The 60948-nt window shown below is 44.1% G+C and overlaps 2 protein-coding genes across 7 annotated transcripts; one reads left to right on the forward strand and one right to left on the reverse strand.

Annotated features, from left to right (window-relative positions):
- Window positions 1-48974: 48974 nt before the first annotated feature.
- Window positions 48975-54059, forward strand: LOC127344466 (uncharacterized). Its single transcript, XM_051370753.1, has 11 exons — window positions 48975-49384; window positions 50326-50399; window positions 50494-50578; window positions 50667-50792; window positions 51143-51379; window positions 51479-51715; window positions 52404-52447; window positions 52912-53094; window positions 53276-53366; window positions 53505-53548; window positions 53671-54059. Exons 1-11 carry the CDS (start codon window positions 49147-49149, stop codon window positions 53791-53793), a joined length of 1482 nt encoding a protein of 493 aa, XP_051226713.1. The 5' UTR covers window positions 48975-49146; the 3' UTR covers window positions 53794-54059.
- Window positions 54060-54225: 166 nt separating this feature from the next.
- On the reverse strand, window positions 54226-60671 carry LOC127344465 (transcription initiation factor TFIID subunit 12b). 6 transcript variants are annotated; one of them, XM_071828503.1, is made up of 8 exons: window positions 60033-60671; window positions 57651-57863; window positions 56703-57200; window positions 56415-56489; window positions 56198-56276; window positions 56048-56112; window positions 55559-55770; window positions 54226-54603 (listed from the first exon to the last, which is right to left on the reverse strand). In XM_071828503.1, exons 1-7 carry the CDS (start codon window positions 60561-60563, stop codon window positions 55597-55599), a joined length of 1635 nt encoding a protein of 544 aa, XP_071684604.1. In that variant the 5' UTR covers window positions 60564-60671; the 3' UTR covers window positions 54226-54603; window positions 55559-55596. The 6 variants fall into 6 exon arrangements, with proteins under 6 accessions (XP_071684604.1, XP_071684601.1, XP_071684603.1 ...); XM_071828500.1 differs by having other exon boundaries at window positions 55570-55770; window positions 56703-57203; window positions 60033-60670; XM_071828502.1 differs by having other exon boundaries at window positions 54226-54629; window positions 55570-55770; window positions 56703-57203; window positions 60033-60670.
- Between the last annotated feature and the right edge of the window lie 277 nt (window positions 60672-60948).

Below are 60948 nucleotides of genomic sequence, written 5' to 3' on the forward strand. Positions count from 1 at the left end.
CACCATCAAGTATATTTTCATAATATGTCCATTTAATATTGTAGATGTAAATATCTTTTCCTAAATATTTTGTCAAAGTTTGTAATATTTAACTTTTAACCAATCCTTAGACGCCTTATATTTTGGGATGGAGGGACTACCTTCTTAAATCCTTTCTTAGACTAAGAGAAGGTCAAGGGAGAAGCTTTTGAGAAACTTGAAGATGAAGGAGAAGTCTACTAAGAGGAACCATATCCATCCAGAGGAGCCGAAGACGTAGACTACATAATCGTAGGCAATGATGAGGATCTCGAGCAGTAGTCAATCAGGCTCCAATAGTTTAGTAGAGCCAACAACGTAGAACTATACTAAATAAGCCGTTGAGCTCTTATAGTTCTAAGTTTAGTTGTTATACTGCTCCTAGTAATTTCTAGAGTTGTTGACAATTTGCTAGAGAATTCATAATGGACCGAGTAGGATCTTGAAGTTTTTGTTCATTTTTTTGCTTGTAATAAAAATTATGTAATATTTGAACCCGCAATGTATCTTTGTATTACTTGAGAGTTGTAATATTTGTGGAACGGTGTCCTATAAGTCTTATATCAACGGTGTGTACACTACAATATGAAGTATTGTGTTGGGTCACCACAACCTACCACTACTATGGAATTCTTACGGGTGCCCCTACATCACATACTTGGTAGCTCCCTTTCATTGATGCTTAAGTACATGCCTAGGGGTGGAAACCATGTTTGTACTTACACAACTCCATTTGATTACTAGTGCCAACTGGCATAATCTTAGCCCTAAGAGCAAGTACAATAAGTTCTAGTCAGCTTGTTATAAGGATTAAGATAATATATTATTGCCTAGTTAGAGGAGAGAGATGAGGAATGAGCTTCGATGCAAGAGCCAGCTCTAGCACGTGATCCTTGGCACATTGTGAGAATGAAAGATGGGTCATGCATTGATAAAGTATTATATATTTTTTATAGCCACTATTATACATGTTAGCTCCAGGTTAGCTATAGATGACATGGCACTTGACTTATAGACATCAGGTGACTATACTATTGAACTTGCTCTAAAACATAACTTTAGACATCTCTATTAAATATCTTTAAGTGCCCTACAACATTTGTCGTGATTCGTTCACTTGTACACTCTACCACAGTCCATGAATGACCGTACTTTTACCTCGTGTCTTAAGCTAAACATTTTTAAATTTGATCAACTATGGGAGTGGTGTTTTGGCTCATGGGAGCATATGTTTCCTTTGTTTTGAAATATATCATAGATATATTTTGAAATGTGAAAAAAATGAAACTAAAAATTCACTCTTACATCTCCACGCGCTAAGCGCCAACAAAGTGGTTTCATGAAAAATCAACTCATCGTACGAAGTGTGTAAAAAAAGATAAAATTTGGAGCTAAAAATAAGTCTTTTCACAAGACAAAGTTTCTCCTTTTTACATAAACCACAAAAAGTATCGGTTTCACGTGAAATAGTTTTAGTTTGTGTTTTAGTTTTATTTTATAGTATGTTTAGGTTAAATTTTGTTTATATTTTAGTTAAATCATATGAACTATGTTGAAATCGTATTAAATCTCGTGAAATTTATCCAAATCGTGTTCTCGTTTTAGGGGATCAGTTCTGACGGTCATCGTTTAGAGGACTAAATTTTTTTATTATCTATTTTGTCTTAGTGTATGCGGTTTGAGATGCTCCTAGTTGTTACCGTGACTCGTTCACCTATCATTTTAACGCATTGCATGTCTTTGCTTTCCCGTTGTCTGCATCAGGTGTACACGCAACGCAACAAGAGCACGATTCTGGACGGGTTACAGCACGCAGTCTGCAGCATGCCAGTGCACGCTCTAAAACACGCTCCCTCTATTTCAAGAGATCCTATACGATGTGTGCAATTCAGACAGCGCATGCACCCTTGACAGGATATTTTTCATCCGAAGGGAAAAAAGGTTCTGATATCGCATCACTGATATCTCCAAATATCTAGCCAGTATGTTCATGCTTATCCTACCATAAATAGTCAAAGTGCATAATATCCTGACATCATAGACGAGCAGTCACTCTACTTTTCGATCGCAAAAGGAGGTTTGTCGGCTTATCTGTGATTGTTTGGTTGTTAACGATGGGGACTTCCATCGGTTTCGTGTTGCTTTATAAAGGCCAACATCGGCACAGATAGATACAGGAGAGGTTACAACCAACAGAGAAAAGAAAGGGATATGATCTTGATCTTATAGTTACGATCAGATCATCACAAGTATGGTTGAACTACCGTACAACTCTTTTTGGACTTCTGTCCAGGTTCATCTGAACTTCCGTACCATGATAGGTACTCTAACATCCCTCCTCAATCACAACCTTCTTTAGGTTGAGATTGTGCTTGAATTCCTCAAACTGCCGAGCTGGTAAAGCTTTTGTGAAGCCATCTGCCACCTGATCTGCTGATGGAATGAATCTGATTTCTAGCTGTTTATTTGCCACTCTTTCTCTTACAAAATGAATATCAATTTCAATATGTTTAGTCCTAGCATGAAATATAGGATTAGCAGAAAGATATGTTGCACCCATATTATCACACCATAAGCATGAAGTTTCATGTCTTCGAATTCCAAGTTCTTTCAACAAGGACTCAATCCATATAATTTCTGCTGTGGCATTTGCTAGAGATTTGTACTCAGCTTCTGTACTTGACCTTGATACTGTTGCCTATTTTCTAGCACTCCAAGAAATTAGATTAGGACCAAAATATACTGCAAAACCTCCTGTTGATCTCTTGTCATCTACACACCCTGCCCAATCAGCATCTGAAAAGGCACTTATGAGAGTAGAGAATGATCTTCTGAAAGTTAGTCCAACATTTACTGTACCACTAACATATCTCAGGATTCTTTTAGCAGCTGTCTAATGCACAGTAGTTGGAGCATGTAAATACTAGCATACCTTATTAACAGAGAAAGCAATATCTGGTCTTGTTAATGTCAAATATTGTAATGCTCCAACTATACTTCTATACCTTGTACTATCTTCTGGTCCTAGAAGTTCCCCTTCTGTAGCTGAGAGTTTTTTCAGAGGCTAATAATGGTGTTGATGATATTTTACACTTCTTCAATCCAACTCTGTCAAGCAACTCCAGTGTATATTTTTCTTGAGTTACAGCTATTCCTTGAGAGAATTTTTTAACCTCAATCCCCAAGAAATAATGTAGATCACCAAGGTCTTTTAATGCAAAGGATGAGCCGAGATCTTGGAGAAGTGATGCTATTCCTTTGTTGGAAGAGCTAGTGACAATAATATCATCGACATATACAAGTACAAAAATAATGATACCTGACTTGTTGTATATGAACAATGATGTATCTGCCTTGGATGCTAGAAACCCAAGCTCTTGTAGCCTGGAACTTAGCTTGGCAAACCATGCTCTTGGTGCTTGTTTCAACCCATAGAGTGACTTATCAAGTTTGCACACATGATGAGGTGCATTTGGATTCTCATACCCAGGTGGCTATTTCATATAAACCTCTTCTTCAAGAACGCCATGAAGAAACACATTCTTCACATCTAGTTGCCTTAGATTCCAACCTTTTGAAACTGAAATAGCTAAGACAAGTCTGATAGTAGCAGCTTTAACAATGTCAACACCCGGATTTTTAAGTTCGAATGCCTATTATGTCATACATCGCAATCCCAGGAATATTGTTGTTGCGAGGCATAATAGTTAAGTATCACAGTCATCATTCATTACAAACCATAATGTCTTACAACTTGGAATCACATGATCCATATTACACGAATAGTTGATCTAATGATCAACGAACAAACATAAATTCATAGCGGAAGCGTAAGATACAAGGACTCTCTAGTCCACAGGCCAACGCTTGACGTTAGAAGCTCCTAGTTGTGGTAGACGTCCTGCTGATCGTCATCCTCGTACTGCTGCTCGGCTTCATAGTCTGGCCATTTGAATAGCCAGGGACAAAGCCGTGAGTACTTTAAGTACTCGCAAACTAATACTAATTGAAAGTGTTCTAAGCTCTAGGGTTATTTGCATAAAGCCAATTTTAGTTTAGAAACATTTTTGTAAACAACTCCTCATGTGCTAACTAACTCAAGTGGGAACATTAGTGTCATTCCCACAACTCAGTTGTGATTCAAATTCAAAGTCACCGTTCAAGTTCAAAAAGATGTAGATTCTGATGACGGAAATAGTATGGCCTTTCCAACTGTCCATGACCGCGGACGCGGCTATTCGAATAGGTTTACACTCTGCAGAGGTTGCACACTTGTGCCACAACATTTGATTACATCCGTCAGGGATAAAACCCCGAATAATCGTAACTCAGTACGCGGATCATCAACCGTTAACCTTTCACTTACACACCCTAGTATAGGCACCTCTCCCCATGAGCTTGGCCTCCCGGTGAAAACCAACTGTTAACCCGGGAACTGCACAGGGCTTGGCCGTACAATTCACCTCAATTCACATCATTTCTCAACAACGGAGGCAACCTCAAGCGTAACCCCTATGACGTGTGTTCAGAGGGAACCCATACTAAGACACATAAATTTCCAGCTAAGCCTTACCCATAATCAGGTATTGTGGGGGTACTTAATAATTGGAAAGGTATCGCATCCAACTCAATCATCAGTTTTAGCCATTTCACCAAGTCAAATTCATGTCATATTCGCCTTCAAAATCCTTCAATGGAAATGACTCATCATTCCAAGGTTTTCAACTTCATCATTTCATAAACACATGTTCCCATCTAGAGTAGTCATTTTTAATTTAGCACTAGCATCTAGGTAGGAGGGGTGCTAAGTACTTTGCTTTGCTTCTAGGCTAACCTTGATACTCTTGTACTAATCCAATTCTAATCAAGTGAATCATAAATCGAAAGTACTTTGATAAAGCAAAAGTAAATAAAGCTTGTAAAGTAAAACTGGGAAATAGGATCATAAGCATAAAGTAAAATGGGGTAATGCCTTGCTCATGGGAGCTTTGCACTTTGCAAGAGTATTATCTTACCTTGGTTGGGGAATTGGTCAAAGTGGTCTTCTTCTCCTTGGAAGTAGATCTCCTCCTCCTCCTGGTACTCCTCGGTACTAGCGTCTAAAATACGAATACGGGGTACACAATCATCACACCAAACTATTTTATAAACTAAGCACAAACATGGTTCACACACTTAAACTAGCATCACATATTACTATTAAGTTGGTGGATGTGTTTTTCTTATTATTTAAGAAAAATAATTTCCTCTCATACTAACTTAGGTGTTATTTTCCATTACTTAGAGAAATAATTTCCTCTCATTATCTTCTTAAGATTTAATTTCTCTCATGAATAATATGTGACCTAGGTTGACCAAGTCAACCTCTTCACACTCATCATTTGAGAAAATGATTTAAATGAGGTGAACACCTCATATCATTTAATCCTAACATGGTAAAGATTTAATATCATCAACAATTCATATGAGACCTAAATGATCAGAGTCTCTACCTCATTTTGAATTGGTGGTGACAAGATTTAAATGAGAGAAACACTCTCATAAGATTTCTTAATAGTTTTGGACAATATCATTGACTAGAAATAGCCATAAAATCCTTTAATTCCAATAGGCCATGATCATTCAAAGTAAGCATGGCATATTTTTGTAGAAACAATTAGTATAAGTGAAATGTGAATTATTGGAGTTGGAATCAACTGAAAAGCATTTATGGTTGATTTTTAAGAATTATTCTAAGGCAGAAAAGTCCCTGCCTTGTTTATTTTGTCTCTTTAATTCTACAACAGATCTAGGGTTCCAACCTATGGCATTGTGTAGATAATTTTATAAGGTTTCCAAAAATATAAAATTTGCAAAAATTGGCCTGGTAGATTTTTCCCTATTAAATTTCCAAGTTTACATCTGATTGGGTATTTTTCTCATTTTTCCTATTTAAATTCAAAACGTGGGCTGGCGGGAGTTTTAACGGGCCATGCAGAGAGAGAGAGAGAGTTGGGCCGGCCCAGCTTCGCAGCGGGCCAGCTGACAAGGTGGGAACCACCTGTCAGTGGGTTTCCACGCGCGAAGCGGTACGCGCAATGTGAGCCGTGCGATTAGAAGAGGATCGCACGGTCGGGGAGCGTCGTCGTCGACGGCGAGAAGGGGACTCACTGGCGACGGCGGTAGGGGGTCGGAGCGGTCGTCGGAGCTCCGGCGAGCGTTAGAGGGGTGCGCCGCGTCGTTGTCGAGGACGAGGATCGCCCTGGTAGCAGCGGCGTGTCCTGGGGTGGCCTCCTGCTCCGGCTTGCTCCGTGTACTGGCGGCGGCGGCGAGCTTGCGATTGGGGGCCTCCGGCGACTAATTGGTGAAATTGAGGTGGCGAGGAGTGCTGTGCGGATGAGTGGAGGAGGATGGTGTGCTCAGATCAGTGGGAGGAGCTCTCCTTTTATAGGAGCGGGATGTGGCTGTGGGGCGGAGCTAGGGTCGCCGGCGTCGTCGCCGGTCCAGGGCTGCGAAGGGGCAAGGCATGGGCGCTACGGGTTGCTGGTGTCCTGGCGAGGCTGACGCGCGTGATGGCGGTGAAGACGAGGGTCTACAGCGGCGGTGAGCTTGACGGGAGCGCGCAGGTCCTGGCGGTCGGTCGTGGATGCGGTCGTCACCTGTGGCATTCCCGCGGGCAGGTGACCGTGTCCAGGAGCGTCAGGGTGGTGTCGCGCGTCGACTGGTGCTGAGAGCAAAGGCGGAGGTGACGCGAGTCGGTGGGCGTCGTCACGCTCTGGCGCGTCCAGGGCTGGCGCCATGCGTGCTCTGGCGCGTGCATGGGCATGCCTGGGCGTGTCTGGGCACGTCGATGCCCGCGTGTGCATGCGTCGTGGTGAGCAAAGGAAGGCACGGGCTGGCTCAGGAGAGTACGGAGAACGTCCAGGACATGGTGGAGCAAGTTGGAGGTGAGAGGTGAGGGAGATGGCACGAGGTGGACATGCCATGCCACGGCATGGCAAGGTCTGGTCAAGTTGAGCCTCTCCAGTGCTGGGCAGGTGAGTGAGAGGATGCAGTGAGGTGAGTGGAGGCTCCAGAAGTGCAGAGGTGGCCAGAGTTGGACCAAGTCCAAGGTGAAAATCAGTATGGGCTCCAAATTTAATCCTGCCTGCAAGGTGTTTGTTGTAATGCCCGCAAGAAAAAGATTTTTGAAATTTGAAAAGATTTTTGGTGGAGTGTAAACATATAATTAGAGAAGTAGAAGGGAGGTGGTGGTGGTCAAAATGGTGTTGAGATGCAAAATCACATTTGGCACATGATCTTACATATGTTTCAAAGTCCTGACTTTGCTTGCTTGCCATTTGAATTTGAGACAGAGTTAGAGGTGGGTCCCTTGAGCAAAGTTGTAGTCCTTGATGAGATCTTGGAAGAGGTGCAAAGAGTTGGCCAAGTGTAGAAAGAGAAAGTTGAAAACCAGGGGCTCAAAGTGGGTATCATGCTGAAATTGTCACATATGACCATAATCACATGTGATCACAAATTTGATTCAAATTTGATTGGAATTGAGTTTGATTGATTCCAACAGTGTTAATAAGTGTTTAGCATCCATTTACAACTAATGTTGCAAACCAAAATGGCCTAGATCAAAGATTTGTAAAAATAGCATAGGCCATATGTGGGTGTGAAGTTGATTTTTAGAATTTCTTTTCTATTTTATTTTTATTTGACTTTGGATGATCAAGTGATCATTGCTAGGGTTTTAGAATGAGAGTAACACATAAACAAGCATCATGGCAAAAGCACACTCAAATTAAATTAACAAGGTGAGCTATATGCATAGTCCTATATGATGAAAAAAGTTTTTGTTGGCTCTGATTTTTGGATTCTTGAATTCTCTCTCTTGTTTCCTTTTATTGAAACTTGGGATGTTACAAACCCTTCCCCCTTACAAAAGATCTCGTCCCGAGATCTAGAGAAAACTAGGTACTAAAGAGATCTGGGTATTCCTTCTTCATGTCCTCCTCGCGTTCCCAAGTTGCTTCTTCTTCGGTGTGATTACTCCATTGTATCTTCAGGAACTTGATACTCCGGGTGCGGGTGGTCCTGAATGCTTCTTCAAGGATGCGAATAGGCACTTTGCGGTAGGTTAGATCCTTGTTGATATCAATGGCTCTGCGGTCGATGTTCTTGAACACTTCGGTCTTCTCCGGTACTTCTAGGCACTTTCGAAGCAGTGAGATGTGAAACACATTGTGCACGGCGGACATTTCTTCCGGTAGTTCAAGCTGATAAGAAACTTCTCCTCTGCGACTCAGAACTTTGAAAGGTCCGACATATCTGGGGGCGAGCTTTCCTCTGAGTTGGAATCTCTGCATTCCTTTGAGGGGTGAGACTTTGAGATACACAAAATCTCCGATCTCGAATATCATCTCTCGGCGTCTCTTGTCGGCGTAGCTCTTCTGTCTTGACTGGGCGGTCTTGAGGTACTCTCGGATCTTGTGCACCTTCTCTTCGGCTTCGCGAAGAATATCGGGGCCGAAGACTTGACTATCTCCGACTTCTGACCAGTTCAGAGGGGTACGGCATTTCCTTCCGTACAGGGCTTCAAAGGGGGCCATCTGTAAGCTGGCTTGGTAACTGTTGTTGTAGGAGAATTCTGCGTAAGGTAGGCAGTCTTCCCATTTGGATCCATACTCTAGCACACAGGCTCTCAACATATCTTCCAGTATCTGGTTGACTCTCTCGGTCTGTCCGTCAGTCTGTGGGTGATAGGCTGTGCTGAAATTCAGACGGGTTCCTAGTCCTTCATGTACTTTCTGCCAGAATCTTGAGGTGAATTGCGATCCTCTATCTGACACAATTGACTTTGGTGTTCCGTGCAGGCTGACTATTCTGGATATGTATAACTCTGCGAGCTTTGGGCCTTGGTATGTGGTCTTGACGGGGATGAAATGTGCAACTTTGGTCAACCTATCGATGACTACCCAAATGGAGTCATTTCCTCGGCTAGATTTGGGCAATCCTGTGATAAAGTCCATACCGACAGAATCCCATTTCCACTCAGGAATCTGTAAGGGTTGCAACAGTCCTGCGGGGCGTTGATGTTCTGCCTTGACTCGTTGACATATATCACACTTGGAGATGTAGCTTCCTATCTCTCGCTTCATTCCGTGCCACCAGAATTGTTCCTTCAGGTCTTGGTACATCTTGGTTCCTCCGGGATGAATGGAATACAGTGTATCGTGAGCTTCCTTCAGAATGACTTGCTTCAACTCTGAATCTGACGGTACACAAAGGCGTTCGTTGTACCAAAGAACTCCTTCTTCATCTATGGTAAATCCTGGTGCCTTTCCTGCAGCTATCTGACTCTTTATTCCGTCAATGCTAGCATTTCCCTTCTGGGCTTCTTTTATCTGACTCATCAAGGTGGGTTGAAGTTCAATGCTGGCTAAGAATCCTTCGCTCACTAGCTCTAGTCTGAACTGTTCAAATTCTTGATACAGGCTGGGCTGCTCTATTGCAATCATGGAGTTCAACTGACACAGCAGTCTGCTCAAGGCATCCGCTACCACATTGGCCTTGCCGGGGTGGTAGTGAATTTCCATGTCGTAATCCTTGATTAATTCTATCCATCTGCGCTGTCTCATGTTCAGCTCCTTCTGGGTGAAAATATACTTCAAGCTTTTGTGATCTGAGTATATCTCGCATCGATTACCCATGAGGTAATGACGCCAAACCTTCAGGGCTAAAACTACGGCTGCTAACTCCAAGTCATGAGTTGGATAGTTCTGTTCATGTTGCTTCAGTTGCCTTGATAGGTATGATATTACCTTGCCTTCTTGCATCAACACACATCCAAGACCAATCTTGGATGCATCACAATAGACATCGAATGGCTTGGTAACATCGGGCATGATCAATATTGGGGCTGTGGTTAACCTGAGCTTGAGCTGCTGAAAGCTTTCTTCACATTTGTCATTCCAGTCAAACTTCTTATCCTTCTTCAGCAGTTGCGTCATTGGTCTTGCGATGCTTGAAAATCCTTCTACGAATCTGTGGTAATATCCCGCTAATCCCAGAAATGCCCGGACTTCAGTCTGGGTGGTTGGGGCTTTCCATTCCTCAACGGTTTTGATTTTTGCGGGATCTACGGCAATACCTCCTGCAGACAAGATGTGTCCCAGGAATCCTACTTCTTTCAACCAAAACTCGCACTTGCTAAACTTGGCGTACAACTGATGCTGCCTCAGGGTTTCTAGGACCACTTCCAAATGTTGCTCATGTTCCTCTTCTGATTTGGAGTAGATAAGAATGTCGTCGATGAAGACAACGACAAACTTATCCAGGAATTCCATAAAGATCTTATTCATGAGATTCATGAAGTACGCAGGGGCATTGGTCAGTCCAAAGGACATGACATTGTATTCATACAGTCCATATCTGGTGGTAAAAACAGTCTTTGGAATATCTGTTGCGCGGATCTTCAGTTGATGGTAACCTGTCCTCAAATCAATCTTTGAGAATACTTGGGCACCGGTCAGCTGGTCAAACAGGTCTTCTATCTTTGGCAAGGGGTATTTGTTCTTGATGGTGACATCGTTAAGCTTACGATAATCCGTAACCAAACGAGTGGCACTGTCCTTTTTATCCACAAACAAAACTGGTGATCTCCAAGGCGACGCACTTGGTCGAATCAGACCTTTGTACAGCATATCATCCAGTTGCTTCTTCAGTTCCACTAGCTCTGTGGGGTTCATGCTATAGGCTCTCTGGGCTATTGGTCCTGTTCCAGGGATTAACTCGATGATGAACTCGATATCCCGATCCGGAGGCATACCGGGTAAATCATCCGGAAACACATCAGGGTATCGGCAAACGACCCTGATTTGATCCAGAGTTGGCTTGGCTACACTTTGGTTGCAGGTGAAATTTCTGGGTAGTTTTTCCGACATATGTTCGATTATTATTCCGGTGCTACTAGTCATGGTGATGGCCTTCTTGGCGCAGTCTATCAATCCATGATGTTTCGCCATCCAATCCATACCCAGGACTACTTCCAATCCTTTTGTTCCCAGAACAATCAAGTTTGCATAAAAGTCTATTTCATGAATTCTGATGGGTACATCTTTGCAAAATTTTCTAGCTTTAGTTGTTGATCCTGGTATTTGAACTATCATGACATGTTTCAAGCTTATTGGTTGAATCTTACTAATGCCAACAAAATCTTCTGTGACAAAAGAATGCGATGCTCCAGAATCAAACAACACTCTTGCTGGTATTGAGTTAACAGAGAACATACCCAGCACCACGTCTGGTGCTTCCTGGGCTTCCTCGGCGTTCATGTGGAAGAGGCGACCTCCACGGTTGTTTGGGTTGTTGGGGGCGAACTTCTTGCCGGTGGAGACACGGCGTTGCTGCTGAGCTGGTGGGGTGGGGTTGCCTACGAGCTTTGCGAGCCTCTTGGGACACTCATTGGAGTAATGCCCCACTACACCACACTCATAGCAAGTGATGGTGGCCTTGTCCTTGGTCGCAACGGGGATGGCGTTGCTTCCAGTCCTTGGTGCGGTGTTGGTGTTGTTGTTGCTGTTGTTGTAGTTGTTGGGGGCTCTTGGCGGAGCGCGGTTGAAGTTGTTGTTGTTGTTGTGATTGTAGTTGTTGCTGTTGTTGTGGTGGCCTCCTGGCCTGGGGTTTCCTCCACTCCGGTTCTGATAACTCGGACGTGACATCGGTGCATTGGGCTTGTTGTTCCTGAAGCCTCCGCTTGAGTTGGGGCGATACCTTGGGGCATTGCTAGGCCCACTTTGATTCATCATGCGGCGCTTGCGGTTCTCATTGGCTTGATGCAGTTTGCCCTCCATTTGGATGGCGGAGTCCACAAGGGCTTCGAGGTCGGCGAAGGGGATATTCACCAACACAGTCTGCATCTCATCATGCAGTCCGTTCAGAAACCTTTCCTTCCTCTTCTCAGTAGTATCAGTCTCATCCGGGGCGTACCTCGACAGTGTGAGAAACTTGTCGCGGTATTCCACCACGGACATCCGGCCTTGCTTCAGTTCACGGAACTCATCTCGCATCTTCTTTATCAGACCCGGGGGCACATGGTACTTGCTGAACTTGAGTTTGAAATCTGCCCAAGTCATGAACTGTCCCGCGTTCATGGCACGGGTGCTTGTCCACCAAGCTCTTGCGGGTCCTGCTAGGTAGTGTGTGGCAAACAGCACTTTCTCATTCTCTTCAACTCCAGCTACTTCTAGATTGTTCTCCATAGTTTGGAGCCAATCATCTGCATCCAGGGGTTCCTCAGTCTTGCTGAAAACTGGCGGGTTGGTATTCTGGAAGTTCTTGAGCTTTGATCCTGGGTGATCATGATGGCCTTGATTGTTGTTGACAAGCTGTTGAAGTGCTGCAATGTTGGCTTGCCTTTCAGCTCTTTCTGCTTCTCTTCCTTCCAGCATAGCTTGCAACATCTGCATCATTGCATCTTGAGTCGCGTTGCGAGTCGGAGGGGCCATCTGAGCATTGAGATAGATCATGAGATAAGAGGGAATTTCTCTATGGCTTGTTTTGTGTTTAAGTTAAAAAGTTTAAAACTTGAAGTCTTGTTATGATAACACAAACATACATTCATTCATGACAAACAACACACATTACAAGCTAACACACTAAGGGTTTTAAGAACCCTTCTTCTCCAAGCTACGATACATGGGGCTGGATACAACTCACACCTACGATAGTGCACAAGTGAAACTACTCCTCATCTACATCGATGGGAACGTGGTCTTCCTCTCCTGAGTCCAGAAAGGCGTAGTCTTCCTCCTCGGTGTTCTCGTCCTCCTCGAAGTCGTCGTCGTCACTCAGGAAGGCGCTTCCTCCCTGAATGTCATCTCCATCTTCCTCCATCTTCTTCATCTGTTCCTCCTGGTCCTTGACAGTGGCCTCAAGCGCTGCTATCTTTGCGCGGAGGCGGGTGATGGTGGCATCCCTCTTTGCCCGCTGCTGGCGGAGAGTCCTGCGGTCATTGGCGAGCATCTTGATGGCGTCGCCTTGCTCGATGATGCGGGCGTGAGTCTGGTTGGCGTACTCACGGGAGTGGTCGAGATCCTGCTGAGTGTGGTACAGCATGAAGTCGAGATGCTCCACATGGTGCTTCAGCTCCGGGTGGGATGGCATGTCCATGGGCTCTCCAGCAGAGTTACGCCTCGCGAGGTGGGAAAAGCGAGGGTCCTTGAGTGCCTCCCCGCTCATCCCGCACAAGCGTGCGAGTCCCTCCTGAAGGGCGCGGGCAAGTCCGTCCAGCCAGTTGCTCTCCATGAAGGAGAAGAGGATCCTCTCAGAAGTGGGAGGCTCCATCTTGCCCCTCAAGTCAGCGGTGATGATCCACTGCAGCTCGCCTCCTGGCTGGTCCGTGATCTGAGCTCCGTGGAACTCTGGGTGCGGGCGACCAAGGTGGTCGGACAGGGCGTTGAGGTCGTTCTCGAAGATCAAGCTTCCCCCATTCCCAAGCTGGTAAAACTTCATGTTCACAGGCTCCATCTGAAAGTGAAGTGAAGGATTAAGTTAGAGAAGTGATCAAGTGTGGCAAAATTTTAGTTATATTTCTAAGGACGAGCATGACTTCTTATTTTCCAAAGAACTCAAAGAGAAGACAAAGACTTAAATTTTCAGAAATACTTCATTCCTTTTTGAAACTAAATTTTTAGAACGTCCATTTCTAACTAGAGTCTCCTAAGGTCAAACAATGGCTCTGATACCAACTTGTCAACACCCGGATTTTTAAGTCCGAATGCCTATTATCTCATACATCGCAATCCCAGGAATATTGTTGTTGCGAGGCATAATAGTTAAGTATCACAGTCATCATTCATTACAAACCATAATGTCTTACAACTTGGAATCACATGATCCATATTACACGAATAGTTGATCTAATGATCAACGAACAAACATAAATTCATAGCGGAAGCGTAAGATACAAGGACTCTCTAGTCCACAGGCCAACGCTTGACGTTAGAAGCTCCTAGTTGTGGTAGACGTCCTGCTGATCGTCATCCTCGTACTGCTGCTCGGCTTCATAGTCTGGCCATTTGAATAGCCAGGGACAAAGCCGTGAGTACTTTAAGTACTCGCAAACTAATACTAATGTAAGTACTAACATTGCTATTGAAAGTGTTCTAAGCTCTAGGGTTATTTGCATAAAGCCAATTTTAGTTTAGAAACATTTTTGTAAACAACTCCTCATGTGCTAACTAACTCAAGTGGGAACATTAGTGTCATTCCCACAACTCAGTTGTGATTCAAATTCAAAGTCACCGTTCAAGTTCAAAAAGATGTAGATTCTGATGACGGAAATAGTATGGCCTTTCCAACTGTCCATGACCGCGGACGCGGCTATTCGAATAGGTTTACACTCTGCAGAGGTTGCACACTTGTGCCACAACATTTGATTAAATCCGTCAGGGATAAAACCCCGAATAATCGTAACTCAGTACGCGGATCATCAACCGTTAACCTTTCACTTACACACCCTAGTATAGGCACCTCTCCCCATGAGCTTGGCCTCCCGGTGAAAACCAACTGTTAACCCGGGAACTGCACAGGGCTTGGCCGTACAATTCACCTCAATTCACATCATTTCTCAACAACGGAGGCAGCCTCAAGCGTAACCCCTATGACGTGTGTTTAGAGGGAACCCATACTAAGACACATAAATTTCCAGCTAAGCCTTACCCATAATCAGGTATTGTGGGGGTACTTAATAATTGGAAAGGTATCGCATCCAACTCAATCATCAGTTTTAGCCATTTCACCAAGTCAAATTCATGTCATATTCACCTTCAAAATCCTTCAATGGAAATGACTCATCATTCCAAGGTTTTCAACTTCATCATTTCATAAACACATGTTCCCATCTAGAGTAGTCATTTTTAATTTAGCACTAGCATCTAGGTAGGAGGGGTGCTAAGTACTTTGCTTTGCTTCTAGGTTAACCTTGATACTCTTGTACTAATCCAATTCTAATCAAGTGAATCATAAATCGAAAGTACTTTGATAAAGCAAAAGTAAATAAAGCTTGTAAAGTAAAACTGGGAAATAGGATCATAAGCATAAAGTAAAATGGGGTAATGCCTTGCTCATGGGAGCTTTGCACTTTGCAAGAGTATTATCTTGCCTTGGTTGGGGAATTGGTCAAAGTGGTCTTCTTCTCCTTGGAAGTAGACCTCCTCCTCCTCTTGGTACTCCTCGGTACTAGCGTCTAAAATACGAATACGGGGTACACAATCATCACACCAAACTATTTTATAAACTAAGCACAAACATGGTTCACACACTTAAACTAGCATCACATATTACTATTAAGTTGGTGGATGTGTTTTTCTTATTATTTAAGAAAAATAATTTCCTCTCATACTAACTTAGGTGTTATTTTCCATTACTTAGAGAAATAATTTCCTCTCATTATCTTCTTAAGATTTAATTTCTCTCATGAATAATATGTGACCTAGGTTGACCAAGTCAACCTCTTCACACTCATCATTTGAGAAAATGATTTAAATGAGGTGAACACCTCATATCATTTAATCCTAACATGGTAAAGATTTAATATCATCAACAATTCATATGAGACCTAAATGATCAGAGTCTCTACCTCATTTTGAATTGGTGGTGACAAGATTTAAATGAGAGAAACACTCTCATAAGATTTCTTAATAGTTTTGGACAATATCATTGACTAGAAATAGCCATAAAATCCTTTAATTCCAATAGGCCATGATCATTCAAAGTAAGCATGGCATATTTTTGTAGAAACAATTAGTATAAGTGAAATGTGAATTATTGGAGTTGGAATTAACTGAAAAGCATTTATGGTTGATTTTTAAGAATTATTCTAAGGCAGAAAAGTCCCTGCCTTGTTTATTTTGTCTCTTTAATTCTACAACAGATCTAGGGTTCCAACCTGTGGCATTGTGTAGATAATTTTATAAGGTTTCCAAAAATATAAAATTTGAAAAAATTGGCCTGGTAGATTTTTCCCTATTAAATTTCCAAGTTTACATCTGATTGGGTATTTTTCTCATTTTTCCTATTCAAATTCAAAACGTGGGCTGGCGGGAGTTTTAATGGGCCAGGCAGAGAGAGAGAGAGAGTTGGGCCGGCCCAGCTTCGCAGCGGGCCAGCTGACAAGGTGGGAACCACCTGTCAGTGGGTTTCCACGCGCGAAGCGGTACGCGCAATGTGAGCCGTGCGATTAGAAGAGGATCGCACGGTCGGGGAGCGTCGTCGTCGACGGCGAGAAGGGGACTCACTAGCGACGGCGGTAGGGGGTCGGAGCGGTCGTCGGAGCTCCGGCGAGCGTCAGAGGGGTGCGCCGCGTCGTTGTCGAGGACGAGGATCCCCCTGGTAGCAGCGGCGTGTCCTGGGGTGGCCTCCTGCTCCGGCTTGCTCCGTGTACTGGCGGCGGCGGCGAGCTTGCGATTGGGGGCCTCCGGAGACTAATTGGTGAAATTGAGGTGGCGAGGAGTGCTGTGTGGATGAGTGGAGGAGGATGGTGTGCTCAGATCAGTGGGAGGAGCTCTCCTTTTATAGGAGCGGGAGGTGGCTGTGGGGCGGAGCTAGGGTCACCGGCGTTGTCGCCGGTCCAGGGCTGCGAAGGGGCAAGGCATGGGCGCTACGGGTTGCTGGTGTCCTGGCGAGGCTGACGCGCGTGATGGCGGTGAAGACGAGGGTCTACAGCGGCGGTGAGCTTGACGGGAGCGCGCAGGTCCTGGCGGTCGGTCGTGGATGCGCTCGTCACCTGTGGCGTTCCCGCGGGCAGGTGACCGTGTCCAGGAGCGTCAGGGTGGTGTCGCGCGTCGACTGGCGCTGAGAGCGAAGGCGGAGGTGACGCGAGGCGGTGGGCGTCGTCACGCTCTGGCGCGTCCAGGGCTGGCGCCATGCGTGCTCTGGCGCGTGCATGGGCATGCACAGGCGTGTGCGGGCACGTCGATGCCCGCGTGTGCATGCGTCGTGGTGAGCAAAGGAAGGCACGGGCTGGCTCAGGAGAGTACGGAGAACGTCCAGGACATGGTGGAGCAAGTTGGAGGTGAGAGGTGAGGGAGATGGCACGAGGTGGACATGCCATGCCACGGCATGGCAAGGTCTGGTCAAGTTGAGCCTCTCCAGTGCTGGGCAGGTGAGTGAGAGGATGCAGTGAGGTGAGTGGAGGCTCCAGAAGTGCAGAGGTGGCCAGAGTTGGACCAAGTCCAAGGTGAAAATCAGTATGGGCTCCAAATTTGATCCTGCCTGCAAGGTGTTTGTTGTAATGCCCGCAAGAAAAAGATTTTTGAAATTTGAAAAGATTTTTGGTGGAGTGTAAACATATAATTAGAGAAGTAGAAGGGAGGTGGTGGTGGTCAAAATGGTGTTGAGATGCAAAATCACATTTGGCACATGATCTTACATATGTTTCAAAGTCCTGACTTTGCTTGCTTGCCATTTGAATTTGAGACAGAGTTAGAGGTGGGTCCCTTGAGCAAAGTTGTAGTCCTTGATGAGATCTTGGAAGAGGTGCAAAGAGTTGGCCAAGTGTAGAAAGAGAAAGTTGAAAACCATGGGCTCAAAGTGGGTATCATGCTGAAATTGTCACATATGACCATAATCACATGTGATCACAAATTTGATTCAAATTTGATTGGAATTGAGTTTGATTGATTCCAATAGTGTTAATAAGTGTTTAGCATCCATTTACAACTAATGGTGCAAACCAAAATGGCCTAGATCAAAGATTTGTAAAAATAGCATAGGCCATATGTGGGTGTGAAGTTGATTTTTAGAATTTCTTTTCTATTTTATTTTTATTTGACTTTGGATGATCAAGTGATCATTGCTAGGGTTTTAGAATGAGAGTAACACATAAACAAGCATCATGGCAAAAGCACACTCAAATTAAATTAACAAGGTGAGCTATATGCATAGTCCTATATGATGAAAAAAGTTTTTGTTGGCTCTGATTTTTGGATTCCTGAATTCTCTCTCTTGTTTCCTTTTATTGAAACTTGGGATGTTACAAACAACAGGACTAAAAGTATCCTCATAATCTATGCCATATCTTTGTTTGAAACCCTTTGCTACTAATCTAGCTTTATACCTATCAATAGTACCATCAGATTTTCTTTTAATTCTATAGACCCACTTACAATCTATAAGATTGCTACTTTGCTTAAATGGTACTAAATGCCAGGTTTTATTTTCCATTAATGCCCTATATTCATCATCCATAGCATTTTTCCAATTTGAATCAACTAAGGCAATTTGTAAAGTAGTAGGTTCAGTAGTGGAGCAGGACAGACCATACCGTACTGTACCGTCGGTATAAGTTTTAGGCCTGGTGTGACCAGTTTTGGATCTGGTTCTGTACACAGGCACAGATGGAGCTGCAGTGTCACCAGGCACAGAAGATCCATGCCTACCCTCCCCTGGCGCAGATGGCAGTGAATCCACCTCGGATCCCGTGGCGGATCCTGTCGGCGAGGACGTGGCCGTGGTGGACGCGGTTGCTGGGTCCCGCGAATCCTGCACGGGGCTGGGTGCGGTCCGCGTGTCATCGCCAGAGTCGCCAGGAGTGCGTGTCGAGGCGGCAGGTGGAGACAGCGAACTGCCGCGCCTGGTCGCTGTCGTGGGGTCAGGTGACGCGGCCGCACCAGATTGGCCCGCATCTGACCGAGGCTGATGCGCGGATCCCGGCGCTGATTCGCGCCAGCTCGTGATCCGAGACGGATTTGCCTCGTCTGCCGCACCTTGTCGATGTGGCTGTAGCACATGTGATGATGAACATGTATCAACGCCGTTTGTCGCCGTTCTTGCGCCATTTTGCATGAGATTTTCTCCTGCATACTCCTGTTGCTGCAAGGAACATGACGCACTAGGAATTATAGAGCCATTAGCAGTTAGTTCATTACAATGTTTTTCCCCTCATGAGATGGAACGGATGGATTTTGAAGATGCTCCGGAAGGAGTAGAATCTCTCGGCTGAGAAGAGAACCAACATTGGGATGAAGTTTGGAGAAGGGAAACACACTTTCATCAAAGACAACATCTCTAGAGATATAAACTCGACCAGATTTAATATTGAGACATTTGACCCCTTTGTGCATGTGACTATAGCCAAGAAATACACATTGTTTTGATCGGTAGGCAGGTTTGTGTTTGTTGTATGGTCGAAGATTGGGCCAGCAAACGCACCCAAAAACACGAAGAGATGCATAGTCAGGAGTTTTTTTAAGGAGACGCTCCATAGGTGTATCATTATCAATGGTTTTTGAGGGCAACATGTTGATGAGATATGTTGCAGTTAGAAAAGCTTCATCCCAGAATTTCAGTGGCATAGATGCATTGGCAAGAAGAGCAAGTCCTACTTCTACAATGTGGCGATGCTTGCGTTCAGCAAAACATTCTGCTGATGTGCATGAGGACAGGAAACATGATGTTCAATTCCAATTTTTTGAAAGAAAGAGTTGAGTTTCTCATATTGTCCTCCCCAATCCGATTGTAAGGCAAGGATTTTTCTGTCGAATTGTCGTTCAACAAGTTGCTTAAAATTGTGAAAGATTTGAACACATCGGATTTTTTCTTGAGATAAATCCAAACAAATTTGCTATAGTCATCAATGAAGCTTACATAATATGTGTATTTCCCTACTGAACTAGGAGCATGGCCCCAAACATCTGAGAACACAAGTTGTAGAGGAGCAGTAGATACACTAGATGATCTTTCATATGGAAGTTGACGACTCTTAGCCTTTTGACACGAATCACAAATAGACTCAACTCTAGACTCTTTAAAAAAAGGAAGTTTATGCTTGCTAATAATTTGCTGAACCGTTTGAAAAGACGGATGTCCTAAACGACTATGCCACCGTGAAGTTGAAGACTTGATGACACTGAAAACATGTTTATTCTCGAGGGATGATGATGACGATATCAAGGGGTAGAGACCGCGGATGCATCGACCTTTAAGAAGAGTTCTCCCCGTTACCCGATCCTTAACATAAAAAAGCCAAGGATGAAATTCAATATAGACATCATTGTCAAGAGTGAATCGATGAACAGAAACAAGATTCTTGGTGCCATTTGGAACGTGAAGAACATTTTTAATGTGTAGTTTTTTAGATGGGGTATTAACAACTGCATGACCAACATGACTAATGCTCATACCTTCTCCATTTGCTGCATGGATTTGATTGCGACTGTTGTACTTCTCATTCATGGTGAGCTTGTGAAGCTCGCCGGTGATGTGGTCGGTGGCACCGGTATCTCCATACCAGTTGGTGTCCACGCCATAGGATGCCGCATTGGCACCCTTTTCTTCTTCTTCTTCATCATCGGAGTAGCGATGCCAGCATTTCCATGCCTCATGTCTAGGCTTGCCGCAGATCTGGCAGACAATGGTGTCACGGTCTTTGTTGCCGCCACCCATGCCGCCTCCACGTCGACCATTGCCGCGCCCGCCACGCTGCTGGTGACGTCCACCTTCACCGCGACCACCATAGCCACGGCCGCCTCTGCGTCCACCATAGTGGCCGCGCCCGCGGTTTCCTCCACGTCCACGGGATGCAGCGTTGACGGAACCCCCGGTGTCGGAGAGGAGCTCGATGCGATTCTCGTAGGCGACGACTTGAGCGTAGAGATCGCTCACGGTGAGATCTTCAGCACCATTGACCCCGATGGCGGTGAAGAGGGGGTTGTAGGTGTCGTCGAGACCGGCGAGGAGATACTCCACGAGTTCCTCCTCGTCGATCGGCCGGCCCGCTGCTGCAAGCTCATCGGCGAGCCCCTTCATCTTGGTGAAGAACTGCGCTGAGGTCATGTTGTCCTTCTTCGTCTTGGCGAGGGCAACACACAGGTTTGACACCCGCGTCCTGGATTGGGTGGCGAACATGGTTTTGATCGCCATCCAGACTTCTGCCGCCGTGTCCATGCTGATGACAGAGACAGAGATATCAGGCGTCAGAGAATTCAAAATAAACGACAATACATGTTGGTCTGTCGCCACCCACGCATCATACGCAGGGTTTTCCTCCTTGACTTCTTTGCCATCCTTCTGGACGATGAAGGTCTCAGGTGGCGCCTCCGTTTTGGGATCGAGGTAGCTCAGTAGTCTGGCTCCGCAAATCGGTGGGAGGATCTGGGATTGCCATAGGAGGTAATAGGTTCGGGTGAGTTTTTCACCTACACTAGCGCCGACTAAGGGATTGGTCATGGCTTCAGCAGAGGGAGGAGCTAGGCACATAGATGTGTTTTAGGAAGAAGATGGCTCTGATACCATGTGATTGTTTGGCTGTTAACGATGGGGACTTCCATCGGTTTCGTGTTGCTTTATAAAGGCCAACATTGGCAGAGATAGATACATGAGAGGTTACAACTAACAAAGAAAAGAAAGAGATATGATCTTGATCTTATAGTTACGATCAGATCATCACAAGTATGGTTGAACTACCGTACAACTCTATCTGGACTTCTGTCCAAGTTCATCTGAACTTCTGTACCGTGATAGGTACTCTTAACATTATCATGGCGATTGAGCGGTAGAGGATCATTGAGGCCGACACTTAGACCTGCGCCAATGCCGCCACTCGTGAAGCAGGGTCGCCTAGAATGAAGAGTTGGACATTGATGAAGGGCCAACATCGTAGGGAAGCTCCGCCCTCACTGGCATCGGTCGAGCAACGGCAAAATACAAGAAGCAAGGGCGCGTGCGTCTGCGGATGATCGGGCATGGAGACGGGCTGAACGCATCAGACCAAGGTGAAGAGCGATGGTAAGGCTCGCCTGTCATCTGGCCCGACCAACTACGAGTAAGCTACAATTTAGTTTAAATTTTGTCATTCATCATTCAACTTTATAATGTACTATATAATATAATTTAAATAAGTTTAACTCGTCATTCAACTTTGTAACTCATATGCCGAACTGTAGTAGCGGGGCGACGCAAACGAACGTTGAGCGACCGTTTGCGTCCGCGCGGACCGGAAATGCGTCTGGCACCACCTCCAGCTGGGCGACGCAAAGTGATCGGGCCGTCCGCGGAGACGTAAACCTGGCCCAAATATGCGCCAGGTTTGCGTCTCCGCGGACGCTCCGCGGTCGCGGAATCTGTCCGCATTGGGTGCATCCGGGCCCGGTCGGCAGTGAGTAGTTAACCAAAAGATTTTTTCATTACTATTGATTGGTCAAAAGGACCATCTTTACAGAGATGGTTAGTCGAGTTAACCTAAAACTACAACGGTCGTACCTACTCGCCGCCGCGCGGCCTACACCAGCCTCGGTTACTTGCAGTTGCACGCCCTACTACTGGCCGCCGGAAGGGCCAGCACCGTCTTCAAAGCGGGAGCGCTTCGCGCACTCCGCGCTTCGCGCTCGCTGGCGAACGGACATCTCGTCTTGCCGCTTGCGGCGTTCGAGGGCCTCGGCCAGGGAGCTGTCCCACAGGGCCTCCGCCTGGGCCAACACCACCTGGCTAGCCGCCGCCTCCGCCGCCGCCTGGGCCAACGCCACCTGGGTAGCCGCCGCCTCCACCGCCGCCTGGGCCTCCTCCGCCGCCGCCGCCTGGACCGCCGACGCGTCCTCGTTCGCCTAGGCTGCCGCCGCCTGGATTGCCGCCACGTCGGCGATGAAGCGGGTCCTGTCCCTAGCCGCCTCCGCCACCGCTTCGTCCCTAGCGGCGATGGCGACCTCCAGCTCCCGGTTCTCCTGCTCGACCTGATGGGATTCGTAGCATAGAAAACAAAAAAATTCCTACCGCAAGAACGAAACCAAGCCAAGATGCAATCTAGAAGATGGTAGCAACGAGGGGATCACGAGACTAACCCTTGAAGATTTCCAAAGCCTACGAGATTAGATCTCGTTGTTGCAGAAGATGATCACTTGCCGCTTTCAAAAGCGCGTAGAAGATCTTGACGGTGCCACAGTCGGGCAGCACCTCTGTACTCGGTCACACGTTCGGTGTTGATGACGACGTCCTTCTCCACATTCCAGCGGGCAGCGGATGTAGTAGATCCTCCTCGGAATCCCGCCAGCACGACGGCGTGGTGGCGGTGGTGGTGGAGATATCCGGCAGGGCTTCGCCGTAAGCGCTGCGGAAGAAGGAGGAGAAGGTAGTAGCTAGGGTTTGGGAGAGGGGAAGCTAGGGCTGCGACTTGTGCAGCAATTGGGGCTCCCCTTGCCCTCCTTTTATAGGTGGAAAAGGTCCTTGGGTCGTCCAAGACCTGCCTCCAAAGTTTTAGAGAGTTCCGGTAGGTCTCTGTCAGCCGAAACCTATTAGAACTAGGACTCCTTTGCCAAATCCGAATATGCTTTAGGGGAAACTTCTTAACCCTTAAGGAAAACGTGGATACACCTATTATGGAACCCTATGAACTTCCTTAGACAGCCCGGGTCGTCCCGGACACTTCCGGAACCTTCCACAATATTCCGGACTATTCCGGTCCTTCCAAAACCTTCTAGAAGCTCCGGTCAAAACACCGGACTTTTTCCGAACCCCGGAAAATGACTTCCCATATATGAATCTTATTCTCCGGACCATTCCGGAACTCCTCGTGATGTCCTGGATCCCATCCGAGACTCCGAACAAAATTCAAACTCCATTCCATATTCCATATCTACTTAAAACGACATCAAACCTTAAGTGTGTCACCCTACGGTTCGCGAACTATGCAGACATGGTTGAGACTTCTCTCTGACCAATAACCAATAGCGGGATCTGGAGATCCATAATGGCTCCCACATATTCAACGATGACTTAGTGATCGATTGAACCATTTACATACGATACCGATTCCCTTTGTCACGCAATATTTTACTTGTCCGAGGTTTGATCATCGGTATCTCTATACCTCGTTCAACCTCGTCTCCGACAAGTACTCTTTACTCGTACCGTGGCATGTCATCTCTTATGAACCATTCATATGCTTGCAAGATAATTAGATGACATTCCACCGAGAGGGCCCAGAGTATATCTATCCGTCATCGGGATGGACAATATCCCACTCTTGATCCATATGCCTCAACTCATACTTTCTGAATACTTAATCCCACCTTTATAACCACCCATTTAAGCAGTGGCGTTTGATGTAATCAAAGTACCCTTCCGGCATAAGTGATTTACATGATCTCATGGTCGAAGGACTAGGTAACTATGTATTGAAAGCTTATAGCAAATGAACTTAATGACGTGATCTTATGCTACGCTTAATTGGATGTGTCCATTACATCATTCATCAATGACATAACCTTGTTATTAATAACATCCAATGTTCATGATCACGAAACCATGATCTACTATTAATCAACAAGCTAGTTATACAAGAGGCTTACTAGGGACTCCTTGTTGTTTACATAACACACATGTATCAATGTTTCGGTTAATACAATTTTAGCATGGTATGCAAACATTATCATAAACACAAAGATATATTATAATAACCATTTTATTATTGCCTCTTGGGCATATCTCCAACAGTCCCCCACTTGCACTAGAGTCAATAATCTAGTTTACATTTGTAAAGATATAACACCCTGGCCTTCTGGTGCTTTATCATGTTTTGCTCATGGGAGAGGTTTTAGTCAACGGATCTGACACGCTCAGAAACGTATCTATTTTGCAATTCATTTGCGTCTCGACGCATCACTCATTTTCCAAATGAGTCGGCATAATCATATATGTTCATTCTTCTGGTGGAACCTTAATTCCGTGGTCTGAAATATGTCACTAATATTGTCATACACAATATAGCTTCAAAGTTCTGACACTATCGGAACTACACCAAGTTCTCAAAGAACTCTTCGACTTAAACATCCTCAGTCATTGTCAAAACAACGACATACTCTGCCTTCGTTTGTAGAATCCGTCACAATTTTTAGAACTCATCTAAATCTAGCATAGACAACTTCTAGCTCATTGTGCTACCTTTTAAACAACACTTAGCCTAATTTGAGATTGAAATTTTATTTTTATATGTGACAAAACTAATATCGGTGCAACACCTTACAGCGATTTGTTTGTCATTTCTCCATACAAAACTATATATATATATATCCTTGGTTCTTCTAAAGTACTCAAGGATATTCTTACTGTCGTCCAATGATCATCACATGAATCATTCTGGTATATGCTCATAACACTTTAGAGCACATGACATCTGATTGTGTACATATTATTCGTGATCTATAATCACTCATGTGTTTTTACTCATTGAGTGTCAGATACACTCAAGTCTTGTTAAAACTTCACATGAAAAGAACACCTTATTAATACTTCTATATTGAACTACTTCAATATCCATTCTATGTATTTTGACTTAAACTTATTATGTATTTCAATCTATCTTCATAGATCTTGACACTAAATATGTTTTAGTCCATATCCTTTCATTGAAGTTAATTCTTAATGAAACCTTTTTAATCAATTTTATAATTACATTATTTATAATCAAATATATGTCATCTACATAAAGTATTATAAATATGTCGCAGCGCTCCCACTTAATTTCTTGCAAATGCAAGTATCTTCATCATTTTTTATGAAATCAAAAACTCTTTGACTATTTCATCCGGTGAAGATTCCAACTCCGCGATACCCACTTCATCCAATTGAAGTTCGTATACCTATCTAGTATTCCACGGACTAGCAAAACTCTTGGTTGTATCTAGTATACACCTTTAATACACACTTCTGTTAAGTAATGTATTTTGCCATCCTACTATCATATCTCATAAAAGAAATATGTAGCGATTACTAGAATAATCCACATAGACTATAAGCATTGCTACGCAAGATCTAATCTTATCGTAGTAAACTCTTTGAACTTTGTCGTAAACAACTTTTTGACAAGTTGAGCTTCTTCAAGGATATTTCATCCAAGTCCATCAATTTTATAGATCCATTTACTTTCAAAAAGTATTCATCTATCTTGGATTTCGTGGCGTATAGCCATTTTAACGGAGTCAGGGCCCATCATAACTTATTTGTTTGTAGTTGGTTTATCATTGTTCAAAATCAATCCTTTGTTCACAAATCATTTATTTGATCACAAAGTAAACCATATCTACAAGATTCAATAGGTACTTCGATCTCCATGGCTAAAACACTTTGTAGTCATGGGAGCCATGATCGTCGCGGCCGCTTCTGGAACCAATTCTGATGCTGCGTGATACGTCCAAAACGTATCTACTTTCCCGAACACTTTTGCTATTGTTTTGCCTCTAATTTGTGTATTTTGGATGCAACTAACACGGACTAACGCTGTTTTCAGCAGAACTGTTCTGGTGTCTCGTTTTTGCGCAGAAATCCAACTTTCGAGAAAATCCTCGGAATTTATGCAGAAGGCCCTATTTTCCCAGAATACTGACGGAGCCAGAAGGACAAGTTGGGTGGAGGCCCGAGGGCCCCACACCACCAGGCGGCGCAGCCCAGGGGGGGCCCGCGCGGCCCTATGGTGTGGCCCCCTCGGCCGGCCTCCGACGCCCTCCTTCGAACTATTTATCGGCCTCGACCTAAAAACGCACGGGGAGAAGTCGAAGTCGCCAGAAACCCTCCAGAACGCCGCCACATCGCGAAACTCCGTCGCGGGAGCCAGAAGTCTCCGTTCTGGCACTCCGCCGGGATGGGGAATTGGAGGAGATCATCGCCGCCATCACCGCCAATGCCTCTACATCAACCAGCCATGTTTCCCCCATCCATGTGTGAGTAATTCCCCCGCTGTAGGCCGAAGGGGATGGTAGGGATTGGATGAGATTGGTCATGTAATAGCATAAGATTATTAGGGCATAGTGCCTAGTGTCCGTAATTGGTACTTTGATGATATTGTTGCAACTTGTTATGCTTAATGCTTGTCACTAGGGCCCGACTGCCATGATCTCAGATCTGAACATGTTATTGATTCATGAAGATATTCATTGTTTATTGATCTTACCTGCAAGTTGTATACACATGTCGCTGTCCGGAACCGATGGCCCCGAAGTGACAGAAATCGGGACAACCGGAGGGAATGGTAGCGATGTGAGGATCACATGTGTTCACGGAGTGTTAATGCTTTGCTTCGGTACTCTATTAAAAGGAGTACCTTAATATCCAGTAGTTTCCCTTGAGGCCCGGCTGCCACCGGCTGGTAGGACAAAAGATGTTGTGCAAGTTTCTCATTGCGAGCACGCACGACTATATATGGAACACATGCCTATTGATTGCTTTGTACTTGGACACCGTTTTATTATTATCTGCAAATGCCCTGTTATGATTGTTACATGAGTTTCTCTCATCCATGCAACGCCCGTCATCCGTCCCCGTGCCTACAGTATTTTAATCCTGCTGTTTACTATAATCACTACTGCTGTCTTTGTTACTTCCGTCGTTATTTCACTACTGCTACTGCTATAAAACTGTTACTACTGATAAACCCTTGCGAGCAAGTCTGTTTCCAGGTGCAGCTGAATTGACAACTCCGCTGTTAAGGCTTCCAAGTGTTCTTTGTCTCCCCTTGTGTCGAATCAATAAATTGGGTTTACTTCCCTCGAAGACTGTTGCGATCCCCTATACTTGTGGGTCATCAAGACTATTTTCTGGCGCCGTTGCCGGGGAGCATAGCTTTATTTGGAAGTTCACTTGGATTAATATTGTTCGCTGCAAATTCTCCATCATGGGTAAACCTCGCGATACTAAGATCGCCATATTACCATCCACTACAAGAAAAGGTACAATTCTGAGTACCTCCGCTACACTTGATTCACCATCTGTGATTGATAAACTTGTTTCACCGCCGCATGCTTCACATGCGGGTACTTCTGTTGAATCTGAAAACTCTCATAATATTGATAATATTTCTGCTGTGCTTGATGATAGTGGTTCATTGGGATCCTTTCTAGATGCTACGATTGCTAGGTCTAGACAAATTGAAAATACTGAAACTCCTAATGCTACTACACCTGTTAATTCACCTGAACTTGATTATTCTAGTGATGATCCTGATGAAGATTATGTGGAGCTTAATGATGATTTTATTGAAAAATGCAATGCTACTACTGATGCAAGAAATATTAAAAAGTTGCTTGCAGAACATGCTGTTAGATATAAAGCTGTCTCTGATCCTAAATTTGCCACATCTCCTATAAACATTAAGGATAAAGATTATGATTTTTCTCTTGATCTATCTCATATAGCTATTGTTGAGAAAACGCCCTTTTGTGGTACTGAAAAAGAGAGTGCTGTTGAACACATGACTGAGTTATCTACTCTAAGTAGCTTGTTTTCTGATGATGTCAAGATGCGTACTTACTTTGTTGCTAAAATCTTTCCATTCTCATTAAAGGATGACGCTAAAACTTGGTATAATAGTTTGCCACCTAATTCTATTAAAAGTCCAAAAGAATTGCTTGATGTTTTCTTCCGCAAATACTTTCCTGCTAGTGCTCAACATATTGCTTTGCAGAGAATTTATAATTTTGACCAGGGAGATGAAGAGAAATTGCCTGAGGCTTGGGCGAGATTTTGCTCTCTTATTAGAGCTCGGCCTGACCATGATTTGGAAAAGCATGATTTACTTGATATATTTTATAGTGGACTAACCATTGAGTCTAGGGCATACCTGGATAGTTGTGCTGGATGTGTTTTCAGGAAAAGAACTCCAGACGACGCTGAAGAATTATTGGCTAAAATAGGCCGGAATCATGATGATTGGACTACGCCTGAACCAACTCCAACGCCAATATTAAAGAAGAGGGGTATGATTAAATTAAATGATGAAGATATGAGGGAAGCCAAGAAGTCTCTCAAGGAGAAAGGTATTAAATCTGAAGATGTGAAGAACCTTCCTCCCATAGAAGATATATGTGAGATAATTCCCCCTTCATCCATGATTGAGGTAAACTCCCTTCAACGCTTTACTAGGGAGGATATTCCGTATTCGAAACCCCCTGCACAATGCTTAGATGAGTTTGATAATTATATTGTTAAGCAAGAAAATTTTAATATGAGAGTAGAGAATCATTTAATGGAAAATTCTCGAGCTATTAGTGAATTGCATGATATTGTGGAGAGAACCTCCAATGATGTTAAGATGCTTGTTAAACATTTTCATATGATTCAAACTCAAATTGATCAACTCACTAAAGTGCAAAATGACTTGTTAGGGAATAGTTCTAAAGAAAAACATGCTTATGAAGTAACAACCAGAGGTGGTGTCTCTACCCAGGATCCTCTATATCCTGAAGGGCATCCCAAAAGAATTGAACAAGATTCTCAACGTATTGAACCTAGTGCTCATTCTAAGAAGAAAAAGAAGAAGAAGCATAAAAATGTTGTAGAATCCTCTGAACCTGTTAATGATCCTAATAGTATTTCTATTTCTGATGCTGAAACTGAAAGTGGTAATGAACATGATAAAGATAATGATAAGAATGATACTCCTGATAAAGAAGAGGTTGAAGAAGAACCTGAAAAGCATGCTAAAAAAAAGTACACTAAAGAAGATTTTATTGCTGAGAAACATGGTAATGAAAGAGAACCTTGGGTGCAAAAGCAAATGCCTTTTCCTGCTAAGAAACTAAAATCAAAGGAAGAAGAACACTATAATAAATTTTGTGATTGGATGAAACCTTTATTCTTGCAAATCCCTTTGACTGATGCTATTAAATTGCTACCTTATTCGAAGTATATGAAAGATATTGTTACTAACAAGAGGAAAATCCCCAATGAGGAAATTTCCACTATGCTTGCTAATTACTCTTTCAATGGCAAAGTTCCCAAGAAGTTGGGCGACCCAGGTATACCTACTATTCCTTGTTCTATTAAGAATAATTATGTTAAAACTGCTCTATGTGACTTGGGAGCCGGTGTTAGTGTTATGCCTTTTTCTCTTTATAAGAGACTTTATCTAGATAAGTTGATACCTACTGATATATCTTTGCAAATGGCTGATAAATCTACTGCTATTCCTGTTGGTATATGTGAGGATGTTCCTGTTCAAGTTACTACTAACTGCTTGATATTAACTGATTTTGTTGTGTTGGAAATGCCTGAAGATGATAATATGTCTATTATTCTTGGGAGACCTTTTCTTAACACCGCAGGGGCTGTTATTGATTGCAATAAAGGAAAGGTTACTTTCAATGTTGATGATAGGGAGCATACCGTTTATTTCCCCAAGAAGATTGATAAAGTATGTGGAGTCAATACTATTTTTAATGTGAGAACTATCAAATTGGGAACTATTGATTGTCCTATATATGAGCCTAAAGAATAATATCAAACTCTCGTGATTGGATCCATATCAATACAATTCAAGGTAACATGATTGATTTGAGGTTTATTTCTTCATATGCTATGTAAAATTTATTTGGTGGCAAGACTTGATCAACCTTGTTAACAAATACTTTTTATATGCATAGAGGAGGTAAACAACATCTCTTTCTTCCTCCACTTTCTCTAGTTGCTGTAGCATTTTTAATTTTCAAAGTTCCTTAGTTAATTGGAGATTTCAAAAAATTTCCTGGCCAGTAATAATAAACTAAATACCCAGAAATGTGCATTTTTCAAAGTTTTCAAAATTTCACAAAAATTATACAGTTGGTCCTATTTTTCGACGAGGCACCTGGGAGCACCAGAGGATGACCTGTGGGGCACCAGAGGGTGCCACACCACAGGCCGGCGCGGCCAAGGAGGTGGGCGCGCCACCATGTGGTGTGGGCCCCTCCTTGCCCCACTTTGCCATCTCTTTCTCCCAGCATCTTCTCTCTCCCGAAAAAACTCGAACCAGCTTTCTCTCACTCGCGTTTTTGCTCAAGAGCTCAGGATTTTTCGATCTCTTTGCTCAGCCCAGATTTCTTGCTGAAATTTGGCACATTTGCTCCTTGGTATGTGACTCCTCCACCCATCCAAGTAGAATTTTGTTTGGTTGAGTATATCTTGAATATTTTGCTGCTGTAGGTAACATGTTTAGTGAGCTTGCATGCTTGTTCTAAGTGGTAGAAACTAGTTTTGATGCATGATTAATACTCTAGCAAGTTCCTATAGTAGTTCCCCTTGATTATATGTCACCAAATCAAATTTTTATATTGTTTGTTGAAAATTTCAGAAAATGGAGTGGAATAGATATCAATTGAACCAACAAGAATTGGAGGTCCAACAAGTTATGAGAGTGAATCGTGAAGAGGGAGTATACCCCTCTTACTACCCATGCGTGGACTTTATGAGAAGTGCGGGGATTTTACAAGATGTTCAAACTCTAATCTCTCGTGCAGGGCTGAGTGATTTTGTTGAAGGAGAGCCAAGACAATATGCAAAACTAACTATGTCTGTTGTGCAGGACTTTAAATTCAATTGGTCGCGATCTAACCCTACGGTTCAGTATAAGATTTATAATAAAGCTGTCAACTTGCCATTTAGTGATTTTTGTGCAGCAATTAGAGTACAACAATGGGGATCGTGTGAGAAGATAAGGGGATCGCCGCAAGAGTTCTTGAATCTCTACAAGATGATTTGTCATGAAAGGAGTTTCTCAGAGGATAGTGGTAAAATCAGTAGTATTCAACTCCCAGCCATTCGTTACTTTGCTTATTTCATTACCAAGTGCGTTCTTGCCAGAAAGAATGGGAGTAAGTTATCTATCCCGGATTTAGCTTTTCTAGCTGCGGCACTACAAGGCAGTAGGACTTATAATTTGGGGGCATTGATAGCTTATAGACTTGCTACTAACCGTGAGAAATGTGGAATTTGTGGAGGTCTCATCGCCTCTCGTTTACTAGCTTTGCATAATGTAGAACCTCACCATCTTGATATTCCGTTCTCCGTAGAGAAACTTGACATAGCCTCCATGATTAAACATGAATTTGTTTCTAATTCATCTAACATGGGTAACCTGTTGTACAAGATGACTTTTTATAAGAAAACTTGGAGATTAACTAAGAAAACTGAAAAACTAGTAAAATTGCCTGCGCCTGTTCTATTTAACCTTGATTCCAGGAATGATTGGTCAGTCACCGAAGGTGCGCTGAGTGCACACATAGAAGGAGGAGGCCACCATGCAAGAGACGACACGGAGGTCGAGGAACACCTCGACTCATCATCCGATGCAGCAAGTTCCTCGCATCAACATGTTGGGCATATGGAGCCTCCACGCTTTTCTTCTGCATCGGTACCTTATTATGACTACTCCATGTACGATTCATCGGCATGGAACCCAGACCCTAGATGGGGTTGATCTCCAATTAGGCCAAAAGCCTAAGCTTGGGGGGAGGTATACCGGCATCACTCATTCTTTGCATATTATGATTGCTGGATACTTGTACATACTTGTTTAGTCTCTTTGAGTGGTTTTCTAATGAGAGGGAGATGATATTTGGGGAAGTGCTGCCTGAAAACAGATTCTGGACTGTTACTAGAAAAATTCGTGCGCACAGCCAGAACGTTATTTTGAGCTGCCAATTTTTGTGCAGGTTCCCCAGGTTGTTATCTAACTTTCATTAGTTGAACACTTTTCGATCTGAGCAACGTAAGATTTTTGTAAAAATCGATTTCTGTACTGCTGTCAAGTTTTGGCAGATTTCTGTCATCTTGCTTTTCTGTGTTTCTTTTAGTTTTCATTTTCTTGTTTTTGCTTTGTTTCTTTCCCAAAACACAAAAAGACCAAAAATATTTCTGTTGTTTCTCTTCATCATTTGTTTGCCTTGGTTTCTTGCATTTGTTTCACTTAATTTGCTATTGCTAGTTTACTATAAGAAAACCCAAAAAGATTTTGCTTTGTTTGTTTGTCTCCTTTTGTTCTTGTTCTCAAATTTGAAAACACCAAAAATATTTGCTGTTCTTCTTTGGTTTTGTAAAGTTCTTTATGAGTTCGATGGTCTTCGGTGGCTGGAGCGTGGTTTTCATTTCATATTATCCAAGCTATACAAGTGAAAAGGCAATAATGATGATCTACGGCAATATGATTGTGGTGAGAGGCTGGTATGAACTCTATTTGTTTTCATTTTTGTACATATACTCATCCATGTGAGCATGCTTGGTTGGTTCATGTGAGGTATATGTTATTTGAGAAAGTCTAGTAGTTTATGATCTCTCATGTTTAGCTCCAATCTATTAATATGAGTAGCATGTCGTGGATGTTTGCTTGCATTGTTTTATTCATAAGTAAGTATGGCATTGTGGTATCCTCCTTTGAATAATTCATTTATATCGACTTGGCACATGCTCACGCATGCATATGACTGAACAAAAAGTCAATTAAGCCTCGATGATCTATATTGCTTCAGAATTCTTGTATCACTTTTATGCCTCCATTAATTTATTTTGCCGCAAGCATGATTATGACAGTTACTGCTCTCTTGATTTGTCGCTCCCTAGTCTATTGCTAGCCTTCACTTGTACTGAGCGGGAACGCTACTCGTGCTTCCAAACACATGAAAACCAAGTTGTTCCAAAGTGTCCACCATAAATACCTATGCATGGCATTTCAAACCATTCCAAGTAAATTCTCATGCGCTACCTTTAAAACCTTCAAAATGCTTCTCAATTTGTGTTTATGTTTCATAGCTCATGAAGAAGTATGTGGTGTTTAGCTTTCAACCTTGTCATTTACTTTTGACGGACTCTCATATGGACTAGTGGCACATCCGCTTATCCAATAATTTTGCAAAAAGAGCTGGCAATGGGATTCCCAGTCCCGAATTAATTAACTTAAATAGACACTCCTCCATGGTTTGTGATTGTTGGACGGCACCCCAAGGATTCGGTTAGCCATGGCTTGTGTAAGCAAAGGTTGGGGGGAGTGTCATCATCATAATAAAATTAAAATAAAAAGGGCACTCCTTCATGGTATGTGATTGTTGGCAGGCACCCGAGGATTCGGTTAGCCATGGTTTGTGAAAGAAAGGTTGGAAGGAGTGCCACCCAAAAATAAAAATTCATGGGAGCCGCTCTTGAAAGTCCGGTTGGCGAGGTAGTTAGTGTACCCATTACCATTCGTTGACAACAACAAACACCTCTCAAAATAATTTTACTCCTGATTTCAAAAATGAAAAGCTCTAGCGCATGTTAATCCCTGCTTCCCTCTGCGAACGGTCAATCTTTTACTTTTATGATGTGTCTCCATTATTTCTTTGAGCACTATCTTGAGAGCACAACTGTCATTCTTAGTATAATATGCTTGTCTCAAAATATGATTGATTGTGGTATAACTTTGATGCTTTTATCTTTGACAATCACTACTTCTAGTCTTTCTATGAACTCCAGAGGTGCCCGGGCATTTATGTTTTGCCAATCAAATACAGGCAAGCGAGATACCACTTTATCATACTCTCTTATGAACATTGCAATCTTTCTTATATACATGATTCATGATGCTTCTTATTAATTGTTGGTACCTCTCCATGATTGACATAGCTATTAGATGATCTTATTTGCATGTACTTCATTATGAACTGTTTAAGTATTAGCCATAGCATGAGAATATATACATCATATGAGCAAATGTGTTCGTGAAAGTTCTTTTATCGCTCAGTTGTTAACTGAATTGCTTGAGGACAAGCAATAAGCTAAGCTTGGGGGGAGTTGATACTTCCAAAACGTATCTACTTTCCCGAACACTTTTGCTATTGTTTTGCCTCTAATTTGTGTATTTTGGATGCAACTAACACGGACTAACGCTGTTTTCAGCAGAACTGTTCTGGTGTCTCGTTTTTGCGCAGAAATCCAACTTTCGGAAAAATCCTCGGAATTTATGCAGAAGGCCCTATTTTCCCAGAATACTGATGGAGCCAGAAGGACAAGTTGGGTGGAGGCTCGAGGGCCCCACACCACCAGGCGGCGCGGCCCAGGGGGGGCCCGCGCGGCCCTATGGTGTGGCCCCCTCGGCCGGCCTCCGACGCCCTCCTTCGGACTATTTATCGGCCTCGACCTAAAAACGCACGGGGAGAAGTCGAAGTCGCCAGAAACCCTCCAGAACGCCGCCACATCGCGAAACTCTGTCGCGGGAGCCAGAAGTCTCCGTTCTGGCACTCCGCCGGGACGGGGAATTGGAGGAGATCATCGCCGCCATCACCGCCAACGCCTCTACATCAACCAGCCATGTTTCCCCCATCCATGTGTGAGTAATTCCCCCGCTGTAGGCCGAAGGGGATGGTAGGGATTGGATGAGATTGGTCATGTAATAGCATAAGATTATTAGGGCATAGTGCCTAGTGTCCGTAATTGGTACTTTGATGATATTGTTGCAACTTGTTATGCTTAATGCTTGTCACTAGGGCCCGAGTGCCATGATCTCAGATCTGAACATGTTATTGATTCATGAAGATATTCATTGTTTATTGATCTTACCTGCAAGTTGTATACACATGTCGCTGTCCAGAACCGATGGCCCCGAAGTGACAGAAATCGGGACAACCGGAGGGAATGGTAGCGATGTGAGGATCACATGTGTTCACAGAGTGTTAATGCTTTGCTCCGGTACTCTATTAAAAGGAGTACCTTAATATTCAATAGTTTCCCTTGAGGCCCGGCTGCCACCGGCTGGTAGGACAAAAGATGTTGTGCAAGTTTCTCATTGCGAGCACGCACGACTATATATGGAACACATGCCTATTGATTGCTTTGTACTTGGACACCGTTTTATTATTATCTGCAAATGCCCTGTTATGATTGTTACATGAGTTTCTCTCATCCATGCAACGCCCGTCATCCGTCCCCGTGCCTACAGTATTTTAATCCTGCTGTTTACTATAATCACTACTGTTGTCTTTGTTACTCTGCTACTGTTATTTCACTACTGCTACTGCTATAAAACTGTTACTACTGATAAACCCTTGCGAGCAAGTCTGTTTCCAGGTGCAGCTGAATTGACAACTCCGCTGTTAAGGCTTCCAAGTGTTCTTTGTCTCCCCTTGTGTCGAATCAATAAATTGGGTTTACTTCCCTCGAAGACTGTTGCGATCCCCTATACTTGTGGGTCATCACTGCGCTACTCTGATTATTATGCTCAGGTTCATAAACCTTATCAAGTTCTATTGTCCTCCCACTCAAATACTTCACTGGAAACAATTTCTTGGAAATAAGTAAGAAACATCGACAAACACTTTTGTCTTTGTCTCCATAGTGGAAAGAATTCCCAATCAATTCTTTGGGATAACCAACAAAGACATTCATCCGATTTTGGTTGTAAACTCTTAGACCAAAATTTAAAGAAAGGACTATTAGGGTTTATACCCATGTCATAACTTATAGGGATTTCTATTTTCGTGCCCTCAGGTCCTTAGTTGTACTCAGTTTTCCCCAGCTCCTTAGTTTTTCCTCAGTTTTCCCCAAGCCCTTGTCTGAACCCGCAGAAGGAGCTCGGACGGAAGGAATCCATTAAGTTGACCGTTCCGTGCTGACGAGTGGGGTCGTGCCGTTTGTGGGGTCGCGTCGTGTGGGACCGCGTCGTGTGGGGCTGGTAGGAAGGGACCGCGTGGGACAGGACGAGACCATGTTTGTGGGGCCGGAGCGTGTGGAGCCGTGTGGGTCCGGGACGGGAGCACGAGTGGTTTCTGTCTCTTTCGCCCAGATTAGCAGTTTTCAATGTACCTTTTTCCTCTCTCTCGCTCGATCTCATTCATATTTGATAGCCCAAATTGGTAGCAAATCTAGAGCAGCTTGTCCTTCTGTTTTTTAACGCCATTCATTTCTTTATGCCTTCGTTTTTACCCAATCAGGTAGGAAATCTAGGGCACAAATCCAGAGAGAAAATATAGGATAAGCTGCATACAACAACCAACATAGCATAGATATATTCAGGACAGATCCAAAAGTAGTACCGATAGATCCAACATAAGCTACATTTTACATGAATTTAAGCTGCTCTACAGATAGAGCAGTCACATACAGAGAGTGCAGTAGGCACGTTCAACGCCTCCAGGTAGCGCGTGTGACTCGCTTGGAGGTTGCGCAGGTGAATCCCAAGTGCTTTGTGTTTGGCCATGTACGCATGCACGTTCACGGTCCTTCCAACTCTAGCGCCACATCTGCCAATGGATTCAGCATGGTTCACCAGGGAGTTGAAGTCGGTGGCGCGGAGCTTCCTGTTGCAGAAGGGGCACTTGTAAATGCCTCGAGCAAAGGGGCCATCGTAATGGCCGATCGCAGCCTCCCGAGGACGTGACGAGTCTTGGTGTGGAAGGACTCGCTGCCGCTGCCGACGTCGCCGCTCGCACCTGTCACGTAGCACCAAAGATCGTGCAAAAAACGGAGTCAATTGCAACGATGATGGAACAGAGAGTGAACAAAAAATCATGCATGATAATATGGGCTCGAAAAAGAGGTAGCCTCGGTTACATTGGACACACTTATATCCAGGATTTGAGTCAAAACCAAATATCATGCACAACAAATTTTTACACACCAATTGTTTAATGACCAAACCCTGAATCAATTTATGCACAAATATTCATCATCATCGGCACAAATCTTAAACAAAAGCAAATCACAAACACTAATAACGCAAGATCTAACACAAAAGGATCGAACTAGGAATGCATTTAACAGTAATAACGCAAGATCTAACACAAAAGGATTGAACTAGGAACAGACGAACCGTAATAACGCTAGATCTAACACAAAATGATTGAAATGAGATAAGAATAAGGGAACAAAGGGTTACCTCCGGCTCGTTGTCGACGATGCTGGTGTCGTAGGGGTTCTCCGGCGCGTCGTATTGCAATCGGTTCGTACGGGTCCCAAGCGACGGGGATCGGACGGTGGCGGCAGCCGATGCGCCGGCTGCTACGTTGGAAGCAGCGACGGGGGCCTGGACGGGGCGGCGGCCGATCCGCCGGCTGCTACGTTGGAAGCAGGGACAGGGGCCTGGACGGGGGCGGCGGCCGATCCGCCGGCTGCTACGTTGGAAGCAGCGACAGGGGCCTGGACGGGGGCGGCGGCTGATGTGCCGATAATGGGCATCTCATTCTTCTCCATCGCCGGCGGTTTTCTTCGGGGTTTTTTCTTCGGTTGTGGAGAAGATGATGGGACAGGAGAGGCGGTTGCAGTGAGCCAGTGAGAACGTGCGTCGAGGGAGAGAAAGAGGGGCTCTATAAAGACGAAGGTGCCGTGTACCGCAACACGCGTCCGCTATGCACGGCTGCAGCGTGCACCGCTACACGAGTCTAACCCTGGGACGTTTGGTGTACTCAGTTATAACCTCAGGCCTTATACAGAAATTTTATCTGTACTCAGTTTTCCCCTCGAGGACTTAGACCGGCAAGTGCAATATACTCAGTTTTACCCTCAAGTAGCTGGTCAACAGAGAGTCAACAAATGAGATTAACATAGCTAATTGAGTCATTTCATGCGCAAAAAAATCCAAAAAAAATAAAAACATAGTGGCAACTACTCATGGAGTCTTCCTACGCAACCTGCCACCTAGAAAACCTTAACAAACATATATAAATCAAGTTTTACCACAAATTGCCACTTCTCAGAATCACTAGTGTAGCTATGAAGATGATTGGTTTTCCACCCAAACCCCTTTGCAAAACATCTTTCCCAAAACATAGTTTGTCTAAATGATGCCATAATTGTCACACTCATGTATATTTGAATTGCAAATAATTTGATGTAGCCCAATATGAATTATATTGTACAAAACACACATTTTTACACATTTTTCATTTTGTAATTCTTTTGTTTGAATCCCTTAGTCTATTTACTATTTATGTGCCCTTGGATTCTTAGTACTACTCAGTTTTGCCCTCAAGTACTGTCACAAATGCTCTGAGAAGCCCAAACTTATCCTGATTGGTTGAGCCGTTGTCACACGGATCGACTCCACGAACCGTTGATCCACTGATCTAACGGGCAGTATACCCCTATCCGTCTCTTCGTGGCAACCTCTCTCTCTCTCTCTCTCTCTCTCTCTCTCTCTCTCTCTCTCTCTCTTCGTGGCCACCCCTCTCTCTCTGTCGGTGGAGAATGCCCACCCCTCTATTTATGTGCAATAACGAGTTTGCCACTTAATATAGTTTGGGATATAGTATTGGTATAAATATGAGGCATACATATTTGCGGATTTCGGTGATTGCATTGTTTGTCACCCCTCTAACAATTATCAACTATCTTTAGCTGTCCTTTTCTTTTAGGGAATATAGTTTGGGATATAGTATTGGTATTTTGAAACAGCCTAAAAGTGGTATAATTTTGTTATAAACATGAGGCATACATATTTGCGGATTTCGGTGATTGCTATCAACTATCTTTAGCTGTCATTTTCTTTTAGGGAATATAGTTTGGGATATAGTATTGGTATTTTGAAACGGCCTAAAAGTGGTATAATTTTGTTATAAACATGAGGCATACATATTTGCGGATTTCGGTGATTGCATTATTTGTCACCCCTCTAACAATTATCAACTATCTTTAGCTGTCCTTTTCTTTTAGGGAATATAGTTTGGGATATTGTATTGGTATTTTGAAGGGACCCTATTTTGAAAGGGATCCCATTTTGAAACGGCCTAAAAGTGGTATAATTTTGTTATAAACATGAGGCATACATATTTGCGGATTTCGGTGATTGCATTATTTGTCACCCCTCTAACAATTATCAACTATCTTTAGCTATCCTTTTCTTTTAGGGAATATAGTTTGGGATATGGTATTGGTATTTTGAAACGGCCTAAAAGTGGTATAATTTTGGTGTAAACACGAGGCATACATATTTGCGGATTTCGGTGATTGCATTATTTGTCACCCCTCTAACAATTATCAACTATCTTTAGCTTTCCTTTTCTTTTAGGGAATATAGTTGGTAATTTCGGTGAATGCACACACTAACTTTGAAAACAACTACAAGTACATGTAACTGAATAATGGATTTGTAAGGTATCCCTTGTAACAACTTCTAGCGCCTGGTGAGCAATGATAAGAATCCGATCGTAATTATACAACAAAAAAAAACCAGCCATCTGGTTAGCTTGCTTCTTCAACTCGATCAGCTGCCTTTAATCGCTTGTTCATTTTCTTCGCTTCTCCCTTCACTTCCACCAGCTTCGCATTGGGAGCATTAGGCATAATCGGAACGGCTCCTCTCTCCGCCGCATTCTCTACAAAGAAGTCCCCCTCCCAAATTGCGCCCCAATAGCGCTAATTGATTCCCTCGCAATCGAAGCCTACGAACGTACACATCGATCCACTCGAAATGCCTGCATTTCTTCAAGATCTGAAAACAACAACGTGAACCCTAAATCCCAAATTCGAGGGAATAACAAGAAAATCGAGAGAAAACAGAGAAATTGGAGCGAGATCTAACCTTATCCCCTCTCTATATGGCAAGCTCTCGCATGCAACGAACTCACGTCCACGGTTGCCGTTCTCGTCCGTCTTACAGATCGACCGCTTCAGAGGCTCCTGGCGTGGGCAGTCAGGGCATCTTGTCAAAGGCATGGGTCCATACTGCGGCCATGAAGAACGGGAGGTCGAAGAGAAACTAGACATCACCCGCCTACCGGAGAAGGGCTGCCGCTGGCGGAGAAGAAGAACAATGGGGCGCGGAGAAAGAAAGGGGAAGCAATGGCACGGGCGCGGGCGCGGGGCTGGCTCGGGCTCCCATTTTGCAACGGTCACCTGGGTAAGCTGTGGGTCCGGCGCACTTAACGTGGACAAGTTGTGGGTCCCACGATGATCTGGATAAGTGAAGACGTGTCCACTGCGGGGCACCAACAGCGGCCCCACTTGCCAGCACCAACCAACGTCAACTAACGGGATTCCTTCCGTCCGAGCTCCTTCTGCGGGTTTCAGACAAGGTTTTGGGGAAAACTGAGGAAAAACTAAGGGGCTGGGGAAAACTGAGCACAACTAAGGAGCCAGGGGCACGGAAATAGAAATCCCTAACTTATATGGTGTCATTTCAACGGATCATGATGATGCTCTATTTAGTGTAAAAGCGGTAGTCTCTAAAGCATAATCCACAAAAATATAATGGCGTCATCTCATCATTAATCCAACAAGGTTTGGATACGTCTCTTGGATACTACATCATCACTATGATACTTCAAGAAACGTGAGTTGTAGAACAATTTCATAACTCTCTTAGATGTTCGCTAAAACTCGTATTCAAATATTTCCACATGATCCTATCATAGATATTTGACTTTTCTATTACGATGATTTCCACTTCATGCTGAAATTTATTTGAATCCATTCAAATGTTTCAAACTTCTTCCTTATCGAATATATCCACATATATATACTCAATTCATTGTTGGAAGTTTTCATGAAGTAGAAGAATCTCCCGCACACAACTATGCCCAGTGAACCACATACATCATCATATATGTTTCCACTAAGTTAGTTGCCCGTTCAACTCTTGGCCTATGAACGGTATTTCTATCATTCTCTTTAGAAAAGATTTGCAAGCGCCAGACGATTCAAAAATCGAATGACTCCAAAAATCCATTTGCATGGAGTTCCTTCATGCGTTCCTTTCTAACATGACCTAAATGGCAGTTCCACAGATAAGTGGAATTCAAATCATTCGCCTTATAGCATTTTAGCGTCAGTGTTATGCATGTGTGTTTCACCATTAAGATTTATAATAAATTATCCATCGTACATGGAGTAATGTCATAATTTGAACAACTTATTGTTTTCATTTGACCAAAGTAAAATAACAATTATAAAGTTCTTTATTATAAATCTGAAGGGCTAGGTAGAATACCAACGACGAACACAATAACACTTTATTTTGTTCCAGACGTGCGTTCCTACCATATTCCTTGTCAGTCACTTAGGCCATTGTATTCTTGTATTGCGTTGTTTTGTATGACACTTCATACCAACCAATATGGTACAAATACCCAAAAATTTCATCGTGTGACCAAACTAGGAATACATTCATAACATGTATATCATTTATATACACCTGAGCTAGACTTTCTAGTCTTTTCTTTCTTTCTGCCAAAATATCTTTTGTAGTTTCTCTTTTAGTTTTCCTCATTCTTAGAAAACACTTCACCTTCAATAACTTCTAAGTCCATTGGTCAAATATCAATAACCTTGAGATTCTTACTTTGAAGTTGATCATTATATGACAAGTGTTCCAGATTTCACTATTAGTAACTTTTTAATATGATGAACAATTTCACTCATAAATTTATCCATCATATCATGACGACTTTCTGAGACCATGTCTGTATATGCTAGGCTCGTAAAGTTTAACCTTAGTATTCGCATGTGCAAATCTGGCTTGCACCCGTTGTATGCACACGTAGAATCTATAACACCCGATCATCACGTGATGCTTCGAAACGACGAGTCTTAGCAACGGTGCATACTAAGGACGATCAGTTCATGGATATGCGAATATCGTTAGTGCCCCAATATTTGGAGGATTGGGACGCCTGACATCTTCAACCTTCATACATTCCCATAAAACTTATGAGATTATGTAGTCTCACCAAATTATATTCTATCACCTTGCAACAAGGTCTTAGATATCACATATATCTTATACCTCGCTTATTTCTGAAAACAAAATTTTCAACTCCTTACTTTTCAAACAGATTTGAACTTCAAGTTTCACCGAGACAAGATGATTCTAGGTACTAATTGAAACCATTGTTCTTTGAATCAGCAATGTGATGTTTACTAAAAGTTTGCAATAGGACTTAATCATTTCTTGATTCTTTAACAATACGGTACCAATCTGTAAAGTTTCTTGTCAGACTTAACAGTATTTCTATCTCAATTACAAGACTAGCGCATGGTAGAAAACAGATGCCAATACTACAAAATTAATTCAAAATACTACTCAGACTATGTTCATGATAATTAGTTCATGTTTTAATCTAATTACTAATGAACTCCCACTTAATACAACATCCCTCATAGTTGTTTAGTGGTACACGATCCATATCCACTACACCAAAACCGATCATCACGTGAGATGATGTAGCTTCAATGGTGAACATCAACATGTTGATCATATCATCCATATGACTCGTGTTCAACCTTTCGATTTCCTGTGTTCCGAGGCCATGTTTGTACATGCTAGGCTCATCAAGCAAACCAAGTATTTCCGCGTGTGCAACATGGCTTACACTCATTGTATGTGAACGTAGAATCTATCACATCCGATCATCACGAGATGCTTCAAAACGACGAACTGTAGCTACGGTGCATACGAGGGGAGAACACTTTATTATATTGATATTAATGTGAGGGATCATCTTATTATGCTACCGTCGCGATCTAAGCAAGATAAGATGCATAAAGGATTAACATCACATGCAATTCATATGTGATATGATACGGCCCTTTAGTCTTTGCGCCTTTGATCTTCATCTCCAAAGCACGGACATGATCTCCATCATCAACGGGCATGATCTCCATCATCGTCGGCGTAGCGTTAAGGTCCATGGCGCCATCTTCATGTTTATTCACCACATGTAGCAAATATTACAACTACTTTGAAGCAATACTACTACATGAAATATAAAGACAACCATAAGGCTCCTGCCGGTTGCCACAATACAATAATGATCATCTCATACATATTCATCATCACATCATGGCCATATCACATCACCAAACCCTGCAAAAACAAGTTAGACGCCTCTAATTTGATTTGCATATTTTACGTGGTTTAGGGTTTTCGAGCAAGATCCAATCTACCTACGAACATGAACCACAACGGTGATACTAGTGTTGTCAATAGAAAGAGTAGATTGAATCTTCACTATGGTGAGAGAGACACATATCCGCAAAGTCACTTATGCAATACAAGTTGCATGTCGAGCGTGGAGCAAGTCTCATGAACGCGGTCATGTAAAGTTAGCCCGGGCCGCTTCATCCCACCATCCCGCAAGATGCAAAATACACGAACTAAAGACAAAAAAAGCATCAACACCCACAAAACCATTGTGTTCTTGCAACAAATCTATGCATAGACACGGCTCTGATACCACTGATGGGATTCGTAGCATAGAAAACAAAAAATTTCCTACCGCAAGAACGAAAACCAAGCCAAGATGCAATCTAGAAGATGGTAGCAACGAGGGGATCACGAGACTAACCCTTGAAGATTTCCAAAGCCTACGAGATTAGATCTCGTTGTTGCAGAAGATGATCACTTGCCGCTTTCAAAAGCGCGTAGAAGATCTTGACGGTGCCACAGTTGGGCAGCACCTCCGTACTCGGTCACACGTTCGGTGTTGATGACGACGTCCTTCTCCCGTTCCAGCGGGCAGCGGATGTAGTAGATCCTCCTCGGAATCCCGCCAGCACGACAGCGTGGTGGCGGTGGTGGTGGAGATCTCCGGCAGGGCTTTGCCGTAAGCGCTGCGGAAGAAGAAGGAGGAGGTAGTAGCTAGGGTTTCGGAGAGGGGAAGCTAGGGCTGCGACTTATGCAGCAATTGGGGCTCCCCTTGCCCTCCTTTTATAGGTGGAAAAGGTCCTTGGGTCGTCCAAGACCTGCCCCCAAAGTTTGAGAGAGTTCCGGTAGGTTTCTGTCAGCCGAAACCTATTAGAACTAGGACTCCTTTGCCAAATCCGAATCTGCTTTAGGGGAACTTCTTAACCCTTAAGGAAAACGTGGATACACCTATTATGGAACCCTCTGGACTTCCTTAGACAACCCGGGTCGTCCCGGACACTTCCGGAACCTTCCACAATATTCTGGACTATTCCGGTCCTTCCAAAACCTTCTAGAAGCTTCGGTCAAAACACCGGACTTTTTCCGAACCCCGGAAAATGACTTCCCATATATGAATCTTATTCTCCGGACCATTCCAGAACTCCTCGTGATGTCCTGGATCCCATCCGAGACTCCGAACAAAATTCAAACTCCATTCCATATTCCATATCTACTTAAAACGAAATCAAACCTTAAGTGTGTCACCCTACGGTTCGCGAACTATGCAGACATGGTTGAGACTTCTCTCCGACCAATAACCAATAGCGGGATCTGGAGATCCATAATGGCTCCCACATATTCAACGATGACTTAGTGATCGATTGAACCATTTACATACGATACCGATTCCCTTTGTCACGCGATATTTTACTTGTCCGAGGTTTGATCATCGGTATCTCTATACCTCGTTCAACCTCGTCTCCGACAAGTACTCTTTACTCGTACCGTGGCATGTCATCTCTTATGAACCATTCATATGCTTGCAAGATAATTAGATGACATTCCACCGAGAGGGCCCAGAGTATATCTATCCGTCATCGGGATGGACAATATCCCACTCTTGATCCATATGCCTCAACTCATACTTTCTGAATACTTAATCCCACCTTTATAACCACCCATTTAAGCAGTGGCGTTTGATGTAATCAAAGTACCCTTCCGGCATAAGTGATTTACATGATCTCATGGTCGAAGGGCTAGGTAACTATGTATTGAAAGCTTATAGCAAATGAACTTAATGACGTGATCTTATGCTACGCTTAATTGGATGTGTCCATTACATCATTCATCAATGACATAACCTTGTTATTAATAACATCCAATGTTCATGATCACGAAACCATGATCTACTATTAATCAACAAGCTAGTTATACAAGAGGCTTACTAGGGACTCCTTGTTGTTTACATAACACACATGGATCAATGTTTCGGTTAATACAATTTTAGCATGGTATGCAAACATTATCATAAACACAAAGATATATTATAATAACCATTTTATTATTGCCTCTTGGGCATATCCCTAACACGACCCGCGCGGGAGAAGGGCCCCTACGATGGAGCGAGTCCAGGTCGGAGCACATTAACCCCCTAGCCGTGGCCATCGCATAGCTGTGGGCTTCCTCCTCCGCCACCCAAGCCTGACGGCGCTGGGCGTCCCCAGCCAGGGACTCGAAGGACGCGAGCAGAACCCGCTGGTCGCCAGCGCACTCGAAGCGGGTTTGCACGGGGGGTCGTCGTCCGCGATGTCGTGGATGACGGCGTCCGCCGGAGGGGCCGCGATGGCCGCCCACGCCTCCGCGAGCTCGGCCCTGGCGTCGGCGAGCTCGGCCATGGCGTTGGCGATCTCCGCCCTGGTCGCCGCGAGACGCCCTTCCGCGCGCTCTGCCGCCTCCGCCACCGCCTGCGCAACCTCCGCCTCCGCCGCCTCCAGGTCCAGCTGCTGGGCCTCAACGCCGGCGGCGACTACCTCCTCCTCCTCCTCATGTATTGGGCACGCGCGGGAACAGTTAATCGCCGGCGGCAGTCCTCGACGGGACGTAAAATGCCATTAACGAACTTGACGCTGTCCCCGGTTAAAAAATGCGTCTGCACCGCTGAAGGTACCCCAGACGCTAACGGTCGCCCTGGGCCACATCGCGTCCGCGGACCGACGCAAACGGACATTTCGAACGTCCGAAATGCGTCGGCCCGCTGGAGATGCCCTTATATAGCAGATGCACGCTGGATATAGACAGTTATGTAGTTTCCAACGTCGCGTTGCTGATATCACGAAATATCTTAGCCCGTACTACGTGCACCCTTATCCTAGCAAAAATAGGCAGACTGCATGATATCCTGACATCAGGGATGAACCGCTACTCCCCCCGCTACTTTCCCGATGCCGGACGAAGGCGCTGGCGCACGCTGCATTCCCGTTGCACCCGTGTGCCGCAAGGAGCCTGTTGGGCATCTCAGCCGCCACGGATGCCCGCACGCATATCCGGCCGCGCTGCGAAAAGAGAGGGAATCGGCCACAAGTGGGGCTGGTCAGGCACGGAGGCCCGGTAGCAGCCCAGCTATTTTTAGCATTTTCTTGGGGGAAAGCAGCAACCCAACCGTGGACCGTCCAGAGCTGTTGCCCGGCCCAGCGGGCAAGCATAATGTGCCGACATGGTGCACCGTACGCTCCCGTCGCCGTCGAGTGCGACCACCGCACGTCACGTCTCCACCAGGCGCCAGGCCACCACCACGAGCGCGGCTCGGCTCGGATAGATACGCGCGGCGCGCGCCTCCACCGGTAAAACACTTCCGTGCTGGGGCAAAGGAGGAGGCCGCTTTTGTTTCTATTTTTGCCTACGCAGGTCGGACCCGAGCTGCCCGGCGCCCGCCGCTTCGCGAAGCTTCCGGACGACTGGCCAATCCCCTGCGCGCCGTGGTCGGCCCTGTTGGGGCCATCGCATATTTTAACACACTGATGATGCTGAGCGCTACGTGCACCAAACAAGATTAGGCAGGGATGTCCTATACGAAGATGTTCCTACGCCGCCAGGACGGGAATGAAATTGGGGACTGTGCTAATTCGTTGCGAAAGTTTTTACACACGATCTAACCAATTTGGTCTGTGTTCAGAGGCACCCTATAAAATCATGGTATGGAACCCCACTTAATCATCTTTGAAAAAGTTACTCCCTCTAATTCCTATTATTTGACGCTAGTATAGATGTATCTAGACATATTTTAGTTGTAGATATATCTATTTTAGCATCAACTAGTATGGATCGAGGTAGTACACACAAAAAAAACCTACAATATGTAAGAATATCAACGTGTCATGAATTCACATAATAGAAAGTTGAAAACCTTACCCAACGTGTGGATTATTTCTGGCTAGTCCTTGTGTGACCGTCCTTCTAGCAATTGCAAGTCTAGACTCTAAACATTAAAAAGACGTACGCAGTGCTAAAAGCTCCCACACATTATAAAAAAAACTGAAACCGTGTCTAGGAGGAACTAGACACTTTTTGATATAGTAGAAGCGGGACTTGGCGTGACAATCCCGAAATTCGTCCCTGACAGGAATCGAACTCCGGTCGTCGACCCCAACCACTGGGCTAAGCCCACGTCGTCCTCCCACACATTATGGATCATTACAATGATGATCTTCAAGAGACGTCATAAATAGAAAATTGATGAAGGAACCGCTCTTGGACATTCCAGTCGAGAGTGGCGCGTGATTGTTTTGCTTTTTGCTGTTGTGTCCAACATACCATCTTGACCTGCTAGGCTAGTGTTTGGTTGCACAAGACTCTTAGTTAGATTTTGTGTTATATTTTTGTTTTTATGTTTAATAGGTGAAAATGTAACGATGAAAACATTCATTGTGTCTTCGTTATCAACATGGCCATGTAAGAGTGAGTTCAGTTGATCCTAGACTTCACGTTTTATTTGTGTGTTTCGGTAGTTTTGCAACAAAAAAATAGATATATGACCCACTATGTTAGAGGGACTTCTAACCTCGTGATTCAAACTTGCTGAGGTGATTCTGGATTATGCTGCTACGCATCACATAGTGGAGGCCGATTACACCGTGGTCGATCATGTTTTGGTTGATGAATGCAGCTATTTCTCATTTTGTTTGTTTTATTTTGGATTTCATTGCTTGAGTTACTTCCCTAATGATAAATATTCGTTCTTCTAGAAGAAAATTATTTAAGAAGAAGAGAGCGTGGCATATCCCAATTCAAAAATGCAAATAATCTTATAGCTACAAATATTTATACTAATTGTAGCTAAATACAAAGTCCAACACTAATTTTTTTAAGCTTGGCACCTCCACCTATTTTTATCTTAGACTCGTCCATGAGAAGAGGACATCCTTTCTCTTAAAAAAAGTGCATTCTTGAAAGCAGAACCGTACCAAACTATGTTGTTCTTATTTTCAAGAGGTGTTTCTGTACGCGCGTCATCATTCAAAACAAACGTACTGTCGCTAGTCGTCATCTCGAAGTAATCTAGTCTATGGAGAAAACTCCAATCAGCACCATGGAAGCACGGAGGGAATATTTTAACTGGTGGACGCGGCGAGCGCCGGAGGTCAAATTCGTTGTGCAAATTGCGGTAGGCCACGCCTCTCCGGCCACCACCCCACTCTCCCGGCTGACGCCACGTACAGCTTCTGGGGTCCTCACCTCCGGACAGCTTCCAGAAACTTCCGGCCATTTCCTGGCCAGGAACGCCCGGCCCGATCCAGCGGCTCCGCGCGCGCCACGTGTACGGTCGCGGCCACGCTGGCGTCTGACGTGGCTCCCCCGCCCCCGACGAAACTGATACGCCCAAATCTCGCTGCCTCCAGCCTCACGCTTGGAAAGCTAGTGAGCGCTGCTCCTCCCTCCCCTGTTCCGCCAAACCAACGCCATCTGCGTTCCTTCTGGCCGCCAGCGAGCGAGCGAGGGCGATCGAGGCGGTGGCCGAGACGGAGGCACTTCCGGCGGCGGTGAGTACGGAGATTCCCGAGGAGATGAACGGCGGCGGCGAAGTGGGTTTAGTAGGGGGAGGGGAGGAGGCTATGGAGGAGGACGGCGCGCAGGGTGCGGGGAGGGGGCAGGTGGTGCTGATGTGGGGGTACCTCCCCGGCGTCTCGCCGCAGCGCTCGCCGATGCTGGGCCCCGTGCCCGTCAGGCTGCCCCCGGCGGCGGCCGGCGACGAGTGGAGGGACGTCTGCGGCGGAGGGTGCGGCTTCGCCATGGCCATCTCCGGTGACGCATCTCGCTTTCCCCCTTCCCATTTTTCGCTTTCTCGTTCTTCCAGTTTATTCGTTGATTCGTTGGTTGGTTGGCTCTTCCCGTTTCCTGCGTAGATCTACTGCCTACTGGCTGGGTGTGCCGTTCCTGTGGGTTTGCTTGTAGGATTGCGGCCTGACGAGTGATGAAGGAGCATTTTGCGTCGCAAGTACTTTGTACCACTAGTACCGTGTTGAAATTTTTCTGAAACTGGGAGTCTGGGATGCATTTGAAACAGCTGACTGAAATTGCATTTTCAAGGGTGGTTGGGTTTTGCACGACAGTTGGTTTGGCCTTGAGGTGTCTCTCGTCAATCATTTTAGCAAGCTTGCGGTGGGTTGCCTAGTCTGATTATGCTGTAGGTACAAGTGTTTGTCCATTTCTTAGAGGTGAGCGAATGTGTATATTTGGGATTTGTTACGCCGACTGCCAAATATTTCCGATTTTTTTGGACCCTTGTTCAGATTTCTCAGTGGTGAGCGAATGTGTGTGTTTTGGATTTCGTTTTAGCGAGAAAAAACTGAGACATGGATCGTTCTGTCGACGTGGGTTTTGTTCTCTTGAGTGCAGAGAAAATGAGAGGAGCCCGTAGTTAGATTTGTCGAACAGACTTTGTTTCTGATTTTTCTGGTGATGCACGCATGGATCAAACCATTACTGGTGCGATAGAAGCAGGAGGGCGGAGAAAGGGCCTCATATTCTTGGACTGTCTATTCAAATCCTTCCTTTGTTTGAACATTACTGGTCATTTGCTCTCTTTTTTTGACATGATGAATTTGCTCTTTTGTTAGTTGCAAATTTCCACAGAATTTCAGATGTTCAAATCAGCGTTTAAAAATTCAGACTAACTACCTTACAAGGCTGTCTTGGTTAATGTGACCAAGTTCTAATCATCATGTATTTTCCATTTGCTTTAGAGTCCGGAAAACTCCTCACCTGGGGCTCTACTGACGATATGGGTCAAAGTTATGTGACTGCTGGGAAGCACGAGGTAAAGCTAACATGTTTGTTGCCTTTGCTCTCGTCTGCACGACCAGTATACTCGGATGACAAACATTACTAACGGAGTATCTTGTGCCTCTCAGGAGACTCCAGAGGCTTTTCCTCTTCCTAGTGATGTTGCGATTGTGAGGGCTGACGCTGGGTGGGCTCACTGTGTTGCAATAACAGGTATACGGCTAATCAGAGATGCAAAACTTCGGAGAGAGCTCATAGTTTTGGTATTCGTACTCTTCTCATGAATGTTATGCGGGACCAGATGAAGGGGTTGTCTATACATGGGGTTGGAAAGAATGTGTCCCAACTGGAAGGATCGTCGCAGAACAATCTTCAGTTGGAACTTTGGAGAAGGATGGAAGACAGAGCGCAACTGCCAATGACCAAGGTTGTGACGCATGCCACCTAACCTTTTTCAGCTCATATAAGCTTCCCTCTAGCACTCATTACAAATATACTCCCTCCGGTTCCAAAATTATTGAAGTTCTAGGTTTGTCCTAAGTCAAACATCTTTATGTTTTTACCCAAATTATAAGAAAATGTGTTAATATCTACAGCGTTTATATACTATGAAAGTATATTCTATGATGAATCTAAAAGAACTAAATTGGGTGGTAGATGTTGATGTATTTTCCTACAAACTTTGTCAAAGTTAATATAATTTGATTTACTGAAACCAAGAATTTCAATTATTTTGGAACGGATGGAGTATCATATAACAAAGGTAATTCCTTGCAGTCAGCCCCAAGTCACAGGTGTCTAGGACAAGCAGCGGAGCGGCATCTGGTCCTTCTGAAAGTAGAGGTACCGAGGATAGCACAAAGAGACGCCGGTTATCTTCAGCAAAACAGGCACAAGACAGTTCGACATCTAATGATGAAAACCTTTCCGCACCACCTTGTATCGTCACATTTAATACTGGAGTGAAAATATCAGCAGTAGCTGCTGGTGGTCGGCATACATTAGCACTATCAGGTAATGTACATTAGTGAATTTAGTAGTGTTGTAGTACTATCATTTAACCCATGTAGGGAGCTTTGCTGATTGACACCCGATGTTTTGGGAAACCTTCAGATTTTGGTCAGGTATGGGGATGGGGATATGGAGGAGAAGGGCAACTGGGCCTGGGGTCCAGAATCAGGACAGTTTCCTCTCCTCATCCTATACCCTGCATTGAATCGGCTTCGTATGGCAAGGATCGGCCAGCAGCTATGAAAGGCAACAAAAACGCTGAAGGGCATATCACGAAGGTCATGGGAAATCGTGTGAATTCCATTGCTTGTGGAGGACGCCATAGTGTTGCGGTAACAGGTCTGTTATTTCTTTCAATCTCTTTCTGGCAACTCTTTCTGGTACATTTCTTCTTTGATCTCAAGGTGGCATGTGCCAATAATTTAGGGGGACTTCTTTCTGGCTTCTAGGATGACTTCTCCCAGAAGCTACCCTCCCTCAGCTTCTCCTAGAAGCCCGTCTCCCAAACTTGTTTAAACTTCTAAATTAGTCCTCCCAATACTAATTTAGAAGAATCTGGACACATTCCTGTGAGGGCAACAGTAGATATTTCAAATTGTGAGTTTTGCTGTGGCATTATGGTGTAAAATATTATTCGGTAGTGACCCTTTTCAATAGTCGAGCTTGTAAGACATCAGACTTGTAAAGCGAAGAGGAGTTTTCTTCTATAGAAGATATTTCTCCAACCAAACCACAATATTAGCAACTGTTCACATGTAGCGCTCTTTTGCCAGTTCAAACATTATTTTCAAGGGAAAAAGTAGCTCTCTTTTGCCATTGGACGTATCATGGATTACTGCAAGAAGACCTGAGGCCTCGGGACTTTGTGTCGCTTAGCTGTGGTGTTGGGGACTGAGGAGGCGTATGATTAGAAACTAGTTCTTTTTTCTTGGCCTTGTCACCTTAATGGAAAACTTTGAAAACATAGCGCCCTTAATTCTAGTTGTAAGTTCCCTGCATTTTTTTAACAGCTCTCTCTTGTTCGCAGATTCAGGAGCACTTCTTGCATTTGGGTGGGGACTGTATGGACAGGTTAGACTTTCATATCTCGTCAAATCGGCTGGAGGATCAAACAAGTTTGTGACTCCAATAGTATATTTTCTATGGATTAAACACATTCAAATACCTAGCAGAAATGCATGTTACTTTGTATATTGCATAATTCCATTATGGGTCAACATAGTCAACCACTGATAAGACTTTGGAAAGTACCATCTCAAAATAGTTTATCTCGTAATAACTTCCCAACTGAGGCCCAGTAAGATGTGCTATTTCTAATCTAATTTTTTGCAAACATGATGAATGATGTGCCACAGCCCACAAATGGTTTGGGTTCCTCATTTTCATGTTATTATTTTTACATGAGGCAGTATATGACAGTGATTAACCTAATGTACTTGAGTTATGTTCTATGTTTTGAGATGTTATGCAGTTTGATACTTATTATGATCAAGCCAGTGACTCGGTGTTCTTAATTACTGTGCTCTTTATTTCAGTGTGGACAAGGGAATACGGATGATGTTTTGAGTCCAACATGTGTATCATCTATTCTAGGGGTGAAGATGCAAGATGTTGCTGCAGGGTTATGGCACACTGTATGTATATCTGCAGATGGGGGTGTCTATTCGTTCGGAGGCAACCAGTTCGGGCAGCTAGGGATTGGTTCTGATCAGGCTGAGGTAGGAATTTTGATTCTTTTTTCATTCTAATTACACCAGTAAATTTATTTAGGGCTAGTGATTACGTAGTCTCCCTGACTTAAGTACTAGCCTACTGCCACATATGTACATAGCTATCTGCGGAGTTCACTCAATACATGATAACCATAAATGTAAGATTGATTTTTTCCTTTCGACGCAGACTATACCAAAATTGGTGGAAGCCCCAAGCTTGGAGGATAAGAATGCAAGATCGGTTTCCTGTGGAGCTCGTCATAGTGCGATAATAACAGGTACTAAGAATGGTCGAGTTTTCTTCTGGAATGAATTTGTTCTAAACCATGCTATTAGCAAAGCAGTTATCAATGTCTTATTGCAACATGCATCTGAAATGTCTTGCTGATTCTAAGAGTGTTGTGAAATTTTTGCAGATGAAGGGGAGGTCTTCTGCTGGGGATGGAACAAGTACGGCCAGGTAGGTATCTCTTGACTTTGTTTTTCCACGGGTGAAGTGGAAGAACTTGCTCTGGTATCTATTTTTTGCTCATGTTGCTGGAAGCTTGCTCTGATATCTTAATCTGGGAGTTGCGGGTGCAGCTGGGTCTCGGCGACTCCATGGACAGAAATGTGCCATGCATGGTTCCTGTGGAAGCCTATCGCCCGCTGAATGTGTCATGTGGTTGGTGGCACACATTGGTGCTCGCGGAGTCTCCTACGTGAACCCTAACGAAGGCGGAACTGCCGTAGATGACATTTTTGTTAGGAATTTGGTAGACTCAGCCAGGTCTCTTGTACATACATGACGGTGCATACAGATATATGTGTATCCATTCTTTCCAGTGCACCATTACAGCGTGCGTCGTGTCAGGTTTGTATTCCTCTGGTCAAGAAGTATTGCATGTACGCTTGCACTGTTGTTTAACTGTGTATACAGTCAAGTAGGATTTGCCACCCTTGTTGCTTGAAAGTGCTCGTCATTGTGCCTATACGCTCTCGCATTTCTACTTCTCTTAACAGAGGCACTGGCTCTCTTAACACAGATCTACGACAGGAATTACAAACCATGAAATACTTGGTTCTGTTTTCCACTGTTCCTCTGAGAAGCGAGATTAGCTGGAAAGCAGAAATGGCGGCTGCTGTGCTCCTTAGCTGTACACGGCATCAAGCAGGCATGCTGTAGCTTTGCGATTTTATGTGCAACAGGTGACTACATCATGGCAAGAGAGCTCCTCATCCACAACAACAAAAAATTGAACCGAAAATTGCTGCCCCGCATACAAAACACTATACACCGAACAGGGGAAGCTACAAAAGTTCATGGATAATAAGGTTACAGATGACTAGTGCAATAGCCTGTTGCAAAATGACCTGTAAGCCGGTGACTGCCTTTCCCTTTGAGACAAGCATCCAGATTGGAGGGTACACAAGTAAGCAGCTGTCATTTGTTTGTCCACAGATGCTTGTAGATTTATTGTGCTTCCATCCTCCGGTTAGAGACCACTGGTGAGTCTATGTGAAATCTCTTACAACCTGTAGTGAAACCTTCAACTGATCAGCTGCAAGAAGAATAATTCAGACACAAAGCATAGAAAAGATGTCCAAGAACAGAAACATTTGGAAACGTATACTAATTGGGGCACCTCCAATGTTGAAATAAGGCTGGACATAGAGCCCTTGTGATCGACCTTAGCCTACTTTATACATTGAGGTGGTCGGCCATATAAAAAGCAGAAGGTCCATCATATCGTTATGCACCAGCCACAACAAGAAACTTCCTCCCCTACTTGTGCTGGACACCGCTCTTTCTCTTGATGGCTTGGGGCTGGAGCAGTGGGCAGGGTATACCTGACCACATCGGCCGGGGAAAAAGGGCAGGCCGAAATCATGAGTGCCAGCAAGATAGGATCTGTGAGCTGCGGCTTGGGGGAGGAACATAAATGGCTGATGGGAATCATGCAAAGAATCGTGCCCATGCGTGCGTGAAGGCCTGGACCGGAATGTGTGGTTGGAAAAAGTCCTGTCGGGTGGGCTCCGGCTTAAGGTCCAACATGGATTTAAACATTGTGCAGTTTTAGCTTGCTATAGCAAATATTGTGGACCCCATATTAAGAACGATATGGTAAATAAAAATTGGAGATGCCCTTATTTTAGATTGTACGGACACTATGGGAATAGAATCTATGTTATGTTTTAGCCTATGGAGCTCTAAACTGCAAAATCATGCTAATGTCACTACCCAGAAACTGAATGGAATAATAGGTAGTCAGTAAACATTCATGAATGGAATAGAAAATTATCCACCACTTGGTGGCATTTCGTATTCTCAATACGATATCACTGTTTTATGGTCATCCTGCCAAAGAGCACTCAATGGAATTTTTTGTGATTCCCAACCAAGGCAAAACCATTAAAGATTTTCCAGCTTGATGAGCAGGTGTTAAACATGAATATAAAATGCACATATTTTCTGTGTAAATGGACTTACACGGAGATTACCTTCCACCGAAGGGTACAACATAGAGCTCAGAAACGAGGAATTTTTGACAGAGAGCCCACTGTAGGTGTTGGTGAAGGCTCCGCCAAAGGACCTCTTGTCTGATTGTTGGCAATAGAATTATTAGTGACCTGCTTATTACTTGCGCTTCTAACTGCAGCAGCTTCAGATTCCAGCTGTTGGGCATCCACCACTGCCTTTACCTGCCATAGTTCTACAATTCAGTCAACCTTTGCATGTGCATGTTGAAGCGCAAAACCAGTATGTACAACTGTTCATACTGTGGCAGATTACCAATTTGACAACATCCAACGGCCATAAGCCCACAACATAAACTAAACAAATTTACTGAAAAATTCAGGGTGATAGTAGTAGATTAAATGGATCACAAATGCACATGTAGTGACGATAAAGGGAACATTGTGTTGTGTCGGTTTCATATATAAAACAAACGTAATGATAAAATGCCCTTCATCTTACATAATTTCTCTGTGGATTTTTGTCCTCCTTTGAGAAACCAGGAACAGTCAGATGCCAATTTTTCTCTGCGTGAAGTAGATACTGAATTTATAAGGACAAAAATTTGCATGTACCGCATGAGTGAGAGAGAGAGAGAGAAAGAGAACGGACGTAGGTGTAGCAAGACATCTTTGGCTTCCAGAACTGATGACTTCCGGTGCTTTGCCAGGCTGCACGCAAATGCAGTCACCTAGTGACAAACCCAAGTCAGCCAAACCAAAAGATGACTCCAGCAGATGAATTATGACCAAAAATGCAAAATCGGGAAACAAAACTACTAGAAATCGGAAACAGATAGGACATGATCTACAAAACATATTCACAGTACCGACTCAATGAAGTCGTCCGCTATCTCTAAAACCAAATCCTCCACTTCTGGATCAAGTTTGCCCAGGGGATCCACCTGAAATAAGGGTTTGAAATTCAAACAAAAGACCAAAGCATATTCAACGACGAACTGAACATGCTTTGAAAAGAAAAGACCGAAGCATATTCAACCACAAAATGAGCATGCACACGTAGGAGTGTCTACTAACATTTCCTGAAAACATTAATCACCTTCCACCAACGATATAGACGTTACAAAGCGTGTTCATAGAAAAGGGTATGCAATTACCTGCGCAACCAAATCTTGTATTTTTCTCTTCCCCAGAAGTTGACTAGTTCCTTCTGCTCCTTGACTTCCACTTCCACCAGCCATAGTCCCACCTGACAAAGGCGTGCCTGGCTGTGATCCCGTCAAGTTTGCAGACTTCTGGGAACCAGATGCTGGCATCCTAGGAGATTGTTGCTGTTGCTGCTGTTGAAGTTGCTGCAAAATCTGCTGCTGATGCATCAACTGTTGAGCATTGAGATGTGGGTGCTGTTGCTGGGCTTGTGCAATCTGGTGTGGACTCAGTCCAGATTTCTGAAGTTGTTGCATCAAAATCATCCTTTGTTGCTGCTGAAGTTGATGTGAAGAAACAGGTGAGGCCATCGACGATTGTATTTGCTTTAACCATTGCTGCTGTTGCTGAGGTGACATCTGCATCATCTGTCCATTTTGCGATGCTCCAGGTAGTTGTGAATTTAATGCTGCAATTGATGCTGTTCTCGACAAGCCTTGACCAGCTACCTTCTGGTAAATAAAACACCTTAGGCTGTAGTTCTTGCAAAAAAGGCATAGCATGAAAGCCTTTGGAAAAATGATATATAGAAGTGAAACTCAGCATGCGAAATGTGGAATGTAGATGTGATAAACCCAGGCTTAATGGTAACTAATACTCAGGTAACATGGAGTAACAAAACATTGGAGTAAGCACACTCAATTTCTTAAGTTCTCCAGTTGCGTTTGATTTCTTTCCTTGTACCTTAGGAATTCCATCTTCCGCCGTAGCACTATATGTATAGAGATGCCTAGGATGTGTTTCCAGAAGAAGATTACTTAATCATAGCATTCAACACTAAAACCACCACAAGACTATGCAGCGATACTACACCCAGTATGACAAGTAACTTAAGGGGGAAAAGCAGGCGGGCGAATATAATTACTTTTGCTTACAGATGAAAAGGTCACTAGAAGTACCTGTGGAGATAGTGCACCTTGTTGCGACACTTGTTGTGGCTTCATTTGTGCGTGGGCAAAACGTTGTTGGGCACTATATGGAATGGTTCCATTTGGTCTCATCTGGTTCATCCCCAAAGTACCCATGACTCCCATGGATTGCATCCCTTGCAACGCTTGAGCTGTATTTGCAGTATTAAATTGTGCACCTTGTACTATTCCTTTTTGCCTTGGCTGCAACATGATGAAAGTTCAATTAGACTACTAGGCTTATTTATAACCAGCTGCTAGTAGTTAGCTGAGTCTGAGAAAACTTTCTCTCGTCATTATAATTTCTAAGCAAAGGTAAAATGGGGTAATATCATTCTTCTTAACCTAAGCAGACATTGAAATAATTCTGAGCACATAGATGAAGTTCAAAAACAGAAGACCCTTCACTGGGGCTAGAAATATAGTGTTAAATTTTTTAGAAGCATGTCCTGCCAGGCACAACGACCGTCATTTACTATTTGAACGAGTTGCCGGGAGATACTAAGTCTAAACAGATATCCCCTTTTAGTTAGTTTGCAATGCACCGTTGCACAAGACTTTCAATGAATCCAAATTTCAGGATCCACAACCCATTTCCATTTACTTCCTCTGGTCCTTTAAAAGCTGCCATTTTTTTACATCGATGCAGTCTTCAAAATACAACTGACCCCCAATTTCCATTAAAATATATTTATAAAAACCAAAATAACTGTATATTGTGGAAGGTCTATTCAAGACAAATTCTGACAGGTAAACTCAAGTTTTAACCAGACTCACATTTCACTTAGATAGCTTCAATTTCGGTCCTATTCTTCTACATTTTCTCTATCTAGGCATTTGGCATGTTAAGCCCCTATAACATGCCACATAACTGCTTCTATGAACTCCCTCCGTTCCTATGAAAAAGGCGCCGCCGAAAGAATTGAGCAACTGTATCTCTATTATATAGTACATAACTGATATTGTTCGTATTAAAACACTTTCTAATGATACCAATTCTATATCAAATATTACTTATATGCATGGTTTAATTCTAGGTCAAAGACAAATCTTGAAAAGCATATGTGCCTTATCTATCTACATATATAGTATTAAATTAGGTTTGGTGAATGTCTGGTGTCACACAAGACCAGATTACAATATGGCCTGAATTTTTTTTCCTAGGCAGTTTTCTTCCTAACCGATACCCTGACTCCAATAAAGGGCTAATTAGTTTTTCCTAGGCCGTTAGTTTCCTATCCGTCATCGCAACCTAGAGACGCAACGTGTGCAACATCCTGCACCACCATGAATCTGCCCGTTGCAACTCGCACCAGGTGCCACATGTATGGAAACTTTCTTCTTCGAGCACGTACGTTCTATGCCGGCCAATCAAACATTCAAACGCACCTCATCAGATCGATAGTATCTAACCCGATTTCTTCTGGATCCGCATTAGAAAAAACACCAGAAGGTCGCCTAGAAAGCCACACGCCATCGCTCCGCTTTTTCTAAAACACCCGATAAAATAGTCTACCTCGCCACTTGTAGACGGATTTGCAGTCTCACCTCGATTTCTCCTCTCGCACACACCAAGTCTGTGGGAAAGTTGGAACTATCGAAAGCGTGTATAGCCATTCATCATTAATGCAAGATAAAGGAGAAGGTATGGAACCACAAATACACCAGCAGCTAAACAGGTTAGACACAAGTTCTAAACCGAATAGGATTCTAACCTGAAGCTAACAGATTGGTTATTTCCTCATAATGTATGACACATGTCCATGCTATTCATAACAAAGAAAGATTAATTAGCACTGAAATTCCTCTTGTCATGTTCCGCGTGTGCACTTTGAAGGCAGAGATCCTCAGATGGGAGAGCAGTGAACTTGATAGTAGGTGTTGATTACATTTCCAGCTTCATACAGCAGAGGAAGCTTTCACACATGTCAATGGAGGTGTTCCTAGACTAGGGATGCGTCAAGGTTACAAATGGAATTACTTATGTGATCCACTGATAGATAAGTACGCATATGATGTCAAACTACACAAAATATATCTTTTCATGTATTTGGCATTTAATTTGGCTATCTTTTCTATATACATGAATATTTATATTACACGCGCAATATGTGCAATGATAAAAAAACCTTAAGGGACTGTGGCAAGGCACGAGCATTCAGCAAGTACATTGAAATGGCGGGAGCATGAATGTTAAAAATAAAGTGATAAAAAGCAATGTCTAGCCAGAACTAATCAAGATCTTCGCAGAATAACTGATTTAAATTAAATGCTCAGTAGTTTCTTCATACCTGACTGTTACAAGTAGCATTCTATGCATGGTAAAATGTGAAATTCAGTTTAATTTTGCCGAATTTCAAAACCCAACTTCACCTGTGACATCATCTGTGACTGGAGCCCGTAGTGTGCAGCAGAGACCGCGTTGCCCTGCCCTTGCATCATCCCCAGCTGCCCCTGACCGAGCATTGCCGCGCGCGCGGCCAGCTGCTGCTGTTGCCCGAGCTGCCCTCCGCCGCCAGAGAAGCTCATCTGCCCGCCGTACATCCTGGCCGCTGCAGCGGAGTATTGCGGAAGCTGGCTCGCAGCGGCGAGGCGGGAGGCCGAACCCGAGCGGTGGATCTGGCCATAGCCTCCGGCGCCAGCGCCGGCCACTGCCTGCGTGGGCGAAGGCGCCTGCAGCTGCTGCGGACGAGGCGGGAAGTCCGCTGGTCCTCCGCCTGCAGCTGCCGCGGCTGGGTCGAGCTGCGGGGAGGAAATGGCGGAGAGGTCGGAGACGGTGGGGGAGGGGGGGATTTGGGGGGATAGGAGGGGGTTAGGGTTGGAGCTCTGTGGGGCGGCGGCGGAGGCGCCAAGCTGGTCGGGCTGCGGCGAGGCGATGGCGGCAACGGACGGCGGGTCCGCCATGGCGGCCGGGGTATAGGGTTGCCGCGGCGGCGGTCGGAGACGACGCGGGGTGGACGGTCGCGTCGAGGGAGAGGGGTAGGTACGGGTCTTGTGGGGACACTTTGACGGGTGCGCGTAGTCTTTTCCTGGTCCAGTCAGGAGCTATTCTGCCCACTGACAGGTTGGCCCGCGGGGTCGATTTTCCTTGCAGAGTACCTGATATGCGCACGCAAACTATCTACACGGAAAAGTATGATTCACTTGCCTCACTCGATTGCAGACGTGCGTGTATATCGTTCTCTTTCTAACGGTCAGACAGCACTTCTCTAACATCGGATATCATACTTACATCATCAATCAGAAACAAAATAAGAGTGATTGGACTCATCACAGGAGTCAAAGCTCG

Source organism: Lolium perenne, chromosome 3 (assembly GCF_019359855.2).
Source record: "Lolium perenne isolate Kyuss_39 chromosome 3, Kyuss_2.0, whole genome shotgun sequence".
NCBI lineage: Eukaryota > Viridiplantae > Streptophyta > Magnoliopsida > Poales > Poaceae > Lolium > Lolium perenne.

Coding starts and splice junctions, on each gene's coding strand:
- LOC127344466 (XM_051370753.1), top strand. CDS start 49,147: ATGAACGGCGGCGGCGAAGTGGGTTTAGTAGGGGGAGGGGAGGAGGCT. Junction 50,400..50,493: donor TGACTGCTGGGAAGCACGAG/GTAAAGCTAACA, acceptor TGTGCCTCTCAG/GAGACTCCAGAGGCTTTTCC. Junction 51,716..52,403: donor CCATAGTGTTGCGGTAACAG/GTCTGTTATTTC, acceptor TCTTGTTCGCAG/ATTCAGGAGCACTTCTTGCA.
- LOC127344465 (XM_071828500.1), bottom strand. CDS start 60,563: ATGGCGGACCCGCCGTCCGTTGCCGCCATCGCCTCGCCGCAGCCCGAC. Junction 57,204..57,650: donor AAGGTGCACTATCTCCACAG/GTACTTCTAGTG, acceptor TTTATTTACCAG/AAGGTAGCTGGTCAAGGCTT. Junction 55,771..56,047: donor AAAATCCACAGAGAAATTAT/GTAAGATGAAGG, acceptor GAACTATGGCAG/GTAAAGGCAGTGGTGGATGC.